The sequence below is a fragment of the Amblyomma mixtum genome, chromosome 1 (assembly GCF_055824585.1).
Source record: "Amblyomma mixtum isolate Tamu chromosome 1, ASM5582458v1, whole genome shotgun sequence".
Classification (NCBI taxonomy): domain Eukaryota; kingdom Metazoa; phylum Arthropoda; class Arachnida; order Ixodida; family Ixodidae; genus Amblyomma; species Amblyomma mixtum.
Window position 1 is genome coordinate 66,124,745 of NC_143012.1, and position 71,365 is coordinate 66,196,109.

Consider the following 71,365-nt stretch of genomic DNA (forward strand, 5'->3'; position numbering starts at 1 on the left):
AGTATGGGGTTATGATATATTATTTTATGAATTAAGCAAAGGCGAGCGTGCTTTCGACGGCTAGCAAGAGATGGTAACTGTAATGTATTCTTCATAGAGGTTACGCTAGCGGTACGGTTATAGTTCTGAAGGATGAAACGTGCCGAGTTATTCTGAATTATTTCGAGGGAACTGATCATGTTTTCCGTTAAGGGATCCCAAATGGACGCAGCATATTCCAACTTACTACGAACGACAGATTTATAGAGGAGAAGTTTCAGGGAAGTGGGGGCAGAGAAAAAGTTACGGCGAAGGTAGCCGAGGGCACGGTTGGCGTTGTTAATCATTGAATTGATGTGAAAAGACCAAGTTAGATCACTTGTTATGTGAACGCCTAAATAACGGTATGAAGACACTTGTTCTACTTCGATGTTATCTAGATGATAAGAGGTGGGGTGTGTAGAAATGCGTGACACACGTAGTACTTTACATTTGGTTTTGTTTAGTTCCATTGACCACGTTTTACACCACTCAAGAATTCCATTAATGTCTTTTTGCAAAAGAAGAGTGTCGTTAGAGTCGTTAATTTCACGAAATATTACGCAGTCATCTGCAAATAAATGAATGTGGGAGGTAACGGAAATAGGAAGGTCATTAATATATATCAGAAATAAAAGGGGCCCAAGGACGGACCCCTGTGGGACCCCAGAATGCACGGAAGTGAATGGAGAACAAATGTTATTAGCCATTACAAACTGTTCTATTACAAAGGAAATATTCTAACCATGCTAAAACATTTGGGAGAATTAGCTTGCTAAGTTTGAAAAGAAGTAGTTTGTGACTAACCTTTTCGAAAGCCTTGGCGAAGTCTAGAAAGATACAGTCCGCGCATGAACGACGATCCAGAATAGTGTGAAGTTTGTGCGTGAAGGTAAGTAACTGCGTCTCGCACGAGAATGATTTGCGAAAGCCGTGTTGTGCGTCAGTGAAGGAGTTAGATTCGAGAAAGGTAACTAAGTTAGTGTATAGAATGTGCTCAAATTTTGCATGGTATGCTGGTTAGTGATATTGGGCGGTAATTAAGAGGGGAATTACTACTACCTGACTTGTGCAACGGAACCACCTTCCCGATCGTCCAGTCCGCTGGAAGCACTGACGTCTCAAGTGACCGCTGGAAAATTTTGGAAAGGATGATTGAGGAATAAAGTTTGGTACTCTTCAAGAACTTCGCGTTAATTAAATCTGTTCCAGGGCTTGTATAGGTGTTAAGATTTTCTATTAATTTTTCTATTCCTAGGGGCTCGATGGATATTGCATCCATGATTGAGAATTGGCAGTCCTCCACTGTAGGAAACGTGACGTTTGAAGAAAGAACAAAATTGCGACAAAATGTTTCATTTAAAATTTTAGGACAATCAGTATCAGCGATAGTTGAACCGTTTTCATCTAACAATTTAATTGAATGGTTTCTATTGGGATTAATGGCACGCCAAAATTTTTTGGGATCATTTGTGAGCATGTTGGGCAGTGTGTGCTGTAGGAAATGAGCTTTTGCGTTTTTCATTGCCGATACATACACGCTATTTGCCGCTTGATAAGCTTCCCATTTAGAAAGGGAGTTACATTTTTTTGCGTTTCGGTAAAAGCGTTTTTTTCTGTTACAAAGCCTTCTTATGCGAGCGTTGTACCACAGTGCATGTTTGAGTTGTAATGGTGCGTAGGGGGATATATCTTTCCGTTAGTTTGTTAACCTTAGCAACGAAAATGTTCCAGTTCACCTGCGCCTCCCGGCTATCAAAATCTGTTAGAAATGCATCGAGAAATGAAGATAGTTCTTCGTTGACCGCCTGATAGTCAGCTCTGCTATAATCACGGATACGCTTGACTTTGTTGTCAGCGTTATTGGAAGGAATGCAGAAATTAAACGAGACAAGGAAGTGGTCACTTATGCCGGGCATGCAGGTCAAGTCTGAAAAAAGATCAGAATGGGATGTCAACACTAAGTCTAATATGTTAGCAGTGGTGTCTGATATACGGGTTGCTTGGGATACTAGCTGAGAAAGAGAAAAGAGTGAACAAAGGTTCAAGAACTCATTGCCTTGAGACGATGGGGATGATTTAGGAGTTATTTCCGAAGACCGTCAGCTCAGGAAAGTTAAAATCGCCTAACAAATAATGGGTGCTGCAGGGTGCCGCGTAACAATTGCAGTCAAGCACATCATGCAATTCTGATGTGAACGTGGAAGGATAATTTGGAGGTCGATAACATACACCAAAAACGTATTTTTGATGGTTTAGTTCTACGCAGGCCCAAATGGATTCTAGGTTAGTTTGCACAGGAATGTGATAGGACTGTATTATTTTCGATATAGCAAGCAAGACACCTCCGCCTGGCCGCTGAGTGCGATCGCGTCGGTAAACTGAAAAGCGGGATGAATCGTCAAATATTTCACTGTCATGTACGTTAGGATGAAGCCAGGTTTCTGTTATTGCGATGATATCAGCCTCGCACGTGTCGACAGCGGAGTGAAACGATTCACGTTTATTAAGAATGCTTCTAGCGTTAGCCAGTAGAACGGATGTGCAAGGAGGTGATCAAGCCAGACTGCTTCCCCTCGTTCCATGCTATGGGTTATCTTCTTCGCTTTCCGAAATATTGCTTACCTCAAGGGGAGCGGGACGGCTCTGCTCGCTTTCGACAAAAGTTTGGAATTGCAGCTCCTGAATGGTATCGGTATCAGCGTTAAAGATGTAGCACTTACAATTAACAACCAACTTGTTATATCGCAGGCGGTACTTGGGAGATCGCGGCAGTTTTTTCGCGAATTCTGTTAGTTTTTTGCGGGCAAAACGAGTGGCGGGGGAAAAATCTTCAGACACGGAAAGTTGTTTTCCACTTAGTTTAGTACGGAGGTCTAACACTTTCATTCTGTCTTTGAAGGAGGAAAATTTGATGATAATAGGGCCACATTTTGAGGGTGAAAAAGTTCCGAGACGTTGAGCACGTTCAATGCTTAGCTGTGTGGAATCGTCGTCAAGTACTTCCGACAACGCAGCAAGCATTTTCCTTTCAGTCATTCCATGATTCGCTTTCATCAGGAATGCCATGCAGGATCAGATTATTCCTTCTCGACTGGTCTTCCAGGCTATCTAGACGAGACTTCAGTACTGCTCGGTGCGATGTCAGACGTCTAGCAGTGTCCTGAATTGAAACCAGCTCAGGCTGGATAGTATTAAGAATGTTAGTTTTTGATTCCAGAACTTCAAGGCGATTGAATACATCTAGTATTTTGCTTTCCAGTAATGCTTGTCTTTAATGATCTTAACGTCTGCGCAGATCTGGGTTTGACCTTTATCTAATTCTAAGGTCCGGTCGTTGATGCTTGTAAGTATCGCTAATATAGACGTTTCAGGATCGTCATTTGCTTCTAACTTTGAAATGACTGGGCGCGGCTTGGGTGGGCCGGCATTGGTCTCAATGTCTCCAGAGCATAGTAGTACAAGCGATACATCAACACATTCACTGAAGGTTGCGAGCAGCACATGTGGACATGGGAGCAGAAAGAGAAATCGGTTGTCCGATCTTTTGGCATACAGCGAATAGCTTGTACAAACCTGCGGAACGTAGTGCAGAGTTGCGTTAGCCATGGTGCCGGGAAGGCTGCTCCCATGTCCACTGAAACTGCAGTCGAGATGTGGCCTGTTTAAGTAGTCCGCCAAGCAGGCTTCCGTCCCAGATCCGATCGACACGTGTGGCGAGGCGATAGAAGTGCCGGTGATAGGTAGTCCTTCCAACGATGCGCACGCAGGTGATGGTTTTTCCATTTTCAGTGACCGTGAAAAACCGGGGTAAGTCACGAAGCACGGCGAGGCCAGCATGCAGTACGTTGCCAGGGCCATTATAACCTGCGGAACGTAGAGCAGAGTTGCGTTAGCCATGGTGCCGGGAAGGCTGCTCCCATGTCCACTCTTGAAACCAGCCTGCAAACAGCGGCGACGATAGTGGACCGCTACGCCCGCCGCTGCGGTCTTCAATGTTCCCCTTACAAATCTGAATTTGTGCACCTCCGCCACTCACAAAAGTGCACAACTAAAATATCTCTTTCTCTTGGGAGTGGTCCCATACGCGAAAGTGTTGAGATACGGGTACTCGGACTCTACATCCACAAACACAGACGGCCAGACACTACATTGGCCAAACACCGTAAGTTGGGGGACCAGGTGGGCCGCATAGTCCGCCGGGTTTGCAACAAACGCGGGGGTTACGAAATAAGGATGCCTTGCGGCTTGCAAACACCTTTGTAACCAGTCGAATTCTCTATTCGACTCATCGCCACCTATGGAAACAAGGGGAGGATGCGCTTGAGGTCATCCCTCTTAAAATTATTAAGCGTGCCCTTGACCTCCCCGTCACTACTTCAAACCGCCGGCTTATGGCCCTTGGGGTGGTGAATACTTTCCGGGAGCTCCGGGAGGCGCACCTTACAAACCAGTACACGCGCTCCTCGCTAACGGAGTCGGGTCGCCGCCTTCTTGCTCGTCTCCATATCCAACACTCCACCCCATGGAAGACAGGTTTCACATCCTAGAACTGTGGAGCCGTGCCCTCCACGTGCGGCCTCTTCCAGCCAACATGTCACACGAAGACCATAACGGTCGGCGCCTGGCACGAGCGGAAGCGCTAGCCCGACATTATGGCAAGAAAGGTGTATACTACGTGGACGCCTCCGGTCCTCACCACGGGGGATGGTACACGGTCGCGGTAGTTCACAACAGCAACGCAGTTAACGGCCTCACCTTCAGAGCCCGTAGTGCAACACAAGCAGAAGAGGTCTCAATTGCTCTCGCGGCCTCACATTGCGATTCAAAATACATAATCACCGACTCGCGAGGGGCCTGTCGGAACGTCGAACAATTCTACACTCCCTTCCTAGCCTTTCGAATCTATCAAAAATGGCTGAGGCTTAGCTAAGGTTGAGCCTAGTCAGATGGGAAGCATATTGATGGCTAGGCTTGGTAATACATGGCTTTCCTTGGTTGACGTTCATCCCGCTCTTCATCGGTCTCTGTGGCACGCTGAAGCTTTCGCTTCTCGTTCAAAGCAGCCCTGCTTCTAGGCAGCATCCCAACACCTGGCCGCCTCGTAAGTGCCCGGAGAGCGAGGCAAGCTCAGCTTTATACCGCTGCTGTAGCGTCACGTGGTCAGCCGCCGCGCCTCTGATGCGGAGCCTCCACCGCCGCGGCCGACCGCGCGAGCCGGCAGCCCATCTCTCCTTTGCTGTGACGTCATGTTGCCACGTGGTGTCACGTGGTCACGCTAAAGGTCAATGGTAGCTCCACCGCCGCGCTCGACGGGCTGTAGTGTAGCTCTAGTAATATGCTTCGCATAAAATTGCATACGGGATACGGACCCCCCACACCGTTACCTTATATGGGTCCCTGCTCATCAGCGGTTGGCAGGAAACGAGGCAACAGACGCAGCCGCCCGCGCTCTCTCTCACCGGGCTGTTTTCTCCTCCCCACCCGATCAGCAACCCGATCCTAATCCGATCTATATCTTCAAAGATATTGCAACCTATTATCAAGACATTCATCGCCTTTACCGTGGCCCATGTAAAGGCCTGAAGAAGGCGGATGCGCGGCTCCTTCTCCGCCTTCTCACCAATACATTTCTGTGCCCGGCAGCACTAAAACATTTTATTGCGAAAGCAATACTGCTTGCACTTTCAGCCCGTCGCGTAGCGAGGCCGGTAGCTACCAAGCGCGGCCTAACTCCTGCTACTGCCACGCGCGGCGCGTTTAGCGGTCTGACGTCACAGCTGGAAGAGCGGGGCTCCAACCTGCGCCGTCGCGTAACGAGGCCGAAGCTACCAAGAGCGGCCTAACTCCCGCTCCTGCCGCGCGTGGCGGGCTTAGCGGTCGGCTCGGGTGTCCACCGAGATTACAGAGGCTAGAACGTTTTCCTAGTGTCGTGAACGGCCGCCGTTTCAAGGGGCCCCTGTGAAACCGGTTTGGATGCACAGCGTAGGTGGCGCTGCAGCTGCCAGGCGTGCGGCTTTTGGCGCGCTATGCAAGCCGCGCCGTTCGCCCAGCCAGTTGGCAAGTGCGCGCGGGCGATTTGTGACATTGAAGGTGATGTCACACATCACGCAATCACATGTGCATCCAAACGCATTCGAAAAAATGCGAATAAACCTTGCATTTCAGCTGTTCAGTCAGGAGGTACTAAAGGGTATTTTCTTTTACCGGGACCATTTGCAAAGGGACAACGTCAGAAACATCGAACCGACAGAACGGTTTGTAAAACTAATGGAAAGACTAATTTTTATAATGTCATCTAGAATCCCATAAAAAGGCCTTCGTGCTGATTCAAGAAGTGCACAGTTTTTGAATGAGTTCATTGTTTTTCTCAAGGAATGGGAGGAACATGCTGCACAGTATGGTGGCGGCTTTTTAAGTGCAGGAACTGCCCTTGGACTGCGTGTAACGCTGCAAAGCACACTGTCGCTTGTAAAATACCTGACCACGACGCTGCAATACAAGTACTTGTTGATTGCATGCAAACCTAAGCCAAGACAGGATGGAGAATGTACTTGGGATTGTGCGCCAGTGCTTCGGTTGCAATGATCATCCAACTGTGGGGAAGTTTTTGATAATTATCAACAACCTTTCTTTCTACAGCCTCGCAAAGCCTCCAAAAGGAGCAAACGTACCTGCAGAAGTCGTGACTGCCCTCTTGCAACCATCTCATGTTCCCAAAGAAAAAAAATGAACGAATAACTGAACTTGTCGATAATTTACTGGATGGCGGAAACTTGGTTTCTGCTGCAGAGCTGCTCGAGGAGCACAGCAGCCTGAGCGATCATCAGGGCTGTGTAGACAAAAAAAGTGACAGCAGACTAATTTTTTATGTAGCTGGGTATGTTGTAAGAAAAATTGTTAAAAAATTTCCTTGCCCCGAATGTGCAACTTCAGCACTTCGCCTTTGCAAGCCGAGTCAAACAACAATGCCTCACTTACTCGAAATTTTGACCATGGAGGCTTAGTTTATCCATCAAGGCCAATTGAACAGCTCATAGCTAAGCTTGAGGACGCATTTACGGTGTTTTTCAGCCGCAATGAGCTACACGCAGATAGCATGGTTAGCTTTCTGCATTTTCTTCAGGGACGTGAGCTTCAAGATGTGGGCTGCGCGGAGCATGGACGTCGAATTAGGACAGAAGTGGTCAAGTTTTACTCCTTGACTAGGATGCATTTCCTTGTAAAGTCGGTAAACAAAGACCGTGGCGCGCAGCGAGAAAAGAAAAAGTTGCTGAAAATGAGGCGCTGTCAGTAGCCTCACACAGGGCACTTCGCACAAAAAAAGGCATTAGTACATTGTTGTCATGGAACCTTGCGTAATAAAGACGTTCCACCCTGCAATTTGTGCCGCTTCCTTTTCTCATTTCGGTATCATGTACAAAATGCGTTTTTACGCTTCTTTACGGCGCAGTAGGTGAGGCCCGACGTGACGCTTGCATTTGCTCCTGCCGCGGCACACTGTCCGTGTTACAGGTAGTCCGTATCGAACCTATGCCAGTGTTTGCACCGTCTTTAACACTTTAACGCCTTGTCAAAGCAGTGATAGCAACCCATACACGATCAACCGACTGAACCAGCGAGCACTACCCATAGGGGCTTCTTGCGCCCGCCCGCACGCCAGCGGGCGGCAGCGCCATCTGCCTTGAGCATAGCAAGTTATTTCAGCTGCGCCGGCCCGGTCGCGACACTAGGAAAACCATCTAGCCTCTGTACCGAGATGACGGAGAATTACTGCGCCATTTTCCTTCCTCAAAAAGCGGTGCGTCCAAAGGGCAAGGCATGGCGCAGTAATGCTCTGTCATCTCGGTGGACACCCGAACCACAGGAAGGGAGGACCGCCACCACCCGTTCGGCGCGATACTTTGCCCTTTGAATGCAACGCTTTTTGAGGAAAGGAAATTCTCTGTCATCTCGGTGGACCCCCGAACCGCACCGTACAGGAAGGGAGGAAGTGGGAGTGAAAGAAGAGGGAAGCTTCTAGACAATCACCCATTAGCGTCAGCCGCTCGTTCCGGCGACCGAGGCACGCATAAATCTCTCAGCACGTGGGGGCCCTCGTGTGGCGAGTGTAATGGCATGTAAAACAAATCGGCAAAACTTTCATAAATAAGCTTTACTAAGAGCACTACCAAGACACACCACCAGGCAAACCAGGCGCAGCCAGGGCTACTGCTTTCGCTACTTACTGGGCTTAACCAAGCTACGCCTCTGACAAATTTTTTGACCCCTCCTTTAACGGCAGCTGCCTGCACTGTAGTGCGGTGTCTTCTGCCACCTATCACACAGTGTCCCTCAAACCCGGCTATTCCCCCATCCCCAACCCAACCCGGCAGGACTGGGAGGCGACCCTGCTCGGCTGCCACGACTTACAGGCCCAACAAGACTTAGTCGGGCGCGCCCGGGCGGCGGCCACCGCCACTGGGGTCCCATACTAGGGACCTCCACCTTGTGTTTGTAAGGATCAGTCCCTTAAGGGCTGATCCAAACATACCTCCTGTCCCTTTCTAATGTTTTCACCACCACCACCAAGGCGAAACGTGACAACGTGACGGGAATTCGTAGGTAGGAATCCCTCTGCAATCGTAAATTGGTAAAATTTAAGAATCTATATTGATTACAGAAATAATTATCCAGTCCTTTAACACTTAAAGAAAGAACTTTACCTATTTTTCTTGCTTTCAATCGAATTCGTTCTTTCCTATGAATATAGGCCGAATCCTCATTTCCCTATGCTTCTTTGCTGATTATCTACATGCGTCATCAAGTATAAGCGCTATCTGGAGTGGCTGATACGCTAGCAGCGCAGCTCGTGGACACTCTTTGACGTACCAATGCGTATTAGTTTTATTATAACGATGGAACTCCGACGCCCTATCTTACCGCCATCTTTCCGTGCACTTACACTCATCTTTTCCTTCGGAGAGCACCTCATCCACACAGGGAATGCAGCAAGGCAAGAGGTAGAGGGAAAATTTAGGGGCGGTGAATTGGATTGAAGGGGACGAGATGCGATAGCATTCCCCTTTCAGTCGCCAGACTTCTCCACTTCTGATTCTGGAATCATAATATTCCAACTGCGCCACTCTGCACCCCATGTCACATGCAATGGGCGTTGACAGGTTGATGATGATGACAGACGCACCCCAGGATGCCACTTTATAATGACGTGGCTGCCATCGCTACAGAATCATTCCACTATCTGAATCAGGAAGTGTCACACTCCAGCTCTTCTACAGAGTGTGCCCTTTCTCCGGACATTGACGCGCAGGTGGAGAGGAGGAATCTGCAGCCGTCCAGGGATGCTGCCCGCAGTCAGGCGCCCAGCCACTCCGAGTCGACGTCTTACGTACAGCCTTACGACACACCGCTGAGCGTGCATACGAGAGACTTGGAGAGCGAGTCGGTAGGCTGACGTCTTTGCCGGGGGGCACTTGTGATGGGCGCAACCGAAGCACGTTTTTTTTGTTGCACTACGGCAACCAGCGCGCCTTCGGCTTTGAACCGTCAGCGAATGTTTTCATGAAGGGTTGGAGGGCTGTTTACCTTAAATGACTCTTGATGATGCTCTGGTCGAAAATGTGTTACTCCGCTGTGGGGTGAGGCATGGGCCGGGGAACGTGTGAGAGTAAAGGCCCGGCTCCATAGACACTTCTGCGTGCTACACCCCATGCGCGGTTGCGCGCTGAGCGCTGCGCCCCAAGGCGCAAAATAAAACCGATACACAACTCCAAGCCTATGGCCCGAGTATGCGTCCAGTCGAGCGCTGCAGGTAACGCTTGGAAGACCCGCTCTGGAAGACACAGAAGCAGAACGCTCACTGATTGGTCGATGCTGGCGCGCCGGAAATAGCACGCGCGCTGCCGCGAGTTACGTCAATACCTCCTAGAATATATTGGTTACGTGCGCGCCGAATATCTGGTTTACTCGGATCCGAGCGTCGTGGACGCGCTCGGCGACGGCCGACGCGTCGCGCATGCGCAGACTTCCCCTGGCCGGCGCGCGGGCGCCCAAGCGCGCAAGACGCGCGCCGAAAACGGCCCGTGGAGTTGGTCCTTAAATTATTCATAAAAAATATGCCCAGGCTTAGCTTGGTTAAGCCAAGAATGCGTTGCATATTGCGCGGTCTTTTTCCGCGAGGTATTGCTTGGCGGCAGTCGATTTTCTCAGCAGCTTTTCCTCCGTGACGTATGAATGGATGGATGGATGGATGGATGGATGGATGGATGGATGGATGGATGGATGGATGGATGGATGGATGGATGGATGGATAGGAGCGCCCCCTTTGAAACGGGGCGGTGGCAACCGCCACCATGCGCAGTTTTTCTTTTTTTATTTCCTTTCTTTTTTATTTTGTTCTTTTTTGTTTGTTTTAGCGAGAGTCAGGTGGTGGCTGCGGCCGCGCGCGAGTTGGGGCCCAGCTTTTCCTCCGTCTGTCGTGACGTCACGTCACGTGATTTGGTGGCTGCTCGGCCGCGCCCAAGGGCTGAACTGAGTGATTGCAATATGCTACGCATAAAAGAGCAACAGTGGAGTTAGAGCCGTCGCATTCGAGTGGTTTCGGGAGGTCCTTTCTTACCATACCCTCTACGGAGATTTTTTCCGTCACTTTGAGTAGCTATCGCCGGTCAAATTTCTCCACTTAGTCCTCTTTTAGCGGGAGATAGGATAAAGGTGTAAGCCAGATACTTAATTCATCACCTGCCTTGACAAGCGTTCTTGACTTTTGCGACCTGGCGTATTTCCCCATGCGCCCCCGGTGGCGTTTTCATACTCTGTGCGCTTGTTTTTTTAAAGCGAAAGCCTTTAATGCCTCATACTGTCGTCAGCAGACGCGTCGGCGTGTCGACAGACGCGTCGGCTGCCGTGTTGACAGACGCGTCGGCAGCCGTGTCGACAGACGCGTCGGCAGATTTGTCCGCCTTTCGGCATCACTGCTTAAAAAGAAACTGCGCCGAGGGTGGCAATAGAACCAGGGCCTTTGGTATTTGAAGCAGAGACGCTACTACTGCGCCACGAAGGCTCAATGTTCGAGCATGAATAAAGGCGCATGTAGTGAATGCATGGGTTTCATGAATAAAACAAAAGGAATAAAGTCAAGGAAAGGAAAAATAATAAATAAAATAAGGAAATAAACAAAAATGAAAGAAAGTAAAAATAAGGTATTAAAATAAAATGAAAACAATAAAAATAAAATGAGCAAAAAAAAACAAAATATGAAAAATAAAGTTAACAAAAACAAACAGTGCGCCAGGAAACGCTTTCGCCTTGCAGCACTTTAGAGAGCCAAAGCGCCCCCTGAATATTTTTTTCTTTTGGAACTCGAAGTTCGTGGCGGGGGCGTTGTTTATCCGTGGGTTTGGGAAACTCACGGTCTCCTTCACTTTGGAACATGCCCCGCCGTACGTGCCTGAGTGGAAGGCCTCCAGCGAATAATCCAGCGGGTGGGAACAGTGCGCTATTAGGCGCTAGCCTCACGCTTAAGGACGCGGTTATCAGCACTGCTGTGCACGATGCAGCGCGCACTAACAGTAGTCTCAGTATGGAGTTACACATTAGCTTTCTTGAAGAGGGTTTGCGTGCGAGTGCTCTAAGATGCAAAACTATGAGCGAGATCAATGCTATACGGAAGTGACAGCACAAAGAATGCGCTGAATCATTCGTGGAATGGGACAAAAAAATATGTGACTAAAATCTAGTTTTGGTTTTGTTTGTGCTGAAAACGAAATGTGCGACTGGCAGGCGCCGCGTTGTTTTGGAAAATTCGTCATTCCATTTTGCCATTGGATTTCCGTTCGCTTATACGTCACTACGGATGCTTGGGTGTCAGCATACAGGACGAGATGGTAGGCCCAGCGAAAGAAAGTGCGGAAGTGCTTTGATATGAATTTTCGCCGTTCTTCGGGGCAACCGTGGCTCCAGTATATTGCAGGCTTTCACCGAGGCACATTTCATGCACTGCGCTTTTTTTGTTTTAACTATACAATGCTGGTCAGCGGCTCTTTAAGGAGATGAAGGATTGGTGGGCTGTACACCTTCAGTCTCTCTTCGTAAGTTGGCAAACATACCAACGCTATGCATACCATTCGAGGGCGGGTAATCTCTGGTCTACCACGTGAGTGTTAATAGCTGCATTTATCCTGTCCAGGTGTTTGTTAAGCTTTGACTTGGGGCTATACATGCCGATTCATTTTCCCAATTGTGTTGCGGATGTCCTTTTTTTCTGTTCTGCCCGTCATGGGCTAGCTGCTCTTGTTCTGATAAGGACTGTGGCCTTTTTTTTCCTCACGCCAACTTCAATCAAGTTTTTCAGTCACCTAGACCACTTTATAATCCGTGCACTCTGCCTTTTTATTAATGTGGTCGATCTCAGCATCATCATTAGACACTGCAAACCACTCTCACAGGCGTAATTTTTAAGCCCGACGCACTCTTGTGTTTTTTTTACACCTTTAAAAATGTTACCGCAGCCTGAGTTAATACCCTAAGTTTACCACTCACATTGCGTTCGAAGCTGTTCGGAGCTGTGTGATTGCAAATGCCCTTGATCCATATAAATTAATTTGTTTCTACCTTTCGTTTGCGACTTTAATAACTTTGTGTTTGGAATGTCCGGCCAGTCATCACTCAGTTTATTGGACTCAGGAGCTTAACAGGAAAAGCGACAAGATGTTTGTATTTTTCGGCTGACGAGTACAGTTTTACGCTAATTACACGTCACAGCACAACTGGAGGCAGCAAGAAAATGTGGCTGTATTACGATTACTTACCCCCTGTCAGCAGATCCAGCGAATACGTCTTGTGAAGAGACCGTGACATCCAGTGGCGTAGGCAGAAACATTTTTGCGGGTGTTTATGCCGACGGTAGAAAAAATAAAAAAAGATCCTGCGCCCAAAGAATGCCTTATACAATTGCATTTTGCGGGAATTTACACTCTTATGTTGGCACATTTAGTTCAGCATGTGTAAACAGAGACACAACAGTAACTTCAACTCAGTGGCGCCATCAGGTTTTGGAACAGGAAGGATTTTTGTCAACAAGCCGACACTCTTGTTTTCGTTTTTACATTTTTGATACATCCATGCACTGTAAAATGACATGTGCGAAAAAAAGCTGAAAGAAGGGGGATACAATGCGCAGAAAATTTCGGGGGGGGGGGGGGGGGGGGAGGGGGGTGTTCGGACACCGAAACACCCCCCCCCCCCCCCCTCCTGACTACGCCCCTGGTGGTGACGACCAACCTAAACTTCTGTCCTCTCCTCAAATTCATATTCCAAAGCACTGCAAGAATTCGTTCATAGCTGGCACAAAAATTCACGCCCGTTTCGAATCTTAGCGGCGTCGCGAAAAAGCGCTTCGTCTATTGTAGAGAATGGACAATCGAGGCAGTTGGTGCATACTCCTAGCTGCACCCTGCAGTCATTACCGATACTCTGGTTGGTGGCACCCCGTGTCATCAACGCTGCGTTTGTTCCAGCTCCTGGAGGAAGATGACGGCGCTGATGTGGAAGAGGCTGAGGGCTGGTGGTGGTGGTGCACCTGGTACAACATATGGCTGGGCGGTATCGTGTTTTCCATAGTGGTGGTGCTGCCCCTCGTCCTCCTCCTGATGGGCCAGAAGGGACACATCTTCCCGCACGAGCAACCCGACAACGAGTCCGAGTCCAGCGACCCCTGGGCCATTGTGACGCCTCGCAAATCACCAGCTCCCATGATCCCTCTGGTAAGAAGCGATGACAACCGTCTTGAGGTTCCCTTTGGTCACCAGGGGATCGACAAACAAGCGCACACTGGAGCAGAAATATAGGCAGGGCTGTGTTTTGGAACGCTTTGTGACCTTGCCTCCCTAGACTCCCTACTGCCAGCTCTTCCAGAGCGGCCTTGTTGCAGGGACTATGCTTTACTAATTCGTCTCTAAACCAAAGCTTAGTTTATTTCCCTAAGTCGAAATGCCTCAGAAAAATTGGCAGTCACATACGTAGCGAAAGCGAGCGCAACGAAGAGGCAAGCGGTGTGACGTCATGCCAGATGGCGCGGCGAGAGCGCGGCTTCCGCCAGCTGCGGTGGTTGCTAGGCGACGGCTCAATGTTCAACGGCTCTGTGCCTCCTCGGAGCACCACCCCAGAGAAATCGCATGTAAAATGTGTCGTCGTGTTCAAGTCAGTCGTCGGTGGTGGTCTGTCAGTACAGCGGAGGCGTGAAAGCGTTTAGGTATTAAATGGCCTCGGGGGTGTGTTTCTGCCGTGACCAAAGGGACATCAACCATTACGACCTACGTCCCCCGGAAAAACGGCCAATAAGCGGGCGATCAAGTAAAATGAAAACCAAATGAGCTACAGGAACATGCGGTCCCCGATTCTCTTTAGCAGCAGAATTATTCAGTGGGTTGCTTGTTCTGTAGCCCTGCGTCTCAGTGGTGTTATATAAGGAAAAGGCGCAGGATCCGTGATAGTATAAAGAAATGCTTTTTTTCTGTAGCGGCGCGTGTATTACAAAGCATAAGGCACTCATTGTGGAGCCTCCTTGTTGTGGTACCACACTGTGATCTGCTGTATTCTAAAAGTATGTGGAACCTTCAGGGAACACCTTGAGAAACCGTTGCCCAGTAACTCAGGTTAATCTCAAATACATTAGAGGCGCTCCATATTGAAGGAAATATACTGACAAGTACAGCCCATACAACTCCAGTCCAGAACCGAGGGCCTCGGTTCTGGCAGCCATGATGCCATAGGAAGCATAAGAGGGTTCTCACACAGCTTCAACCTTCGCCGTTTGATGACGTTCCACGTCACACAAGCGGTAACTCAGGACGTACAACGTCCGCCGTTTATAGGCGTGGGTGGCGCTGATGAATAATCTCAAGGTTGGATCAGTTGTAAACTAAGTACCCCCGATAGTAGAAGATTAGACAGCAGCCGCCAAGCGAAGTTCATAGAGCACCGTACTCAAAATTCTGAGGTCGTCGGTTCGGATCGCAACGGTGGCTTTGCCTTCTTCCTTCTAATAACTTAAATTATTAGCCGTGGAATAATTAGTTTTTCAGTTGATTAACGAAAGACATTTAAAAAATGCAGTCCATTCCCTTACGCTTTTCTTGTTATTCGGCGACAACTAGCTTTGTTCATCCACCGGTTGGCCTTCCAGTTGGGGAAGATACCGGCATAGTCCTGGTTGAAGGACTGCTCCTCGGGCACCACGTGATAGAAGAGCTCATCGCTCAGCGTCAGGTTGGCGGCAGAGGCAGCCATCTAACAGTTCCCACACTTCCTTGTACGACGGCAAACCTGGATGCTCCATCCACAAAGAGCATTAGAGAGTGACACACATCCGGAGGTCGTAGCCACGTGATTGGGGGAACTTGGGGCTTTGTTGCCCCAGACTGAGCTGCCCTTACAGGGGAACTCGGGGTCCTCAAAGAGCGTCCCATGGGCCCGGCACTCCTTGCGGAGCTGGTCAAAATCCTGGCTGCATCCACTGCGGTTCTTCAGGCCAGCACCACGCTCACCTGTGCCCCGCCGCTACATGTTTTTTCCGCATCAGCACATCGCCCACCATACAACACGTCGACCGGCCCGCCTGCGCGAGCGAATTCGTCTTCTTCCTCCCACGTCTGGCATGCGGCGGAGCCCACCTTCAGACAACGCCACCGACGCTACGCCAGCGATCGCCGGCGCCCAGAGGCTTATAGAGACGTGGGAGATTCATTTGCCCTGCAGTGGGTGTAGTCAGGCTTATGATGTTGATGGACTCGTACATAGCACTTAGGCCATGAGGAACGCACCAATAGTACGCAGCGCGGCTTCCTGTGTCAGTTTGGGAAAACGAAACTATTTTTCTTGCAGCGACCAACAAAATTTTCAGGGGAGTTCAACGCAGTAAGGATTGCAACTTAATGCACGAGAGTATCGCAGCTAATCGTCAGCGGCCAGTGTTTGCTTTAAATCTAATATTGGAGGATCGTGCGGCAATTATTACAGCGTTGCTTATGGCACCATAACGTGAATATGCCAGATCAAGTAGGAAGGTGTAGCAGCCTGAACGGCTCAGTACAGAAATTTGTGCATATATAGGGCGCACTTTTTGCGCGAGAGCTTCTTACTGTGTGCATATTGTTGGTGCATCAATTTTCGCACTGCAGGAAGACGCTTACAACGAGGACGAGATGGGAATTCCTAAATGCGAATTTGTGGGTATTTCATCTGAAAGTCTAACAATGCCGCCCGAGCCCCCCGCTACCACCTCCAGCACAAATAAGCCCCAGTACAGGCAGGTCATCTGCGTTGTCGATGCCATGTAAGTAAACGACCCTGATTCATCGGCCTTTTTCCTGTTTTGCTGCGCGAATTGTCGCTAGTGTTTTATTTAGTCTGCGGCGTATAACTGCACTCTATTTCTGCTTCGAGGCCATGACATCAGAGGCGGGCTTGCATCAATGTTAAGTTTTTACTTCTTGGAGTGATGCCTCTAAGCGGCCAGGGGCGTTATGGGGCGCAGTTTCCGTTTCTAAGTTGTTCTACACTCTGCCAATTAGCCTGAAGAATGAATAATGGGCAGAGGTGGATGCACGTGGTAGATGCGCGAATCTCGGGTTCCTAATACGGCATGAATGATGGTTGGCTGGGGATATAACGGAAGCTCTCAGGTTATAATTTTTAGAATTTATTATAAAGGCAAAGTCTATTCATCGTTCGGCGAGATTCGAAGGCAAGGGAGGTTAGCTTGAGATATTAGTGACACAATACTAGAGTGGTTACACTAATCTCAATATAAGAAACGCACCGCGCGATTCTGGGCGGATTCCGGGATGAATGATACGAGTGACCACTTATCATACATCAAATGATCATACGATGTAGAAACGCTCTTGTGCAAGACGTGCGATGGTAGGCCAACCTGAACCACCTAGTGCGCTTCGGGAGATACCAAGGGAGTGGCCAGATATGAGGAGAGCAGGTGTTGCGGAGAGGCAGACCTCGCTATCGCCTGTGTATTGACAATAGGGAAGTGCATGGGATTTAAAGTCAGGCCACGAGGAAACCCTTGGTAGAGGAATCCTGATTATTTTTTTTTGACCGTCTCGGATTATTTTGTGTGCCCTGACATGCCGCAGAATACTCGCGTCTTTGCATGCCGCCTGGATTTGGTCGCTGTCTTAATGGGATATCCAACTAACCAGAGGGGCGCACTGGGCTTGCGGAAGCGTTTAAGTTCAGTTCAGGCGCAGCCTCCGAACGGCGCTAAGTAGTCGTTAAGGTGAAAACAATCCGAAAGCAGCACAGGAGAAAGCTACCCTGGGATCAGTGCGGAAAATGAACTCGAGGCACACCTGAGGCAGTTTACAGAGTCACGTATTTCGTTCAACTTGATGCCAATGAGTGCATTCGCCTTCAGGACACTTAACTTGTTCGGGCAGTTTTGTGGTGTGCTGCGTTAGGTCACACTAAAACCAAACCCCTTGATTCTGAAAGTAACGACAAACTCCTGTGCGTCCTCAGTTTCCACCTCGCCTCTCTTCGCCCGCTTGGTGCGTGTTGCGCACAGAACGTTTTGAAGGCTGCAAGCGCTTGCCGCACATACCCAAGAGCGGGAACGAGTGGGCGCGACGGCTTGTTTTCTCATTTCTCGCTTCTATATCGACAAGAGTTGCTCGCAAGCGATTCGGTGTGTTTGGTGGTATCATAAGCGCCGTTTTAAACTTTAGGTACGGACCAGAAGTTCCTGAAAGATTAGGAGTGGCTTAGCTCGGCTATGGCAGGATATACGCAGCGAAAGCAGGCATGCGGCACAGCTGGCAAAGCGAGCGGAGGCGAGCGCAACGACGGGGCAAGCGGTGTGACGTCATACAAAACGGCGGCGGCTCCGCGGCAAGGCACGTGGTGTGACGTCATGCCAGATGGCGCGGCGAGCGCGCGGCGTCCGCCAGCTGCGGCGGTTGCTAGGCAACGGCTCACGGTCGGTCTCTGTGCCTCCTCGGAGCACCGCCACAGCGAAATCGCAAGTTCATGGCCAATGTAACTTTTGGTAAAAAAATTTCGGCAGATGCACTAAGACTACTGCAACGCAAGACCATTCAAGTGGGACCAGTGGGTGGTATTGGTACACACACTTGGTTTATTGATGTTTAACGTCCCGAAGCAACTGAGGCTATGAGGGACGCCGTAGTGAAGGGCTCCGGAAATTTCGACCACCTGGGGTTCTTAACGTGCACTGACATCGCACAGTACACGGGCCTCAATAATTTCGCCTCCATCGAAATTCAGCCGCCGCGACCTGGATCGAAACAAAGTCTTTCGGGCCAGCAGCTGAGCGCAGCAACAACTGAGCCACCGCGGAGGGCTGGTACACACACTGTGGACCACCTAATTGGCATAGGATCTTTGGAGTAGTTTCATATGGTTCACAGCATTAGGACCATAATATTACTAGTCGAATAAAAGTGTTGCTTATCATAGGAATTGGCACCTACGACCTTTGGTTCCGCAAACGGTACTTCTTGAAACTTCAAACGTCCATTGTGGCCAAACCAATGGAAGTAGGACATTCTAAGTGGTGTCAAGCTATTTGTCCTTTTACGATGTATACGTTGGCGTGAAAAAAGTAGATATGCGGATATAACGAAAAATGTTTACCCGATATAGTGAAGATGGCTAATGACACAATATTCGGTCGATATTGCAAACGCCCGATACTCATACGGTGCCTCAGCGTTTTGCTCTTTTTATATCGGAAACCAGCGCACAACGATTCGAAACTTTCAGGAAGTGTGATCTTTCAGCGACAGCTTTTAGGAGTGTGTCCGTCCATGTGCTTTGTCATTGGTGGCTATGTTGAAAAAAGTCAAGAAACTTTATGCATGAAACTTCGGGACGTTAAACCACGCATTCAAAGCCCTCCCTGATTCAACTCTTGAATGAAACGTTCATTGAGAAGTTATTTGCACTGCCGGAAATCTCGGACCAAAGCGTCTCATTTGTACACAGCATGAGTGCGGGAAAATAAGCATTAATTTTAAGCCTAGTCGCCGTTGGTTTACCAGCATGAAATATGCTTAGTTTGCTGCCGAACATGATGTGGATTATAGCTCACATTCTCTGAAATGCAGCGGGAAATAAAGATGCCCTGACGTGAAATCACTCCTGCATGAGTGGACGATGAGAAGCTGTTAGAGCCTGGTACAACGCCCCTGCTGTCTACAGAGGACGCAAAAGGAATTCAAGTGGTTCAACTTTGCTCAACCGAGTTTTAACGTATCCAAAGCAGAGCGCACAGCTCCGGTTGATACACCCCATACCCTGACTTCACAACTGTAAACTCAATGACGTGACACCACGAAATTACCACGTGGCTTCTTACCGCCCTCAACCGACCACTTAAAAGGTCAAAGATCAAGTGGAGCAGCACCAAGGTGGACAACACATGATAAGGCAGATGTGCGGCCACTACTTATTTCAAGGTCGTTTCAAGGTCATTCGGAGCCTCATGGCGACATGTGTGTCGTTTGTCAAACTTCAGTCACAGTTAAAGGCCACAAGTGGTTCACTAAGTGGAAAACACACTGTTATTTGTTCTTACCAACACACTTATCTCAAGGTCGTTTCACGGTCACTCGGAGGCTCACGACGAAATGCGTCGCAGCTATAGTAGTGTGGCTTTCGCTACAAAAAATCCTGCAGTTGCAATCAATCTCTCGATTGGGGATTCCGATAACCCGCCTAATCTAGTAACATTCTAATCTAGTAACATTGAGAAGGGGCTTTAATGAGCACCCTAAACAAAGATAGTCCAGTGCGTGTCCCCTTGTGCACACTCAACGGTGTTATATATATATATATTGTCACGTAGTGGTGACTGCAGTCAGGCGAACAGGAAAACAACGAGGATGTCTTCGAAACGGAACTCTTTATTTGGGCTGACTTGCGCCCGCAAAGAACTGAATCACTCGGCGGCGGCGTAGCAACGAGCGTGCTCGGCGGTCGTCGAAAAGAATGCCCGCCGCTGTCAGCCGTGCTCTTTTTAAAGCTGATAGCGAACATTTCAGATAAAGCTTGGAAAGTTACTAGAATATTCTGGTGGAAACTAGAACCGGCTCCGCCTGCATGCGATGAATCGAGATAAATCTAGGCGCGTCCTGCGTCACAAACGAACCGATAAATCGACGTGACGGCAGCCTTGGAGCATGTACAAATAAACAGAACAAACACTACAAAGTTTCGCGGCATTACTCCCCTCTCAAAGAAGCATCCACTCGATGCTTTAGAGCATAATGCGGTTATAAACAATCAAAAACGGATTGTGCAAAAATAAACACCGAAAGTGGAAACACGGCGTCCTTTAGCGTGCATGATATTGCTTTAGGCGTACGGAATGGACTGCTTCTGGTCGTAACGCGGCGTCGCTGGGATGCACTCATTTGATCAGGGACGACTTTATAGTCTAATTCACCTAGCCGACGAAGAACCTTGTACGGGCCGAAATAGTGGCGGAAAAGCTTGTCACTCAATCCTCGGCAGCGAATGGGCGTCCAAACCCACACTCGGTCTCCTGGCTTGTATTCCGCGTTGCGTCTTCGTCAGTTATAGCGTCTGGCGTCGGTCCGCTGCTGGTCTTTGATCGTTAATCGGGCAAGTCTTCGGGCTTCTTCTGCGCCTTGAAGGTAGGCGGCGACGTCGACGTTATCATCCTCGGTAACGTCCGGTAGCATGGCGTCCAGCGTGGTCGTGACCTCTCTGCCAGGGACGAGCCTAAAAGGCGTCATCTGCGTGGTCTCCTGCACTGCGGTGTTGTAGGCGAAGACTACGTAAGGTAAGATGACGTCCCAGGTCTTATGTTCGGCATCGACATACATGGCGAGCATATCGGCGAAGGTTTTGTTGAGGCGCTCGGTCAGTCCGTTGGTCTGCGGGTGGTATGCAGTACTTCTCCGGTGGCTGGTTTGGCTGTAATGGAGGATGGCTTGCGTCAGTTCCGCCGTGAATGCTGTTCCTCTGTCAGTGATGAGCACATCGGGGGCGCCGTGTCGCAGAAGAATGTTCTCCACGAAAAATTTGGCGACTTCTGCTGCTGTTCCGTTCGGTAGGGCTTTTGCCTCGGTGTAGCGGGTCAGGTAGTTGGTCGCTATAATGATCTACTTATTTCCAGACGTTGATTTCGGTAAAGGGCCAAGCAAGTCCATGCCGATCTGCTGAACGGGCCTTGAGTGGGGTTCAATGGGGTTCAGAAATCCTGCTGGTCGGGTTGGAGGGTCTTTCGTCGCTGACATTCTCGGCAGGTTCTCACATAATGTGCGACATCGGCAGACAGTCTGGGCCAGTAATACTTGTCTTGAATACGGCGGATGGTGCTAGAAAACCCGAGATGTCCAGCTGTCGGCTCGTCGTGTGAGGCCTGAAGAACTTCTCCACGCAGACTAACAGGCACAACAAGGAGGTAGGCTGTTTCGTTCGCTGCGAAGTTCTTCTTCACGAGGACATCGTTCTGTAAACAGACCGAAGGCAATCCTCGCTTGAACGAGGCGGGGGGTGAACAAACCTTGCCTTCCAAGTATTCGATGAGGCATTTTATGTCGGGGTCCGAGCGTTGCTGTTGTGCAAAAGAGCTGGAGCGGAGGGGTCCCAGGAAGGCGTCCTGATCGTCATCCGGCGGCGGTGTATCTACAGGGGCTCGTGACAGGCAGTCGGCGTCAGAGTGCTTGCATCCCGACTTGTAAACGACGGTTACATAAATTTCCTGGAGCCGCAGCCATCGAGCGAGGCGGCCGGAGGGGTCCTTCAAACTGGCGAGCGAGCACAGTGCGTGGTGATCGCTGACCACCTTGAACGGTCGTCGGTACAGGTAGGGGCGGAATTTCTAAGTAGCCCAGATGATGGCAAGGCACTCCTTCTCAGTTGTCCAATAATTAGCTTCGACTTTGGACAGGGAACGGCTAGCGTACGCGATGACCTTCTCCACTCCGTCAATTTTCCGAACGAGAACAGCGCCTAGGCCCCCACTACTTGCGTTGGTATGAATTTCAGTCTCGGCGTTTTCATCGAAGTTCGCGAGGATCGGTGGGGACTGTAAACGACGCTGAAGTTCCTTGAAGGCTTCCATTTGCGGCGCTTCCCATTTAAATGGGACGTTTGCCTTTGTAATGTGTTTCAGTGGGTCGGAGCTGCGCGAAAAGTTCTTCACGAATCGTCGGTAGTACGCGCAGAGTCCGAGGAATCTGCGCACAGCTTTCTTATCGGCCGCTGGTGGAAACATTGCGATAGCAGCGGTTTTGTGCGGGTCTGGCCGTACTCCCTCCTTGCTAACGATGTGGCCTAAAAACAGCTGCTCTTCATAGGCAAAGTGGCACTTCCCTGCTTTCAAAGCTAGGCCGGACGATTTGATTGCGTCTAGTACTCTTCGAAGCCTTTTTAGGTGTTTCTCAAAGTTCTAGGCGAAGACAACGACGTCATCTACATATACCAGACAAATCTGCCACTTCAGGCGTGCCACCACTGTATCCATTACTGGCTAAAATGTGGCTGGTGAAGAACAGAGACCAAATGGCATCACTCACCTTGAACTCGAAGAGGACATCTGGAGTGATGAATGCGGTCTTCTCGCGTTCTCTTTCATCGACCTCGATTTGCCAGTAGCCGTTCTTGAGGACCATCGATGAGAAATATCTGGCGTTGCAGAGTCGGTCCAGTGTGTCGTCGATGCAAAAGAGGCGGCAGACGTCCTTCTTTGTGATGTTGTTCAAGCGCCGGTAATCAACGCAAAATCGAAGTGCTCCGTCTTTCTTTCTCACTAGAACAACAGGTGCCGCCCAGGGGCTCTTTGAAGGCTGAATAACGTAGTCGCGCAGCATTTCTTCCACTTGGTCCCGGATGGCTTGTCGTTCTCGCGGCGACACTCGGTAGGGGCTCTGGTGGAGAGGTTGCGCGTGCTGGTCGGTTATAATGCGATGTTTGGCAATCGGCGTTTGTAGGACCTCCGGTCATGACGAGAAGCACTCGCTGTAGCTTCGAAGGAGATTGCGGATCTGGTCTTGACTGTTCCGGGGCAAGGCAGGATTTTTGTCGAAAGTGGGCGAATTCTCTTGGTCAGGCGAATCTTGTACGCATGGGTCGGAGAGCGCGAAAAAGTCTCGTACGTCGGATATTTCATCGAGGAATGCAATCGTCGTTTCTCTTTTAACGTGCCGGTATACTTCGCTGAAGTTAGTCAGCAGTACTTCGGCTTTTCCTTTGCGGAAATGTTCGATGCCTCGCGATGCTGATTCCTCGGTCGAGAAGCAACTGCATGTTCCCCTCGATAATATCTTCAGTGTTATTCGCTTCCGTGGCGCCTACGGTGATGACGATTGAGCGGGGTGGGACACTCACTTGTTCCTCCAGGACACCAAGCGCAACGTGATATTCCGGGGTTCTCATCGATGTGATGGCCTCGTCCGTGGAAAGTGTGATGTGAGCATCAGGGTGATCGCCTGATGCTCATTAAGGAAATCCGTGGCCAAGATCACTTCGCGGCAACATTGCGGTATCACTACGAAGGTCGCAGGATAGGTATGTCCCTTGAGAGTCGCTCGCGCTGTACACCGTCCTGTTGGCGTATTGAGGTGGCCCCCTGCGGTGTGAATTTGTGGGCCGTCCCATGCGGTCGTTACTTTTCTCAGCTGCGCACCGAATGGTCCGCTCAAAACGAATAATCGGTTCCTGTGTCGAGTAGAGCGGTGACTTTCCGGCCGTCGATAACCACTCCTAAGCCGGATGTCCTGGCTCTGGCGTTGCGCGTCGTCTACGGCGTCGGATCACGGCTTCGTCGGATATGTGAATTGTGGGTGGGGCGTATGGTTGAAGCTTTTCCTGACGACGGCGTCGTTTTGAAGGTGGTTCGCGTCGTGGTCGAGGTTGTCATTGTATGCGGCGTCCGCTTAGTGGGTGCGACGTCTTCAAACGGCATGGTCGCTGGAGGATCTTCGTCGTTTCCTCGGCAAGCAACCAGACCACCACAGGTTGCTTTGTTTAGTTTCCCCTACGTGGGCTAAGGGACCTTCCTCGGACAGCCGCGGCGTAGCTGCGGCCCTGTGATACAAAACTTACAGTGGACGGCGACGGCAAGCGGGAAAATTGGCTTGACGACGCGTACTTTCCTCTGTGCAGGTAGTTGTCGATTTTCCGTGGTCGCTGGCCGGTGAATGGCCGTGGGGCGTCGATAGCGAAACCTCGCAGGCCGATGCGTCTGTACGGGCAGTGGCGAAGTATATGACCTTCTTCGCCGCATTGGAAGCACAACGGGCGGTTGTTGGAAGTTCTCCAGGCGTCGCACTCCCTGGGGCTTGAGCGTCGTTCGTAGGCTGGACGTGTAGGGGCAGGGAGATGGCGTTCGGGAGCAGCTGGTTCACGTCGAAGAGGCGGACCTCGGCTCTTGAGTTGGGGCTGAGGACTGCGTAGTGCAGCGGCGTAGGTTAAGGCTGGAGCTTCAGCTGGAGGCGAAGATGGCGGGGTGCCAAGCGCATGGTGGACTTCGCGTACGATTTCCTCAAGGGTCGCTACTTGAGGCTGGTTGGAAGACGGTAGCAGGCGACGCAGCTCTTCCCGTACAATTTCTCGGATAACATCCTGCAGGTTGCCGCCGAAAGCTGTGCCATCCGAGAGGGCAGTCGAGGTCACTTCGGGCTGTCTAGGAAAATGACGCGCTCGTGCTTTCAAGGTTCTCTCAATGGCGGCTGCTTCACTGGTGAATTCCGCGACCGTTTTCGGTGGGTTGCGGGTCGGACCGCAGAAAAGTGCCTCTTTAGCACCACGCATCAACATCTCCACCTTCAGCTCCTCCGCCATGTGAAGATCGACTCGTCGAAAAAGGCGCTTCATATCTTCTACGTATGCGGTCACTGACTCGTTCGGGTCTTGGATGCGTGACTGTAGAAGCAGCTGAGCTCTTTCTTTCCTGATGATGCTCGTGAAGGCCTTCAGGAACTCCCGTTTGAATAATTCCCACGTCGCTAGAGAATCTTCGTTATTCTCGAACCAAATTCTCGCTGGTCCTTCGAAGGCTAAGAAACCAAGGCTCATTTTAGTCTGGTCGTCCCAGCTGTGTAACACGGCGACACGTTCAAACTGTTCAAGCCATTCCTCTGGATCCTCGCCCGGTGAAGCGTTGAACGCGGACGGCAGTCGGGGATGGTGTAAAATAATGGGGGCTGATGTCGTCTCCATGGCTGAAGTCGAAATTGAGTGGTCCTTCTTCGCTCGCGTGCGGTCCGGTAGCAGTCCGAATTCAGGTGGACACCTCTGGAGACGAGGGCTGCTTCGCCCTTCGCCTTCGGTTAGGACGGGTTGTGCGGCTTTCGCGTGATCTTCTTCGAGACGGCTCAGGCTGCTCTGATGCGTGGTGCTAAAGAGGCACTTTTCGGCGGTCTGACCCGCAACCCACCGAAGACGGTCGCGGAATTCACCAGTGAAGCAGCCGTCATAGAGAGAAGCTTGGAAGCACGAGCGCGTCATTTTGCTCTACAGCCCAAGTGACCTCGAATGCCCTCTCGGATGGCACAGCATTCGGAGGCAACCTGCGGGATGTTATCCCAGAAATTGTACGGGAAGAGCTGCATCGCCTGCTACCATCTTCGAACCAGCCTCAAGTAGTGACCCTTGAGGAAATCGTACGCGAAGAAGTGCACCATGCGCTTGGCACCCCGTCATCTTCGCCTCCAGCTGAAGCTCCAGCCTTAACCTACGCCGCTGCACTACGCAGTCCTCAGCCCCAACTCGAGAGGCGAGGTCCGCCTCTTCGACGTGAACCAGCTGTTCCCGAACGCAGTCCCCCTGCCCCCGCCCGCCCAGCCTACGAACGACGCCCAAGCCCCAGGAAGTGCGACGCCTGGAGGACTTCCAACAACCGCCCGTTGTGCTTCCGTTGCGGCGAAGCTGGTCATATACTTCGCGACTGCCCGTACAGACGCATCGGCCTGCGAGGTTTCGCCATCGACGCCCCACGGCCATTCCCCGGCCGGCGACCACGGGAAATCGAAGACTACCTGCACAGAGGGGAGTACGCGTCGTGAAGCAGTCTCTCCCGCTTGCCGTCGCCGTCCACTGTACGTTTTGCATCGCCGGGCCGCAGCTACACCGCGGCTGTCCGAGGAAGGTCCCCTAGCCCACGTAGGGGAAACTAAACAAAGCAACCTGCGGAGGACAGGTTCCTTGCCGAGGAATCGACGAAGATCCTACAGCGACCATGCCGTATGAAGACGGCGCACCCACTACGCGGACGCCCGATGCAACTACAACCTCGACCACGACGCGAACCGCCTTCAAAACGACGTCGCCGTCAGGAAAAGCTTCAACCATACGCCCCACCCACAATTCACATATCCGACGAAGCCGTGACCCTACGCCGAATACGACGCGCAACGCCAGAGCCAGGACATGCGACTTAGAAGTGGTTATCGACGGCCGGAAAGTCACCGCTCTAGTGGACACGGGAACCGATTATTCGGTGATGAATGGATCATTCGCTGCGCAGCTGGGGAAAGAGCGACCGCTTGTGACGGCCGAGAAATTCGCACCGCAGGAGGCCACCTCATTACGTCATCAGGACGATGCACAGCGCGAGTGACTCTCTATGGACATACCTATCCCGCGACCTTCGTAGTAATACGGCAATGTTCCCGCGAAGTGATCTTGGGCATGGATTTCCTTACTGTGCATCAGGCGATCAGCGACCTGCGATCCAAGATGATCACACTTTCCACGGGCGAGGCCATCGCAACGATGAGAACTCCAGAACATCATGTTGCGCTTAGTGTCCTGGAGGAACAAGTCAGTGCCCCACCCCACTCAAGCGTCATCATAACCGTAGGCGCCACGGAAGCGAATAACACTGAAGCCGTTATCGAGGGGAACATGCAGTTGCTTCTCGACCGAGGAATCGGCATCGCAAGGGGCATCGCACATTTCCGCAGAGGACAAGCCTCGGGCACGTTAACAGAGGAACGACGATTGCATTCCTCGACGAAATATCCGACGTACGAGACTTCTTCCCGCTCTCCCAGCCTTGCCCCGGAACAGACAAGATCGGATCCGCAATCTCCTTTGAAGCTACAGCGAGTGCTTCTCGTCATCGCCGAAGGTCCGACAAACGCCGATTGCCAAGCATCGCATGATAACCGACAAGCACGCCCGACCTCTCCGCCAGAGCCCCTACCGAGTGTCGCCGCGAGAACGACAAGCCATCCGAGACCGAGTGGAAGAAATCCTGCGCGACGACGTTATTCAGCCTTCAAAGAGCCCCTGGGCGGCACCTGTTGTTATTTGCAAGGGTGGAAGAGCGGGCTAGTTGGTAGTTCATCTTGAGGAAAAACACAGCGCACTCTTAAGACACGGACAAAGAAAGGCAAGACGATACAGCGCTGACTTCAACTGATTATTTTATTGTGGAGCAACATATATATTGGAAAAGTGGGCGGGAAGACATGAGTAACATCTGCTGTGTTTGCACGCGACCGAAAGATAACAAACTGCAATTGAAAATAACATGAGGGCAAGAGTGACCCTTGGAGGGAACAAAAAATGAAAACTAGACAAGATAAAGAGACAAGTGGAGGGGCGATTAAACGGATCACGCTTAAAAGGATGACGCTTAGAAGGATGACGCTTAGAAGGATGACGCAAGCAGGCAGTACAAGAGACAAAAAACACTAGGAGATGACAAGGGAACAAAATGCACTAAAAGGCCAAAAAGACCATTAAAAAATTTTTAAAACCGATAAAAGAACCAAAAGGGACGTTAAAAGCAGAAGACAGATAACAACCTTGTCCAAAAGGTAAAAGAGGCTAAAAGACGAATTTCGGAATCCTACAGATTAAAATTGCTCTATGCCTGGCTCAAATAATCTAACTCACGTTTCGTTAGCGCTATCGAGGGTGTGCTAACACAATCTTCACCTAGCTTTAGAATGTGGGCGGCTTCTATAATTTCGCGTGTGGATTGATGCGCGTTTCTCGCGATGACCGAGCAGTCATGAAGGAAAGGCTCGCAGGAACCGGAGGGACATTTTAAACAGTGAACACCCAAGTTTTTCTTGACGGTGTTAGAGACAGTATTTGAGTGCTCCATAAGACGCTCATTGAGGCAACGTCCGGTTTGCCCCACGTAGGCCTTGCCGCAGCTCAAGGCTATCTTGTAAACTACACCAACCTCGCAAGGAACGAAGGGTGCACGGTGCCTAACAAGGCAGGCTGGCTCTCTCACAGCCGGGGCATTCACTCTGCGACAGAGCTTGGATAGCTTGTCGGGCGCCGAGAACACTACTCGGACACCTGCCTTTTGTCCAATTCTTTTGAGCCTGTGAGAGAGACCATGCAGGTACGGCACCACAGCGACTTTGTGTTGGTGGTCTGGGGCAGCACTCACTTGGCTTCCTTTGAGTTTCCCCAAGAGGGAGCCGGCTACTGAGATCAGAAGGTGCTCGGGGTAGCCAGCTTTTATCAGCCTCCGATTCTGCTCTTTCAGACTATGGTCCATCGAGTGGACGCAGGACTTCATTAAGGCATTTGTGAAACAGAGGTTCACAATGCCCCTCTTCACGATCTTGGAGTGAGCTGAACTGTAAGGCAACAAGGACTTGCCCCCTCTTGGCTCATACAACCAACACAGGTGATTTTGTGCCGTCGTTAGCCTCAAGTCGAGAAAGCGTAAAGACCCATTCACGGGTACCTCATGGATCAAAACGAGGGGCGAGAGGTACCGTTCAAACACTTGGAGCACTTCTGAAACTGAGCTAAGAAAAGTACGTTCATTACTGGCCAATAGGATTAGGTAATCGTCCACGAACCTGAAAACCTTCACGGCTGCTGACGAACAGAGCTGCTCTTTTATCAGTCGGTCATGATGGGCGAGGTAGATATCGCTTAAGATTGGAGCAATGCATGAGCCGATGCATACTTGTCTCTTGTACTGCCTGCTTGCGTCATCCTTCTAAGCGTCATCCTTCTAAGCGTCATCCTTTTAAGCGTGATCCGTTTAATCGCCCCTCCACTTGTCTCTTTATCTTGTCTAGTTTTCATTTTTTGTTCCCTCCAAGGGTCACTCTTGCCCTCATGTTATTTTCAATTGCAGTTTGTTATCTTTCGGTCGCGTGCAAACACAGCAGATGTTACTCATGTCTTCCCGCCCACTTTTCCAATATATATGTTGCTCCACAATAAAATAATCAGTTGAAGTCAGCGCTGTATCGTCTTGCCTTTCTTTGTCCGTGTCTTAAGAGTGCGCTGTGTTTTTCCTCAAGATGAACTACCAACTAGCCCGCTCTTCCACCCTTGCAAGCTACATTTCTAGTTCCTCGGGCCCTTTTGTGTGTTTCTCTTCCGACCCTTCATGTCTTGTTGCCCTCTTGGCTGCTGCTGTTTGCCGTGCCCGTTCTCTGGCTTACTGTATCCGTGTGAAGTTGCTTCCTGATGGGATAAAGGCCCTTCTAGGAGGCTTTCAACCGTCCCTTCATCATGGCACAAGAATTATGAAGATACTTCGGTCCGAGTGGCAGCGACAAGCACGGTTTTACCGCGAAGCGCTGTACCTGCACCTTCACCGCCTTGACAGCTCTCCAAGAACGAAGATGAAGTGGCGTGAGCTCTCTGCACTTACTGACAGAACTGCAGAAGCCCTATGGCAGTACGAGCTTTGCTGTCTACGTGCCATCACACCGAAACAACCCTCCGGCGTCAACACCAAGGTGCATACGCTCGGGAATGTGGTGCTGCCGGACAAAGTGACTCGCGTTCTGAGCCTAGGCCCGAAATACGCCGTCGAGCCCAAGAAGTCGCCTCCAGAACTACTTAGCATGGTGAGGCAAGTGGCAAATCGTGCTCCAGACTCTGAATTTTCTAGCTGCCTCTCTGAAGGCGTCCAGGTTTTGTCGCGCTACAGTTTCCAGGACAAAACTGGGCCCGTCAATTACGTCGCTTCATTTCTAAGACGACATCAACTTTCGCTTTTAGTTGCAGATAAGGAGGATGGCTTTCTTGTCCTACCCAAAGATCTGTTTGGTAAAAAAGCTGCTGAAGCTCTAACATCTGTTTTCGTACGGCGCGATAAGGTTTCCCTTTCTAGGGTGAAATCAAAGGCTAAGCAGGTTTGCAAGCGCCTAAATCTTGACAGACTGGTTGCAAACATAGATGCTGCAGATAAGAAGAGCCTAGACGTATTTTTCTCAGCAAAGACACACAAAGTTGACTGCCCATTGAGGGCAATCGTTACTGAAAAGGGAACGTGGCAAAAATCCCTGGGGTCATTTCTTCAAATTAAGCTCAAGGTTTTGACAATCAATGATCCTTTCCTTTTGAAGGATTCGAGACAAGTTTTTGAATTTCTCAAAGCAGGCAGTGGCTCTCTCATGCCTTTTTCGGTTGATATTAAGGACCTCTATTACTCACTTCCACATGACAAGCTTCTTTTGTGCGTTGAAAGTTGTATTGACTCATTCGGATCCGTCACTTTTCAGAATTCTTGTGGCATGTCTGTGGGCGGCTTCTTAGAATTGTTGACCGTTTATCTTAGCTCCACTTTCATTACCTGGGGTGAATGTCATTTTATTCAAAAGAGCGGAGTATGCATCGGCTCATGCATTGCTCCAATCTTAAGCGATATCTACCTCGCCCATCATGACCGACTGATAAAAGAGCAGCTCTGTTCGTCAGCAGCCGTGAAGGTTTTCAGGTTCGTGGACGATTACCTAATCCTATTGGCCAGTAATGAACGTACTTTTCTTAGCTCAGTTTCAGAAGTGCTCCAAGTGTTTGAACGGTACCTCTCGCCCCTCGTTTTGACCCATGAGGTACCCGTGAATGGGTCTTTACGCTTTCTCGACTTGAGGCTAACGACGGCACAAAATCACCTGTGTTGGTTGTATGAGCCAAGAGGGGGCAAGTCCTTGTTGCCTTACAGTTCAGCTCACTCCAAGATCGTGAAGAGGGGCATTGTGAACCTCTGTTTCACAAATGCCTTAATGAAGTCCTGCGTCCACTCGATGGACCATAGTCTGAAAGAGCAGAATCGGAGGCTGATAAAAGCTGGCTACCCCGAGCACCTTCTGATCTCAGTAGCCGGCTCCCTCTTGGGGAAACTCAAAGGAAGCCAAGTGAGTGCTGCCCCAGACCACCAACACAAAGTCGCTGTGGTGCCGTACCTGCATGGTCTCTCTCACAGGCTCAAAAGAATTGGACAAAAGGCAGGTGTCCGAGTAGTGTTCTCGGCGCCCGACAAGCTATCCAAGCTCTGTCGCAGAGTGAATGCCCCGGCTGTGAGAGAGCCAGCCTGCCTTGTTAGGCACCGTGCACCCTTCGTTCCTTGCGAGGTTGGTGTAGTTTACAAGATAGCCTTGAGCTGCGGCAAGGCCTACGTGGGGCAAACCGGACGTTGCCTCAATGAGCGTCTTATGGAGCACTCAAATACTGTCTCTAACACCGTCAAGAAAAACTTGGGTGTTCACTGTTTAAAATGTCCCTCCGGTTCCTGCGAGCCTTTCCTTCATGACTGCTCGGTCATCGCGAGAAACGCGCATCAATCCACACGCGAAATTATAGAAGCCGCCCACATTCTAAAGCTAGGTGAAGATTGTGTTAGCACACCCTCGATAGCGCTAACGAAACGTGAGTTAGATTATTTGAGCCAGGCATAGAGCAATTTTAATCTGTAGGATTCCGAAATTCGTCTTTTAGCCTCTTTTACCTTTTGGACAAGGTTGTTATCTGTCTTCTGCTTTTAACGTCCCTTTTGGTTCTTTTATCGGTTTTAAAAATTTTTTAATGGTCTTTTTGGCCTTTTAGTGCATTTTGTTCCCTTGTCATCTCCTAGTGTTTTTTGTCTCTTGTACTGCCTGCTTGCGTCATCCTTCTAAGCGTCATCCTTCTAAGCGTCATCCTTTTAAGCGTGATCCGTTTAATCGCCCCTCCACTTGTCTCTTTATCTTGTCTAGTTTTCATTTTTTGTTCCCTCCAAGGGTCACTCTTGCCCTCATGTTATTTTCAATTGCAGTTTGTTATCTTTCGGTCGCGTGCAAACACAGCAGATGTTACTCATGTCTTCCCGCCCACTTTTCCAATATATATGTTGCTCCACAATAAAATAATCAGTTGAAGTCAGCGCTGTATCGTCTTGCCTTTCTTTGTCCGTGTCTTAAGAGTGCGCTGTGTTTTTCCTCAACCTGTTGTTATAGTGAGAAAGAAAGACGGAGCACTTCGATTCTGCGTTGATTACCGGCGCTTGAACAACATCACAAAGAAGGACGTCTGCCCCCTCCCTCGCATTGACGACACACTGGACCGGCTCTGCAACGCCAGATATTTCTCATCGATGGACCTCGAGAGCGGCTACTGGCAAATTAAGGTCGATCGACGAGATCGCGAGAAGACCGCACTAATCACTCCAGATGGCCTCTTCGAGTTCGAGGTGATGCAATTTGGGCCTCTGTTCCGCGCTAGCCAGATTTCAGCGAGTAATGGACACAGTGCTGGCTGGCCTGAAGTGGCAGATTTGTCTGGTATATTTAGATGACGTCGTTGTCTTAGCCTCGAACTTTGAGGGACACCTAAAAAGGCTTCGAACAGTACTAGGCGCAATCAAGTTTTCCGGCCTAACTTTGAAAGCAGAGAAGTGCCACTTTTCCTATAAAGAGCTGCTGTTTCTAGGCCACATTGTTAGCGAGGATGGAGTACGGCGAGACCCGCAGAAAACAGCTGCTATCGCAATGTTTCCGCCACCGGCTGATAAAAAAGCTTTGCGCAGATTCCTCGGACGATTTGTGAAGAACTTTTCGCGCACCCCCGAGCCACTGAGCCACCTGACAAAGATGTGCCATTTAAATGGGAAGCGCCGCAAGTGGCAGCCTTCAAGGAACTTCAGCGTCGTTTACAGTCCCCACCGATCCTCGCGCGCTTCGATGAAAACGCCGAGACTGAAATTCATACCGACGCAAGTAGTGTGGGCCTAGGCGCTGTCCTCGTTCCGAAAACTGACGGAGTGGAGAAGGTCATCGCGTACTCTAGCCATTCCCTGTCCAAAGCCGAAGCTAATTATTCGATAACTGAGAAGGAGTGCCTTGCCATCATCTGGGTTACTTCGAAATTCTGCCCCTACCTGTACGGATGACCGTTCAAGGTGGTCAGCGATCACCACGCACTGTGCAGGCTCGCCAGTTTGAAGGACCCCTCCGGCCGCCTCGCTCGATGGAGCCTGCGGCTCTAGGAGTTTGATGTAACCGTCGTTTACAGGTCCGGACGCAAGCACACTGACGCCAACTACCTGTCACTAGCCCCTGTAGATGACCCGCCGCCGGACGACGATGAGGGCGCATTCCTGGGACCCATCAGCTCCAGCTCTCTTGCACAACAGCAACGCTCGGACCCCGACATAAAATGCCTCATCGAATGCCTGGAAGGCAAGGTTTGTTCATCTCCCGCCTCGTTCAAGCGAGGATTGTCTTAGTTCTGTTTTCAGAACGATGTCCTCGTGAAGAAGAACTTTGCAGCGAACAAGACAGCCTACCTCTTTGTTGTACCTGTAAGTCTGCGCGGAGAAGTTCTTCAGGCTTCACACGACGAGCCGAGAGCTGGACATCTCGGGTTTTGTTGCACCCTCCGCCGCATTCAAGACAAGTATTACTCGCCCCGACTGTCTGCCGATGTCTCACATTATGTTAGAAACTGCTGAGAATGTCAGCGACGAAAGACCCCTGCAACCCGACCAGCAGGATTTCTGAACCCCATTGAACCCCCCTCAAATCCCTTTCAGCAGATTGGCATGGACTTGCTTGGCCCTTATGAACATCTGGAAATAAGTGGATCATTATAGCGACATACTACCTGACCCGCTACGCCGAGGCAAACGCACTGCGACGCCCCCGATGTGCTCATCATTGACAGAGGAACAACATTCACACGGGAACTGACGCAAGGCATACTCCATTACAGCCAAACCAGCCACCGGAGAACAACTGCATACCACTCGCAGACCAACGGACTGACCGGGCGCCTCAGCAAATCCATCGCCGATATGCTCGCCATGTATATCGATGCCGAACACAAGACCTGGGACGTCATCTTGCCTCACGTAGTCTTCGCCTACAACACCGCTGTGAAGGAGACCACCCAGATGATTCCTTTTAGGATCGTCCATGGCAGAGAGGCCACAAGCACGCTGGACGCCATGCTGCCGAACGTTACCGAAGAAGATAACGTCGACATCGCCGCCTACCTACAACGCGCAGAAGCCCGAAGACTTGCCCGGTGGAGGATCAAAGACCAGTAGCGGACCGACGCCACGCGCTAGAACCTACGAAGACGCAACGCCGATTACAAGCCAGAAGACCGAGTGTGGGTTTGTACGCCCATTCGCCGCTGAGGATTGAGTGAAAAGCTTTTGCGCCGCTATTTCGGCCCGTACAAGGGTCTTCGTCGGCTAGGTGAATTGGACTATGAAGTCGTTCCTGACCGAATGAGTGCATCCCTGCGACGCCGCGTACGACCAGAAGTAGTCCACTTCGTACGCTTAAAGCCCTATCATGGACGCTAAAGGACTCCGTGTTTCCACATTCGGTATTTATTTTTGCACAATCCGTTTTTGATTGTTTATAGCCGCATTATGGTCTAAAGCATCGAGTCGATGCTTCTTTGAGAGGGGAGTAATTCCGCGAAACTTTGTAGTGTTTGTTTGTTGTGTTATTTGTTCATGCTTCAAGGCTGCCGTCACGTCGCTTTGTCGGTTCGTTTGTGACGTAGGGCACGCATCGATTTATCTCGATTGACTGCATCCAGGCGGAGCCGATTCTACTTTGTGCCAGAATGTTCTAGTAACATCCGAAGCTTTATCTCGAATATTCGCTATCAGCTTTAAAAAGAGCACGGCTGACAGCGGCGGGCATTCTGTTCGACAACCGCCGAGCACGCTCGTTGCTACGCTGCCGCCGAGTGATTCAGTTCTTTGCGGGCGCAAGTCAGCCCAAAAAAGAGTTCCGTTTCGAAAACATCCTCGTTGTTTTTCTGTTCGCCGGACTCCAGTCACCACAACGTGACAATATATATATATATATATATATATATATATAGTAAAAACGTCGACCAACGTTTGAAACGATTGAAACAATTTATTGACGTTCTGAACGTGGAACGGCCTTCGTCAGAATGTCGCATCTGAGTTGACATTCTGACGAAGGCCGTTCCACGGTCGAAACGTCAAGAAATTGTTTCAAGCGTTTCAAACGCTGGTCTACGTTGTTACTACCACATACCGTGCCAAGATTTTCCCTTTTGTGCTGGATTATATATATATATATATATATATATATATATATATATATATATATATATATATATATATATATATATATATATATATATATATATATATATATATATATGGTTTAACTTCCCAAAGCGATTCAGGCGATGAGGGATGCCGTAGTTAAGAGCTGCGGAAATTTAGACCAAATGGGGTTCATTAATGTGCGCCGCGGTGGCTCTGGCTGCTGACCCGAAATACGTGAGTTCCATCTTTGCCTCGGCGGTCGATATATATAATATGTTGTAATGTTTCATGCCAGCGCGGACCCAGTGCAGGCAACCGCTGAAGAGGACAAAGCCGATGGTGACCAGTGCGCGAGCCCTGGTTTTGATGAACCGCCTTTCTCAGCTGACTTGACGTCGCGCCGAAGCTCCTGTGATCGCTGCCTTGCCGCTATCTTCTGAAACACCTAGCCCCCTTACGATATATATATATATATATATATAGGTGAACCTTGAAATGCGGTTACATGCAAGCATAAATTCGTGTTCAACAGTAACTTCTGCGCAGTAGTGGCTGGGACCTGTGGGCTGTCTATAACAGGCTTTTTCACTTCTTGCTCCGGCAGGTACACCTTCAATCGAGACGCCAGCAACGGCTTCCACTACAGCCTTAAGGCCATCCCCAATCGTTACTGCACAGCAATGGTCTTCTACTCGGTGGCCATCGGGGAATCAGGCCGGACTGAGTACAAGTTTGATAGCAACCGAGTCAATGATGCCCTCGATGCGCTCGTGACCGCTACCAATCGCCATCACCGCAATCAGACCATTGACATCTACCTGACCATCGGCGGCTCGCGGAGTGACAGTCACGGAATCATTCATGAATTAGATGCGTTCTACTCGGATACAACCAGGCCACTATTCCTAGATAAAGTTCCTGGAATTCAAAACTTTCAGGCGAGTGACATTCCGTTTTACAGTGCGCACTCCTCGACGGCTAGTTAAATCAGCGCCTACTTTGCAGCATTATTGCAGTCCAGTTATGAAGGCGCATGTGACCCTTGCTGATCTCTCCGTCGGGTCGATTTAGTTTGGTTTATTTTGGTTTAACATCCCAAAGCGACTAAGGCTATGGGGACGCCGTAGTGAAGGGCTTTGAAAATTTCGACCACCTGGAGTTCTTTAACGAGCACTGATATCGCAGAGTACACGGGCCTCTAGAATTTCACCTCCATTGGAATTCGGCCGCCGTGGCTATGATCGAACCGGCGTCTTTCAGGCCAGCAGCCGAGCGCTGTAACCACTGAACCACCGCGGTGGGATTCCACGTCGGATCGACTTACCCGACGGACTCACCCACAACCGGCGTCTTTCAGGCCAGCAGCCGAGCGCTGTAACCACTGAACTACCGCGGTGGGATTCTCCGTCGGGTCGAGTTACCCGACGTACTCACCCACTGAACATGTTTTCTTTCATCCCGTCCATAGATTGTTTTGTTTTATTTTTTTCCACACACTGCTGAATTGTGAAAATACTTAGGTGGTTCTCTGCGTTCATTGCCAACTAAAACTGCCTAACCATTTTACTTGACGTTATTCTGCCTAATCATGTTACTTGACATTGTTGTATTATGCTTTGTAATGCACCCCTGCTAAGTCCCTAACAAGACAGCAGTATTTGTAAATAAATAAATATATCTATCTTCACAATGCTCAAACCACTTGTCGATCAGCAAATGGCTGCTACGAAAGTTCTTGTTAGTCTGGCCTGACAGCTCTAATATTAGACTAAAGAGTGACAGCAGTGGAGCGTGCTAAGAATCTCTGGCTCCGGACAGGCCGCCATTGGAAACTAAACCTGGCAACTTTTAACACTAGAACCTTATCCAGTGAGGCTAGCCTAGCAGTGCTGTTCGTGTAGCAGTGCTAGAAGTAGGTGGTGGGTTGGTTCGGCAGGATACCGGCAAGCTATCTGAGGAGACGAAAAATGTGATTAAGAAACCAAACATGAAACCACCTAACCCTACACAGAAAAAAATGTGCACCCTTAAAGGCGTAGCCCTCATGGCTGCACCCTTTCCACACCCTCATTTCTTATTATTTTTTTGGAAAAGGGTGCGCTGAGCACGTTAGCACGTTTAATGCATCCATGGACCCTTCAAAGCTGCACGGGTGCAAGGGTGTTGTTGCTCCTTCAGTTGCAAGGGTGCGTAAGGGTGTACGGTATTCTTTGACTTGTCGAACAGCATTCCAGTAGTTCCATCAAGCGTGCTTTTAATATGGTGTGAGCTAATTGAGTTTTCCATTAAAAGATAGCTGCAATCATGATGCGAGCAGCTAGGACTGGGATCTGCGTCCCGAGAATGTGATAATTAACTGAATTATTTTAGCTGAAGTGCTAAGCGTCACTGACTCCAAATAGGGGGTGGCTGGAATGGCTTATATAAACTTAGAGAAAGTGCGCCCGGAATGGTATCTGTCGTTTCAGCCGGCGTCTTCGCTTCGGTGGACGCGGTTGTTGCGAACACCGCGAGACTCACATCTGGGTATTATATTTATAGTTGGAGATGCCATAACGTTAGTGCAATGTGGGGCAGGTCGTCGACAGCTTTTCGTAGGAAATGTTTAGCTTCCATTCAAAAGTGTGCCCTAAAAAAGAAATTGGACACCAGCTTTTAAAGCAATAAAAACCTATGAAACTTTAAAGCAGTCGTTAAAAGGGTACGACAAGCATACTTTGCACCCTTTTAGGCTGCCAAAACATAAGGGTGCAACTGGAACGATCCCACCCTTGCTATGGGTGCGACGATCATACTTTGCACCCTTTTAGGAGGGTGTCTGTTATAGACACGGGAATGCACCCTTAAGGGTGCAATTTTTTTTAGTGTACGGTGGCAGAGCTATCAAAGTTAACAAATAAGTGCAAGCTAGTCGACTTAAGGAAGTCTAACAAGGAGAAAATCGAGCATGTTATAAAAACGGAGGCAGCCTAAAAGCAATGAAGAAAACTAGGCGCAGTTAAAAACCAGATGTATGCGCTAAGAAACAGAGGGAAACGACATTAGCAATATGAACGATGTAGTTAAAGTAGCCGAAGAGTTCTACACAAGTCTTTACAGTAGCCAAAGTAATCGGAACATTACTGAGAGAGTAATGGGACAGCAATAGGATATCCCGCCAGTAACGAAAGAGGAAGAAAGCCTCAGGAACGATGCAAAGGGAGAGAGCAGCTGGTGAGGATCAGGTAACTGCAGATAAGGACGGAGGGGAGATTGTGCTGGAAAAACTAGCCACCCTGTATACGCAATGCCTTATGACCTCAAGCGTGCCAGAAGCTTGGAAGAACGATAACATTATCTCAATTCATAAGAAAGTCGACGTCAAGGACCTCAAAAGTTAGACGGATAAGGTTACTGTCCGTTGCCTTAAAGATATTAAGGCGAAAGCCTTTAAAGCCTCATCGTTGTCGACAGACGGTTGCCAGCAGAGGTGTCACGCTTCAGGAATCGTGCCAAGTGTGGCCTCTCCTCCGTGCAGCGGCGCAACCTCCTCCCCTCCTTAGCAACCGGCGTGCCGGTGGGGGGGCGCAGCTGTGCATAGTAACCGTGACGTCACACAGTAGTGGAAGAACGAGCGCGCGCGCATCGGCGGTGGGCGCTGCACTGCCGCTTCTTCGCCAGACGTCTCGTTGCAGTCGAGTAAGTGAGACCCATGGCTCCGAAGCGGCCCAGTGATTCCGCGCCAAGTGGTTCGGGGAAGCGGCACTGGGTTGACCACAAGGCTTTCGCCAAGCACACTTAAAGGGCCACTGCCCAGGGTCCGGACATTTTTGAAAAACAAGCCCACTGCATAGATGAGGCATCGAAGATAACCTCTGCAAAATACTAGAGCCATGCGCGCCCCGAAAAGCTGCGAAAATTCAAATCAAAGCCCGCTCGTTCTTTCCTTCTACAAAAACGGGCCCGGCCCACTACTCTGAACCCCGCTAACGTCATGGGGGGCTACTTTCGCTAAAGGCACTCCATTGGTGCATCGTTCTGACTGACGGGAGAAGGTTCGGCGTAGCCTTGGTGTCGCGTCGTCTGCACAACGCTTTCCGCAGCGCCTTCTGGTCTGGCTTGTGCCTACAAACCCACATGAAGGAACAAAAAAAAAACTGTGGAGGGAGCGTGCGACGACAGCCTTGAACCCTTGCCATAAAAAGTAAAAAATAGTAAAACTGAGGGAGTTGGTTCGCCCCCCCCCCCTCCCCCCGCCGTGATCACCTCACGAAACGCTCTGCGTACGCGCTCCCTTCTCAGATTTTTTTCTTCTGTGCAAGCCCCCCAAAACAAGGTTTTAATTACTAGTGCACCAGAGCCTTTCCCTCGCTCGCCCACTTGACCGCTCCGCACACACACCGCTTATCTTTCGTGCATCTTGCGTACGCCTTGACTACAATGAATGACATATGCTTTGGAGCGGAGAAAAGACACAAACACACAGAACACAAACACGCATGGAGAAAAGCAAACGGGCGGTTGCCGGGTCCGCGCTTCGCCGTGTGTTTCGAACACAACCGACTTCCGCCCCTCCGCTCGTGAAACGGTGGGGAGGCCTAAAAGAAAATGAAAAGGTGGTTCGTTAACTGGGAATGACAAACAGATGTATGAAAGGATGCGCTCGCTAACAAGTCTAGGTGGTCGAGCCGATCGCGCCTCTCGATCGTTCAGTGTGCGGAGAAAATGCAAAAACCAAGAAAAGAATTCTATTGAAGGCGGGGCCATGACGTCGCCCTGTGACGCACTCCACAGACACCACGCCTCCGGCTTACACCGGAGAAGGAAGGGGTGATTTTGCCTTGCCGAGCCTACTCGACGAGGAGCGGGAGAGAATAATTTCGAGGAGGGAATGGAAGGAGAGGAGGCTCGCTCAAAGTGAGGTAGAGAGTGTTTGGGGCGATGGGGTGGGCAGGGGCCCTTTAAGAATTTCCAAAGTGTCTTCGGAAATTTTTTGCTAAGGTAATCGCAAATAGAATCAGGACAACCTTAGACTTCAATCAAGCAAATGATCAGACAGGCTTTCATAAAGGATACTGGATAATAGGCCATATCCACGCTATCAATCAGGTGATAGAGAAATGCGCAGAATATAACCAGCCCCTAAATATAGCGTTTATTGATTACGAGAAAGCAATCGACTCGGTAGAGTCCTCAGCAGTCATGCAGGCAATGCGGAATCAGGGTCTAGAAGAGTATTGTGAAAATATATGAAGATATTTATAACGATTCCACAGCTATCATAGTTCTCGATAAAGTCGGCAATAAAATTCCAATAAAGGAAAGGTGTCATGCAGGGAGACACAGGAGGTATTCCGGGGCCTGAAATGGGAACAGTTGGGGATAAGAGTTAATGGGGAATACCTAAGTAATCTGATTTCGTGATCATTGCCTTGCTGAGTCACAGAGGACATGAACTGCAAAGAGTGACCAAGGAGTTAGAGAGGCAGAGCAGAACGGTGAGCCTAAAAATGCAGAAAACCAAACTAATGTTCAACAGTCTAACAAGGGAACAGTAGTTGACAATTGGTACCGAGGTGCACGTCTACTTAGGGCAGCTAGTGACCGGTGATACGTATAATTAGAGGGTAATAATTAGATGAATAAGAATGGGGTGGAGCGCATATGGCCGGTTTTGGTCAAATGTTTAGGGGAATCCTCCAAGGTGGAGTAGATTTGTAATAAGGGAGTAATTACTCATTGACATCCACCCAAGCGCAGCCATACGGCTACAAAGGAAAGCAATACAGCTTTCTCAGAAACTTCGCAGTTAAAGAAAAATTCGTCCTGGTCCGGGGATCGAACCCGGGACCACCGCTACACTGGTGCAGTCGCTCTACCAATTGAGCTAACCGGGACGGCAAGCTTATGGTAGGGCGAGAGCGAATTGATCAATAACTCGAAGTGGGCACAGTGTTGGTCAAATGTTTAGGGGAATCCCCCAAGGTGGAGTAGATTTGTAATAAGGGAGTAATTACTCATTGACATCCACCTAAGCGCAGCCATACTGCTACAAAGGAAAGCTATACAGCTTTCTCAGAAACTTCGCAGTTAAAGAAAAATTCTTCCTGGTCCAGGGATCGAACCCGGGACCACCGCTACACCGGAGCAGTCGCTCAACCAATTGAGCTAACCGGGACGGCAAGCTTATGGTAGGGCGAGAGCGAATTGATCGATAACTCGAAGTGGGCACAGTGTTGGTCAAATGTTTAGGGGAGTTTCCCAAGGTGTAGTAGATTTGTAATAAGGGAGTAATTACTCATTGACATCCACCCAAGCGCAGCCATACTGCTACAAAGGAAAGCTATACAGCTTTCTCAGAAACTTCGCAGTTAAAGAAAAATTCTTCCTGGTCCAGGGATCGAACCCGGGACCACCGCTACACCGGAGCAGTCGCTCTACCAATTGAGCTAACCGGGACGGCAAGCTTATGGTAGGGCGAGAGCGAATTGATCGATAACTCGAAGTGGGCACAGTGTTGTAAGAGTCCGGTTGTGGGCAGAGTGTGTGAGGGAACAAATGCGGGTTAATCACATCCTGGTCGAAATCGAGAGGAAGAAATGTGCTTGGGCGCTTCTCATGACCCCTACCCTGCACACTGGTTTCGTGGAAGAGTTGGTGACAGTAATATTTAAACCATATTTTTGAGAAATCGCAGAACGCTTTTTTAAGACGGGTAAACAATTAAGGATGGCTGTTTAATCGCACCTCTTGGCAACGATCACTTTTGGAGCTGTAGTTTATAAATCACCTTTGCCCATGGTTGAAAGGTTATGAAAATTTACCTTCCTACGCAACCGATTCCCCCCCCGCAGGGGCGTCTGATTGATACAGGCGTTGGTGAGTTGCTACCCCACGGGTTCCTGAGCATCCGCAGGGACATCCCCGCAGGGGGATGATGGTGAGCAGTGCGCAACCGCAGACCCGAGCACCCGCGCTAAGCCGTGCGTGGCATTGCCGTGTCCCGGGAAAGAAAAAAGGATCCCGGTGGTTGAGCCGATGCCGACAGTTTGGACCCTTAAGGCCCCTCGGTGGAGGCAACACACCACTTTGGCCCCGGTTTCTTGTAGGCGGCACCTCCGGCCTGACGCGGCCGGGGGAAATCGGCAGTCGCCTTTTCCTGTCCTCTCCATCTATCTTTCACTTTACTATCTGTTTTTTACAACTCTCCTGACTCCTTCTTCCTTCTTCGTTTTTCCTTTTCTCCTGGCGGCTAGGGTTAACCTTGTGTGGTGAACTACCCTGGGTTTTGTCATATTTGAGTATAGTCAGGGTGTACAGCTGGCGTGGGCAGATAAGTTCCTGTCCCGTCCCCTCGTTGGGCTCCGTGGTGGGTGGCCGCCACCATGGCCGAAAAACACATCCTTTTATGGCTAGCTCTTTCCTACCAACTGATCGCACTCCGAAACGGAGGCGCACCGTCGTAACTGCCAAGTTCTTTTCAAAGAACAAGGCTCATTCTTCGAGGTTCCACGAGATTCACAGTGAACACTAAAAAAACCGCACGACATATCTCGCCTTTCATGGTTTCAAGGACTTTAACATAGGCCAAGGTTATATAATAAAGAAGCTTGCAAATGGAAACCTAGTTCTAGAAATTCTGCACAACCATCAGTGCGAGAAACTAGCAGAAGTCACAGCCTTCGGTCACATTCAACGAGTAATAAGCACTCACCGATCACTGAACACTGTTCGTGGCGTCCTCTCTGATGATGACCTGAAGTACATGACGCAAGAAGAATTGCTAGATGGACTCAAAGACGAACATGTCACAAATGAGTGCAGAATAAAAATAACGCGAGATAAGAAAGAAATAGAAACAAAACATTTTGCCCTGACCTTCGCCTCAAGCACTTTAAGTGACTCTGTGTAGGTAGATCACAAAATGAACAAGGGAGGGGAAAACCTCAGGTTGCTAGAGCGAATGTTTCGACAAGGGGACTTGTCTTCGTCTGGGACTTGTCTTCGCCTCTCTCTACTGTGTAGGTAGGGTACTCCAAAATCAAACTACGACCGTACATCCCAAACCCAAAAAGTTGCTTCAAATGCGAAAGGTACGGCAACGGCTCCCAGAGCTGCCGGGGACAAGTCACATGTGCCGAGTGTACCTCACATGATCATCCCACAGATAACTGTAAAGTTTAACTTCAACTTTGAGTAAATTGTGAGGGCAGTCATCCTGCTTACTCGCGTGCTTGTCCAACTTGGAAACAAGAGAAAGACATAATCACTCTCAAAGTTAAAGAAAACATCCCTTTCAGAGAAGCGCGCTTCTCAATGGATCAACACCCTACTTTCGCCGATGTGGTGCAACAGGGCACAGCATCACAGCGGCTTCTGGCTTCTGCTCAGGCCACACACACTGAGCCTGCAGCAGGGCCACCCGTGGCTCAGGTGGCAGCAGCTAGCTCCGCGCCACCACCCACAAAACAGGCTGCGCGGACCTCGAGGTCAGCGGGCCCCAAGGCCTCAACTCACATGGCAAGGTCTGAAGCACAGTTACCTGTGCATTATGCACGATCCTCCAGCGCCTCTGAGCAGGCGATGGAGACAACTCCTCCCTCGCCCCCGCTGCAGAGGCGGCAAAGCACCGTTGAGCGAAAAGGGATAAAGTCCCATTAACTGGTCCAAAAGACCCATCAACCTAACCTATCCCCGACAAGTTTATAACGATGGACATTCTAGTTCACTGGAACTGTCGTGGAGTTTTAAAGAACCACACTGACATAACAGATATTTTAAATTCCTTCTCCCCGGTAGCACTATCTTCAAGAGACACCTAGGACCACAGAAAAAAAAAATATTCTTAAAAAATATCAAGTCTTCCACTGTGACCGACAGAATTCAAGCAGGCTCTGTGGAGGCGCTGCTATTGTGGTTCATGCTGGTGTTGCAACTCGGAAAATTGACTTCAAAACTTCATATGAGGCAGTTGCGGTCACCGTCCTTCATTTTAAAACCATAACATTATGTTCCATATACATTGAACCTCTTCTAACCATCAGACTTCACGATTTAGGAGCACTTTTAATACAGCTACCGGAGCCATATCTTCTAGTTGGGGATTTTAATGCTCACTCCTCGTTTTTGGAAAGTGAACAAACCGACGTCAGAGGCCGGATTATAGAAGATTTCATTCTCAGCAACAATGTCTGCGTAATGAACACGGGCAAACACACATACTGCTCTCCAAGCATGCAGTGCGAAAATGAGCTGCCTAGATTTATCTTTTTGGTCACCAAGTGTTTTTGCAGATTTTAAATGGTATGTTCTTGACAACCCGTATGGGAGCGATCATCTTCCTGTCGTTATCAGTCCGACATCCTCACCATCAATCACATTAACCAAACCACAGCGTTGGAAGTTGGCCACGGCCGACTGCGCGCTCTTCCAACAAAATGCCGCTTTGGAAGAAATTTTTTCAGATGGCCTTAAAGTTGATGATATAAATGCGATGTTCACAACATTTATCATTACCGCTGCTCAATTAGCCATTCGCAGACTTCCGGAGTGGTGCGAAAAAGCCGAAAGGTCTGGTATCCACGGGAATGTGCGGAAGCAAAAAAGAGGCAAAACAAAGCCTGGGGAAATTTCCGTCCATACCCCACACAGGAAAACCTAATAGATTTTAAAAAGGCGAGGGCCAAAGCTCGATATATCCGGCGAATTGCTGAGAAAACTTTCATGGCAAGGTTATATATCTTCCATAAATACTTCCACTACATCAAAAAATGTGGCAGCAAGTTCAAAAACTTCATGGCAACTTCTCTCCTTTTGCAGTTCCTTTCCTGACCCCCCCCCCCCCCCCCCGATGCACAAACAAGTATTCACTAACAGGCCGACATACTTGGAGAGCACTTCTCCCATGTTTCCAATTCATTACACTATAGTGACTCTTTCTTAAAGTACAAAAACACAGCAGGGAAACAGACTTCCAACTGGTGGCTACACTAACGAACCCTACAACAGTTGGATTACACTTCATGAACTTCACACTCTACTAGCTAGTGTGTCTGCACCAGGGCCCGACCAGGTACATTATATATCAAATGCAAGCCCATTTGTCTGAACCTGCTGTAAAAGCACTCTTGAAATTTTTCAACAAAATCTGGGTATCGGGGAAAATGCCTGAGGCTAACTCCCAACCTCTCCTAGTTTCAGGCAAATAGCCCTTACAAGCTGCCCTGCCAAATCCTTCGAAGGCAGAGTAAAAATTAGGTTAATGTTTAAAAAACATACACCTCAAGAACACATGATACAGGAGTTCTTAGCGCTGAAAGAGAAGTACTCTGATCATACAGCATTTTATACAGATGGTTCCAAAACAACGCTTTATGTTGGCTGCGCTGTAGTTCAAGACAAACGAGAAAAAATAGTAAGCCTGCCTCAGTGTGCGTCAGTTTTCACCGCCGAATCTTACGCCATATCCTTAGCGGTAGAAAAAATTACCGAAGATTACGTTACTTCCTAATGCGAAATTTGAGCGCAGCAAATAAGCTGTTTCACCTTTTCGATAGATTGAGGCAAAGAAATCGAGCAACACATGTATGCGCTATCACAGAGGTTTTTTTTTTTTTTATTTTTCACACGTATTCCTTTAACAAAGATTCCACTAACAGTTCTTGACAGTCATGAAGGAAGCTTTGTGGTCGGAGAAATGGACTGATATATGTTCGACTTGGTGCACCAATGCTTGATTCTCAAAGACGAGATCTATACAAGTGCCTCGCGAGGTTGTCACAGCCGTGGGACGCGTTACGAGCGAGAGGAACGGGATGTTCTCCCGCATAAGTGTTAGGAAATTGCTGTTTGTCTTTATGTCAACATTAAAGTCCCCCACTACTAACATCGGTGTGGATCGATGGACGGTTAATGCGAGTTGCAGGAAGTGCACGACGTCTTTCGTGAGTGCGGTAGGGGCGAAGTAGGCAGCTACTACCAGCAAGCCGTTGGGCAACTTTGCGGCGCACAGTTCGCCAACTTCATGTGACGTGCCAAACATTTCGACTGGTATTGCAGAGAGACCTGTGCGCAAGTAGATAGCGACTCCCGCCGCTCTGTTGTGGTCTCTGCGAGCACCACAGCAGTATAGGAAATCTATGATTTCGAGAGGTTCTTCGGGATCCATCCAGGTTTCAGCAAAGCAAAGTACAGAGGAATGGCGCAGAATGTGATCGTGGTGTACGTCCTTGGCATGTGCGGCAAGGGAGGGTACGTTAAGAATGTGGTTGCGAATGATGAATCAAGTGCTGCCAGCGAATGACGCGTCCATTGGCTGTCTGCGTGTGTTACTGATGTGTGGTTAACATGTTAAGCTTCGCCTGTAAGAGTGGAACGCGACAGCGTCTTGCAACGCTGCCAGGGAGTCCACAGAACGCCATCGCCAATTCGGCTGTACGCCTTGCTGGACGGTAAATTTATTTTTTGAGGAAAGGAAATGTATCTCTCTCGCATATCTGGGTGGACACCTGCACCTCGCCGTAAGGGAAAGGGGGAAGATGGGAGTGAACGAAGACGCCGTATTAGCTAGACGCGCCTTTGTTCATTCCAAACCATTCAGCTGGCATTACGGAGTGGCTAGCGTGCTCGTATCGCACTCCGGAGACCCTGGTTCGATTCCCCAACTCGACCAATTTCGTTCTCGGTTTTATTGATTTATGCGGTCTAACTAGAAAGGTTAATTAGGCTATTTCATATTTATATTATTGTATTTCTATCCATGGTGTTCTGTCATTAACCTGTCAATTGTTGGAACTGTCTAGGATGTTCGACACAACGTATATGAAACGAGCAACGTCTTACTGAGTGGGGAAGTGCGTGGTGGTGGAGGGAACGCGGCTTCGTACTTATCTGTTTTTTTTAGCAGCGTCTCCTTCCGCGGACGCTGTTGTCGCTGCGGCGCGCGTCTTTCTTTCTTTTCTTTTCTTCTGACCTCTTCATTCTCCTGTATATTAATTAGGCTAATTGATTAATTAAGCAATTAACTAAACTCAGTCCAACTTAGTTGCAGCATCACTATACGATCCCTTTGATTGGTTGCATGGTTACTAGGCAAAGTACAATTGGCCCCATTTGAAATTCGCGCACTGTGACGTCACGAGCATTTCGACCAATTGAAAAGCGTGACATTGGGGGCGGAGCTGGTTACGAGGCCGACGCCGACGCCGACGACGACGCGAAACCCAGGAACGGACGCCAAAGAGCTGCGCTCTAAAATACTGAAGAGCATCGTCGAAAACAGTATCATTTATACAGACTCCCTCAGCGTCATTACTTCACTGCGTGGCAAAAATACAACAAAGCCTTTAATAGGAAACATAGGCCACAATGTAGTAGCTCCCAAAACACAAGGGCTTGAAACTAAGTTCTTTTGGAGACCAAGTCACGTAGGAATCTACGTTAACGAGAGAGCCGATGTGTGTGCCGCAGCCGCCTGTAGTGCTAAAACACAGAAAGTGAAGGTGCCGCATAACGATACTCTAAAATTTTTACAAAGAAAACTAAAAAAAAATGGCAGGGAGCATGGGATAATGAATAAAACAACAAGTTACACCTAGTAAAGCCACTTATAGAAGAATGGAAAACATGCAGTCACCAAGAGCATTTTATTGAAGTAATTTTATGTCGCCTTCGCACTGACGCACGCACTTAACGCACAATTTCATTCTTGCAAAAAAAGACGAACCCACATGCGCAAAGTGTGGAGAGATTGTCACTACAAACCACATAATAATATCCTGTGCAAATTTTGATCAACTTAGAACAAAGCATTTCCCACAATTTTATGAAGAGCACATCCCATTAATCCTTGCTTACTCCTAGGAGAAAGTTCCCTAGTAAAAACCCCCTCTCCTGTTTCGTTCCTAAAAGATGCAAGCGTCCTAAACTTCTTGCAGGGTTACAAAATAATCTTTAAACTTACTCACACCAAACAGACGTATTAAAACTTGCGTTTGGCGCATGATAGCCTTAGCTGCCCATGTGCCATAAAACACAGCACAACACGCAACCGCTTTTTTCCGCATATATCCGTATAAGCTGCATAGATTTATGGGGGCAGTCGTAGTCGTCCCAGGTTTAGTTTTTCCACACAGCGCAACCTATGCGAAAATGATGTTTTGCCTTAAGTTCGTCTCTTTTTCATAAGGGCCGAGACTGTGAAGACTTACTCATTGTTAAGCAATCAAAGCGCAAAGAATGCCGCCACTCTGGCTCAGTGGTTATAGCACTCGGCTGCTGACCCGAAAGATGCGGGATCGATCACGGGAGCGGAGGTCGAATTTCGATGGAGGCGAAATTCTAGAGTCCCGTGTACTTTGCGATGTCAGTGCCTATTAAAGAACCCCAGGTGGTCAAAATCTCCGGAGCCCTTCACTACGGCGTCCATCCGTAGCCTTAGTCACTTTGGGACGATAAATCGGGACTAAACCAAACCAAACCAATCCAGGCGCAAAGAGTAATCAAGTATGTCATAATCATCACCCTAACTACGCACACTGCGGGGCAGAGACCTCTCGCATGTCTCTCCAATTAACCCTGACCTTTTCCAGTTGGGGCCACCCTATTCCCGCACACTTCTTAAACGCCCACCTAACTTTCTGCCTCCCCCTACTACGCTAGCCTTCTCCTGGAATGCACTCCGTTACCCTTGAGTACCGACTGTTTATACAACTCTAGGCTTGTGCTAGTTTAATATCGGGACTTTCCATTCTACTCTGATATTTCAATTGTGATATTAAGGCGAAAGCCTTTAATGCCTCATCGTTGTCGACAGAAGGTTGTCAGCAGAGGTGTGACGCTTTTCGGTTGGTCGAAATGGTTATGACGTTAGAGTGCGCGGATTTGGAGCAATGAGGTCACCCATGGAAATAAAAAAATAAGAAAAAATGAAAAGAAGAATTAAAGAAGTTAAGGAAATGACAAAGAAATCATAAACAAAGAAAAATCGGAAAAAAATCAAGAAATTTATAAACGGAAAAAATATTGAAGAAAAAATTGAAAGAAGAGAAACAAAAAAATAAAATGAAAATCAAAATAAACAAAATATAAAACTACAAAAAGTAAAAAAGAAATAAAGAGATCAATGCCAGACTGTGCGCCAGGAAAGGCTTTCCCCTTGCAGCACTTTAGGAAGCCAAAGTCCCCACTGAATTTCTTTTGTATTGATATGATTGTACACCATTTTTAGCGTAAGCCGACTGCGCTTAGTTTTTTTTTCTCCCCTATCGCAGGGCATCAATCTCGACTGGAACCGGCCGGGAGACGCATGCACCTCAACCTATGGCGGCTTATCGGATTTTCTGCAAAAATTTGTTCTGTCGGCCAAAGGGACGTACAAGCTGATGTTCACGGTACCGCCGCTGCCCAAGTTCGTGGAATCTTACAGTTTGACGACTCACCTGAAGTACTTGCAGTACGTGGTCGTGACGACGCACAAGCTCCGTCGGCCGGCAATGCTCGCATGCACCGGCGAACGGCTCCTGGCAGCGTCAGCATTCCGCAAGATCAGGGACCAGTACGTGAAATCTAGCGACGACCTCGAGACGCTCCGCAAGTTTGCCTACAGCATTTCGGTGCGTCGTAGCGTAAGCACTCCTCGGATGTACCGCTTCAGTTCGAGGGATTTGTTTCTGCATAGTGGTCTCAGGGTCACTGCGTATTAAATGCCTCATCGTTGTCGACAGAAGGTTGTCAGCAGAGGTGTGACGCTTTTCGGTTGGTCGAAATGGTTATGACGTCAGAGTACACGGATTTGAAGTAATGAGGTCACGCACGAAGTCTTGACGCCCCCTTTTGGAGCAGACAACTAATAAAATAGTTGTCGTCCGCTCCAACAGGGGGCGTAAGGCGTCCGTGGGTGACCACATTGCATATACCTCATTATTGCGAACAGAGCCATCGATACAACCGAACTCATCGAAGCAGAGAGAGAGTCGTGCTAAAGAAGCAGTCAAAGTGTGTTGTTGCAATGTGTAGCCAAATTGTGTAGTCAAATAAAGCACTAGTAAAGCACGAACAGTCTTGCAGAGAATTCCCAACAGTGCGCCAGGAAAGGCTTTCGCCTTGAAGCAATAGAGAACCAAAGTGCCCCCTGAACTTTTCAAGTTGCGCAGCTGCTCTTGTGTACGGTGTTCTTCAAACGATCGCGCATTTCTCGTTCGGTAGTGAGTTCAAGATATTTCTGGCAATGACAAGATTTTCTTATTCTCACTTTGCTGACCAAATTAGGAAGGATTAAAAAATATATTTCCCTAAAATTATGCTAGGCAATAGAGCCGCGTTTAAAAGCAGATATCAAAATGTGCGATGTCAGTGCACATTAAAGAATCCCAGGTGGTCGAAATTTCCGGAGTCCTTCACTACGGCGTCTCTCATAGCCTGAGTTGCTTTGGGACGTTAAACCCCATAAACCAAACCAAAATGTTGCCAGCGGCGCAAATTGTTGAAAAAAAGTGAAATTGAAAATTGCTTTTGAGGAAAGGAAATGGGTTAATACCTTTCTCACAAATCTCGGTGGACACCCGAACCGCGCCGTTAGGGAAGGAATAAAGGAGGGAGTGAAAGAAGAAAGGAAGAAAGAGGTGCCGTAATGGACGTCTCCGGAAGGAAGGAAGGAAGGAAGGAAGGAAGGAAGGAAGGAAGGGAGGGAAAACATTATTTCTACTAATGCTTATCCTGCGGTTAGGGGGCATCTTCAGAGACGTCTTGGTTCTATCCCCAGAAGCCTTCTCTGTCGAAGTCGTCCGCCTCTAATCAATGGTCGGTTGCCCTCAGTCCAGGGCTCCTCTGACCACTGCCTCCCGTTGAGCTCGCTGTACCAGACCTTGTTGGTCTTCAGAGCGGTCGCTGGACAGCAGAGTCTCCCATTGCTCCGCACTCGGGTTTTGTATTTTGGGGACCACGTCTATGTTTTGGATGGCCCATGTAATGTGATATAGAGTAGGTTTTTCGTCGCACCAGGGACATTTGTCCGCGTATATCGTCGGGTGCATTTTGTTTAGTATATGTACGTTTGGGGAAGAGCCTGTTTGTAATTGTCTCAAAGTGACCGCTTCCTCTCTGCTGAGTGATTTGTGCGGTGCGGGATATCGCATTCTTCTGCCTCTATAGTTTTGTAGTATGGCCGAGTATTCCCTGGGTGCTGGCGCGAGTTCTGCGGTCTCGTAGGATGCTCGGAAAGTATTGTATCCTCGAGCTATCCTGTCGGCCTCTTGATTCCCTGCCACCCCCGTGTGCCCGGGTACCCACACAATTTTGTGCGGGATCTTGTCGTTTTGTTCTTCCTGGTTTTCAATTCTGTCGCTCGCTGCGAGGAGTATACGGAGCGCGTGACGACCTATTCTGCCATTCATGTAATTTCGGCAGGCTAAGAGTCCGTGAGTATTGTTTGCGACCGCCCGGTTCTATAGCCCTCCGCCACCGCTAGAGCAACGGCTACTTCCTCGGACTCTGCAGCTGTGCAGCCTCGGAGAGACGCGCTGGTCATTTCGCGTAAAGACGAATCGACCACCGCCGCCACAGCGATATTGGTGTCTCCTCCTCTCCAAGACGCGTCTGCATACACGGTCGTGGCTTGAGGAGCGTATGTTTTCTCGATGAATTCGGCCCTTGCTTCTCTTCTGCCTCGATGGAGGTTGGGATCCATGTTTTTTGGTATTGGCGCTACCTTGAGGCTCTTGCGAAGCTCGTCGGGGATCGTTTCTGTCCTCGTCATTTCTCGCATCTGCTCGCGGTATCCGAGCCTCTTTAGGAGCGCTCTTCCAGTCGTTGTCTGCAGCAGCCTTGGTTTTTGCGACTCAAGCTGCGCCTCTCGTAGCTCCTCAGAGGTGTTGTGTTGTGGCATGCGTTGTGTTGTGTTGTGGCATGCCATGTCGCCTGTTGGTGATGCGGGTGATCATGCGTGCCACTTGTAGCGTTGTTGCTTTGAGCTGGGTAAAAGTGTGAGTACTGCGCTGGTCGGATTGAACCCACATGCCCAAAATTCTTGTTGTCTTTTCGGGTATGGGCGTCCCTTCTAGGTAGACGTTGAGTTTTAGGTCCTCGTTCGTTGGAACGTTCCGGTTTTGCTTGCCTCTCCAGACTCTCAGCAGTTCTGATTTCTCGGTCGAGCATGCGAGTCCTCCTTCTGCGAGGTATTGCTCTACTCAAGAGGCCGCTTCCTGTAGCCTTTCTTCCTTCTCTCCGAGACAGCCCGTGTCTGTCCAGACTGTTATATCGTCAGCATACATGGCATGCCTGATGCCTTCGATGTTCTCTAGTTTTCCAGCTAGGCCTATCATAGCTATGTTGAAGAGTAGGGGTGATATAACTGACCCTTGGGGTGTTCCCTTATTTGGAGTGCGAATTTTATCCAATAGGTCTCCTATGCCGATGGTGACAGTTCTATCGGACAGGAAGGCTTTGACGACGCCGTGGAACCTGCGTGCGCAGTCCAGGTTGTCTAGGCCCGTAAGGATCGCTTCGTGGCTGACGTTATCGAATGCCCCCTTGATGTCCAGGGCCATTATGACATTTTCTCCCGTCCGAGGTACGTACGTTTCGCAGCACATCTTCTTGTATTTGGAGGAGAACGTCCTGCGTCGAGAGCTTTTTTCTAAAGCCGAACATGGGATTTGGTACACAGTCGTTATCTTCCATGTAATTTTGCAGTCATAAAGTTACCACCCGTTTGTAAAGCTTGCCAAGGCACGACGTGAGCGATATGGGCCTGATGTTTTCAATTTTGAGCTTTTTGCCAGTTATAGGTATCATTATTACTTTTTTTTATTTCATTTATTGAAGCCTTAAGGGCCCGTGGGCATTACATAAGGCGGCGTGTTTCCAATCTTTGGGTGGTGGTGAAAAACATTTATGGGAAATTAAGTTTTTTTACAGAAAGGTGATTGGAGTAGGACCCTATTGGCCCTTTCCCCTTACAATACTGGGTGGAGCCCCTATTCCGGTGCCCCATTGGCAAGCAACGCTGCCCGCGTCCGTTGAACCAAAGCCTTTTGGCTCTTTAGGTCTTGACAGCCGAGCAGGGCCGCCTCCCAGTCCTCTTTGGTGGGGTTGGGGGGATAGATGGGTTTGACTGACACGCCCAAACCATGTGGAAGGTGTCAGCCACCTCCCCACAGAACTGGTACGCGCCATCAAAGGATGTATTGAAATGTTTAAGCACCGCCGGGCACAGTACACAATCTCCGGGAACCGTCTCAGCCTCCCAATGTTTGTTGAGGAAGCTGACGAGCTGTTGTATGAGGTCGTCGCTCAGGTTGCGGATTAGGGCGTTGTCGATTCTGTCCGCTCCAGCTGCCGTGTTTCTGGTGGTGTTTCTTATGGCCGCGTAAACCTCTTCCACAGTTATGGGGCGGTCGAGCATCTCGTTTTCGGCTCTTCGATACGTTCCTTGTTATCGCGGGGGGTTGTGATCGCCGAAACATTTTTCTCGTGCCTTCTCCAGTAGGGTGATGTCTGATCCTTCGAAGGAGTAGATGAACCTTGGGATGGCTTTATTGTTTTCTGATTTTACTTTGGTCGGATCGATTAGTGCTCTTAAGAGATTCCAGGCTCTGGCCGTGCCTAGAATTCCCATAAGCGAGTCACTGAGTTGTTCCCAATTTTGTTTCGTGAGTTTCATCGCGTATTCTGCCTTTCTCGGCAATTCGGCTATCTTTAGTTTTAGTTTCCTGTTGTGTTTTTGCTTCCGCCATCTTTTGGTGAGACTGCGTCTCGCTTCCCATCGTCTGAGGAGGTGTGCGTCTACTTCGGGCGTTGCTGTCGTTCTCCTTGCACTTTTTGTGCATCGTTCTCCGGAATAATAATTTTGACCACCTGGGGATCTTTAACGTGCACCGACATCGCACAGCACACGGGCGCCTTTGGCGTTTCGCCTCCATCGAAACGCGGCCGCCGCGGTCGGATTCGAACCCGGGTACTCCGGCTCTGTAGACGAGCGCTTTCTGAACATTTGAGGAAAAGAATTGGCGCTGTAACTGTCTCACTTCTCGGTGTACAGCTTAACCGCGTCCAGAGAGAAAGGGGGAAGGTGAGGTGAAAGAATAAGTGCGCAGACACTAAAACAATGTTATCTTTGACTTTCCTGCCTGCACAAAGTTTTTTCGGGGAACTACTGCACCATAAACAGTCTTAATTAAGTATTAATCTCAAGAAATGCCGAGCGATTTTTGCACCAGAGGGTAGTTATTTAGAAGTGACCCTATAAATAAGAAAAAACGAAAATTATGCATAGTACTAATGATCAAAATTTGTATTTCTATCACAAACGGGAGGGTCTTCAGTGATCGCTCAAACAGTGGAAAATTGCCAGTGGCCGACATTATGCTAACAGATAATGTATACTACTTGGACGCCTCCGGTCCTCCTCACGGGGGATGGTACACGGTCACGGTAGTTCACAACAGCAACACAGCAACACAGTTAACGGCCTCACCTTCAGAGCCCGCAGTGCAACGCAAGCCGAAGAGGTCGCGATTGCTCTCGCGGCCTGACATTCCGATTCGAAATACATAATCACCCACTCGGGAGGGACCTGTCGGAACGTCAAACAAGGCTGCACTCCCTTCCCAGCCTATGGAATCTACCAAAATTGCATACGGGATACGGACCCCGCACGCCGTTACCTTATATGGGCCGTTGCTCATCAGGGGTTGGCAGGAAACGAGGCAGCAGACGCAGCCGCCCGCGCTCTCTCTCACCGGGCTGTTTTCTCCTCCTAACCCGATCAGGAACCCCATCCTGATCCGATCTATACCTTCAGAGATGTTAAAACCTATTCTAAAGATAGTCATCGCCTTTACCCTCGCCTATGTAAAGGCCTGAAGAGGGCGATGAGCGGTTCCTTTTCCGCCTTTTCACCAGTTCTTATGACCGGCAGCACTGAAACATTCTGACCCCTCCTTTAGCAGCAGCTGCCCGCAACGTTGTGCGGTGTCTTCGGACACATCTCACATGGTGTGCGCCTGCCCCTCCAACCCGGCCATTCCCCCTATCCCCAAACCAACCCAACCCGGGAGGACGGGGAGGGGATCCTGCTCGGCTGCCACGACTTACAGGCCCAACAAGCCTTAGTCGGGCGCGCCCGGGCGGCGGCCACCGCCACTGGGGTCCCAAACTGTTGACCTCCACTTAGTGCTTGTAAGGATCGGCATACCTCGTTTTCCTTCCAAATGTTTTCGCCACCACCACCAGAGGGCGTGCAAGCGTGGGACGCTGCCATAATTGAGGCTGCGGTATGTGACCGCCGTCGCACATGAGAAATGCTCACACGAAAAGGGAACGGAGAACTGTGACACATAATGTGCTATGATACAAAGCATGCAAATGATATGGTACCATATGACATGCTATGATACAAAGCACGGGTGTCCAGGGTCAACAAGTTGGGAGGCTCTAACAGGCCTCAAAATAAAGCACCCTTATTAACCGTCCAGTACAATCCTACCGTGAAGGCTAGACGGGCACTATAGGCGAGGACAGGAACGCCTGGTATAAGTAATAAATACTGCTATATTAGTACCATTAAGAGGGTGATGGTTTATGGTTTATGGGATTAGAATGTCCCAAAGCGATTCAGTCTATGTGGGATGCCGTAGTGAAGGGTGCCGGAAATTTCGACCACCTGGGATTCGTGCACTCACATCGCATAGTGCAACGGGCCTCTAGAATTTCGTCTCTCTCGAAATACGACCGCCGTGGCCAGGATCGAACCCGCATGTTTCAGGTGAGCAGCCGAGCACCATAACTGAGCCACTGCGGCGGAGCATTAAAAGTGTGATCAGATGCGAAGGTTTCAATACTTGTCAAAATTATTATGTCTAGCATTTAGAGCGCTGCTTAGTCGGATAAAAAAGCTCTAATGTGCGGCTCTTCTATGCTCGCGTGATTGAACTTTTTGAGAATTGTTCGCTTCCAGGTGGGCGCCGACATCTACCACCTGGAGCACGCGACGGAAGTGCAATACCTAGCGCCCACTGTGCGCATCTCCTCTGTCTTCAACGGGAGAGAAATTATGTGGGGCAAGACAAGCTACAAGGACGTGTGTGACCTGTTGACCGAAGATCAGGATGCCGATGAAGAGTGCCGGGTGGTGAAGGGCCGGAGCATCTCCACCCGAAAAGATGGCGCTATTCAGGAGGTGGGTGATGCTGACAGTGCGTGCGTTTAACCCTTGCCATCGCGTATTTTGCCCACTTTCAGTTTTCTATTATGCGCTTGTTAGAATGACGTGCTTAAAAATTGGCAGGGGTTTAACGCAGTTAAACAGAGTAGAAGTGCGAAAGCATGCGCTCATTCTTCAATTGGAAGGGATACTTAAACTCCGCCTTAATGGTATGACGCGGGAGCTTAAATGGGTTGATTGCCATATATGCAGAATTGGTCATTCTCCTACTTGACGTTCATAGAAAGCTGAGAGTCCCCATACAACTCCAGGCGCAGTAGTGCAGCGGTTAAGCGTTCCGCTGTCATTCTTTGATTTGCTCGTTTCGATCCCGGCCGCGGCGTCCTTTTGAGGAAAAATTCTAGAGGCCGGTGTACTGTGCGATGTTGCGATGTTGCGATGTTAGCGCACGTTAAAAACCCTGAGGTGGTCGAACTTTCCCGAGCCCTTCACTACGGCGTCTCTCATAGCCTGAGTCGCTTCAGGACGTTAAACCCCATAAACCAAACCAAACCAAACCAAACCAAACGTTTTCACATTTTTTTATGTATACTTGTTAGAAAGGCGTGCTTGTATACCTGAAGCCAGGCTATAGCAAGCGCTAATGGCGGCCGAGACGCGATAGTGCGGCCCCTATATCGTGTGTTCCAGGTCAACCCAGTTACGACAGAGGAGGTTATATCAGTCGTACAAAGCCTAAATAACAGCCATAGGTGTGACATTGACGGCATTCAAGTGAGGCCTGTCAAGCATGTTATAAGAGTTATTGCCCCTGTTCTTGTAGATATATTTAACTTATGCTTTACTACGGGCACATTTCCTAAAAAAAATGCAAATAGCCAAAGTAACGGTTTTGTATAAGAAAGCAGATCGCAATGATTTAGGAAATTATAGACCAGTATCAATACTCCCAATCTCCTCGAAAGCTTTTGAAAAAGTTCTGTATACACGGTTATCTGATTTTATTGATAAACATGACATTTTGTCACATAATCAATTTGGGTTATGTAAAAATAAATCTGCCGAGTTATCACTACTAGAACAAAAGGAATATATACTAACACAGTTTGAAAATAAGGCCTTTGTTATTGGTGTCTTCGTGGACTTCTCGAAGGCATTCGATTTAGTAAACCACAGTGTACTCTTGACAAACTTGGAGCGTTGTGGTATTCGTGGACTGGCTCAAATGATCCTGAATTCATATCTTTCGCATAGAAAACAGGCTGTAAGCATAGACAATGTGACATCTGAACTAAAACTTGTTACTTCTGGCGTTCCCCAGGGTAGTATATTGGGACCATTACTTTTTAATATGTACCTAAATGATATCTCCAACATTAACTCCGCCGCTAAATTTATTATCTACGCTGACGACACTAGCATCTTTTTTACTGGAAATGATCTTGATCTCCTTGTTCGGGAATGCAATGACACCTGGAGTGAATTACAAAAGTGGTCCGAATCCAGATACATGCGTATAAATGAGAAGAAAACAAAAGCTGTCATATTTCGTCCTAAAAACAAAGCACTTCCTTCCCCCATCGAGATTAAACTAAACTCGCGACGTATAGACATAGTTGAACAATTTAAATGCCTTGGAGTAGTTTTTTCTTCCAGCATGTCTTGGGAACACCACACGGACCATATTGTCACGAAACTGGCTCAAATAACCGGAGTCATAAGTCGGCTCAGATACGTCATTCCAAGAACAGTAAAGTTACTCCTCTACAATTCACTTTTCTACTCCTATTTAAACTACTGCCATCTAGTGTGGGGCACAGCTACGGTTAGCTGTCTTCAGCGTATCTACATTTTTCAGAAAAAGTTTCTTCGTCATGTTTACAATGTCCCCTGGGACTCGCCAAGCAAAGATCTGTTTCTACAAAGTGGTGTGCTAAAAATACACAACTTGTATAAATATCGCTTGAGTGTCCGGTTTAAACTCGAAACACGTAGAAATGTAAACCACATACGTAAACTTGCTGAACTACATACCCGAGATGCAAGCTACACAACAAGGTATGCGGAGACATGGATAGTCCCGACCCCACGGTTAAACTCGGGTAGAGAACGCCTGCAGTTCACTCTTCTGTCCCTGCTAAACGCGTATATATATAATAATTTTGACCTTTTCAGTCCGTCAAACAGGTCTTTGTGTGCTTTGTATGCTAGCATGTAGGATTTTTGTTTTGTGCTTTTTTTCTTCTTTCTCTTTTTTTTCTTCTTTCTCTTTTTTTTTTTGCTGCCATTACCTTTGTCTACCCAATGTGAATATTGTGTCAATATTGTATAATGTTATTTCGTTTTCTCTTGTACCTGCTCATTATTGTATACTTGTTATTACGCTTTGCAACTGCATTTTGTATTAAAATCCTTGCTGTCAAGCTGCTGCCAAGCGAAAGGGGACTGCGGCTTAGTCAAGCTGTCTCTCAGCTTTTTGTGCGCCTCCGCTGTCTGTATCTTTACAAGGCAGAAATAAAGAATTTGAATTTGAAACTGTGCGTTACATTGCCATATTAGTTGTCATTATGGACAGCATGTACGCACTAGTCTTGTTCAGTCGTCCGGTTAGTCCATTGCTCTGCGGACAGTACGATGTGGATCTGTGGAGGCTCGTGCTGCTGAACTGAAAACTGTGGTCGATGAGTTGAGCTGTAAACACCGCCGTGCGAAGTGGTTCCGTGCCGCAAGACGATGTTTCGCATGAAAACGCCATTAACTTCGCAAGCTGTGCCGTGAGAAGTTGCGCCGCAGGGGAATATGCAACATGCAGGTGACAGTGAGTTGCGACACCCCACCACGGTCTACCGAGCATCCCCAGGGACATCCCCGCAGCGAGATTTTGGTGGGCACACAGGGCTCACCAAACCCACACTTAGCAGTGTGTGGTAGCGTAGTTCCCCTGGAAGGGGGGATCCTTGTGGTTGAGCAGAAGCCGAGTGTTGGGACCTTTACGGCCCATCGGCGGAGGCAACACACCCAATTTGACCTCCACTTCTCGTAGACGGCACTTGTGGCCTGGCTCGATTGGGGAATCGGCAGTCTCCTTACCTGCCCTCCTCTCCACCTTTCACTTTCCTATCTTCTTTCTTTTAACTATCCTACTTCTCCTCCTCTGTTTTCTCTTTCCTTTAATCCTGGCGGCTGTGGTTAATCTTGTGTGGTGGTCGGCCCTGCGTTACGCCATGTTGGGGTGGGCAAGGACTGCTTCCAAGTTCCTGTCCCGTCCGCTCGTTGGGTGGGTGGCTTGCACCCAGGCTGACCAGTATATATAATTTATGGCTCCTCCTTTGCCTAAACATGATCGTCCTTCTGATTAAGAGGGCGAACCGAAGTCACCGCTGAATTTTTCCGGTGAGGATAAGAAGCATTCCTAATGTACCATGTCCTTTATAGTGAAGAAGCAGAAAAAAATTTAACGAACATTGTTCCTTCCTTAGTCTCTAAATGTATAACTGATGCCTGAGGTAAGAGAAACCGCTGGTCCTTAAGGGTGAGGGAGCGGACTCCAAGAGAAGGCAAGCGTAGCAGGGGGCAGCAGAAAGTTAGATGGGCGGATGAGATTAGGAATTTGCGGCGACATGGTGGGCGCAGCTGGCAAAGGGCATGGTTAATTGGAGAGACATGGAAGAGGCCTTTGCCCTGCAGTGGGCGTAGTCAGGCCGATGGTGATGAATCCAGGAAAAAAAACTATCAAAGATACCCAGTAGTGTCATACTAGCAGAGCTTAAAGAGACTGTGCAATACTCCCAACCTTTTGTCCATTGGATATATCTCTGTCTGTCACTGCACACCGATCCCTGAACACCGTTCGTGGTGTGATTTATTAAACAGATTTCGTCCACCGGATTGATCATTAAATTCTGGAAGGCCTCAGGGAGCAAAATGACATAAATTTACATCGTAACAAAATAAGGAAGGAAGACAAAGAAATCCCAACAAAACATCTAGTCCTGACATACAAGTCGAGAGCCCTCCCGGAGTGCATAGGAGCAGGCCAGTTGAAACTAAATGTCCGTCATTACATCCCAAATCCACGAAGGTGTTCAGAGGTAAAAGGTATGATCATGTGTCACAAAGCTGCCGCGGGCACAAAACTCGCGCTAAATGCGCCTCAAAAGTGCGTGCTTCCGGAAACTGTGAAGGTGCAGCACTTCGTTGCAGAATCTGTGAAGGTGATTACCCCGCCTCTTCAAGGTCATGTCCCTCATGGAAGAACGAGAAAGAGATTAAAATGATCAAGACAAAACAGAATATCACTTTTAAGGAAGCGCAACGACTCTTCAGTGGATAGAATACTTTCAACTATTCTGCAAAAACCACTTCCTCATTCGTGAGGAAAAGGCTGAGGCTTTTATTTGATTGGTCGGTATCCTCAGCATCCTTGCCCAGCCAAGGATGGCCGCTGAGGCTACCTGACCTTTTTAAAGCTTTTACCATTAGCCATTCCTAAATCTCGTTTACCCCATTATTACTAGGTAGTTAAATTTTTAGGCCCTTTATACCACTGAGATCTTCCACATTTTTACTAAATCTCAAAGAAAACAGTTCCTATACCTTGTGTTTGGCGCATGATGGCCTTAGCTGCCTATGTGCCATTAAACCCAACACAACACAACAATATTCTGCAAAAACAAACTTCGCCGATGTGGTGCGCACCATACAGCACTCCGGCACCTGTCCAGTCCACTTTCACCAAACCTGTGACAGTGCCATCCAAGCCGCAGCCAGGAACATCGGTTTCCAGGAATTTCACTAGTGGTGTGCCTAATCCTACACGCAGCTCTTCGTTTCTTCACTCCTGAGAATTTTTTACAGGCGCCCAAGGTTGTAATTTCGTTTATTGTGTAACGAGCATGAAAGTGGCCTTCGGAAAGTAATTACTGAAGGTTTAACTTTCTAAACCTATTTATACAAGGCGAAAGCTGGCAATATCCGCGGGGTGGTCAGTGGTCGCTTAATGACGACATTGCAAGGTCCTCTGCGTAACTTTCCGAGATGGCCCAGCTTCGCTCGGTTCCATGGAAGCGCGCACTGCTTACGCGAGCGGTGCGCTCCTCTTTAAACCGCCGTCAAGCGCGGCATGAGTCACGTGGACTCAAAGCGGGAGAGCGCATGCGCGGCGGCGAAACCAAACCACAGCGGCGAGTGACGTGGCTAGTCACATGGTCGAGCGTGCGCAACTCCGGAGCGTCTGGAGGTCACTGAAGGTCAAAACGACGGGGTCGGCGAAACTCGCGGAACGTGGGTGTAGCAAAGCTTTCGCTTTGAAATACGTAGCAAGTGCCTCGTAGCCTCTGTGAGAGGCTGCTCAGCGCTGCACGATGTTTAGGCTTAACGCCGGGGTAGCATGGTTTGGTTTATGGGGTTTAACGTCCCAAAGCGACTCAGGCTATCAAGGACGCCATAATAGAGGGCTCTCCGCAAATTTCGACCACCTGGGGTTCTTTAACGTGCACTGACATAGCACAGTACACGGGCCTCTAGAATTTCTCCTCCAAAGAAATTCGACCGCCGCGGCCGGGATCGAACCCGCGTCTTTGGGGTCAGCAGCCGAGCACCATAACCACTGAGCCACCGCGGCGTCTCCAAGGTAGTATCAGAGGAAAGTAAGGTATTCAGTAATTCACACCTTAGCTACGGTCGAAACGTGTGGTCGGACATGTTAACGTTTGCGCGGCGCATGTGGCTCAGTGGTTATGGTGCTCGGCTGCTGACCCCAAAGACGCGGGTTCGATCCCGGCCGCGGCGGTTGAATTTCTTTGGAGGAGAAATTCTAGAGGCCCGTGTACTGTGCGATGTCAGTGCACGTTAAAGAACCCCAGGTGGTCGAAATTTCCGGAGCCCTCCACTACGGCGTCTCCAGAGCCTTAGTCGCTTTGGGACGTTAAACCCCATAAACCAAACCAAACCATCTTTACGTTTGTTATTGATGGAGAGACACTTTTTCGCTCAATGTTTCTGCAAGCTGTCTTTGATGGACTGCTCTGTGGTCGCAGGCGGCAGCTCTGGCGGGACCTCAAGAGCTGAAGCATCGCATGCAGAGGTCGTACGACGACGGCATGGGCGAGACACCCGTGGCGGTGTTCGACGTCTTCCTGGACGACGATCCCCGCAGGGTGTGCACGGATACAGACATGGAGGCGCCGCTGCTGCAGACCATCGCTGAGACGGGGCCTGGGGAATAACTGTAATCCCGCTAGTGCAGCCCTCCCCGGTGACGAAACCTGGAACTGACGTGCCCCCCTCCCCCCCCCCCCTGCAGTGGACGTGGATTATTTTTTTAAGCTGTCACGTAGACAGTAGCTATGGTGAACCATGACCTAGGATGTTGAGTCTGAGTATTGTTCGGGACCACTGGCATCCTTATCCGGCCGGGGCTACAAGCTACGGAGGCCACCTCTATAGTAGCTTCTCGTTGTAAAAAGCAAAGCGAGACGCACGTTTAGCACCTACCAATGGAGTGTGCAGGTGCGGCCAGAATGCCACCCCAGCAAACCAAAAACCTCTCAGAGACGACTAGCTAGACGTCTCTGAGAGGTTTTTGGTTTGCTGGGACGCAGCATGCGAAAGGCGGCCAAGCTAGCAGAAACTGTATCTAAGTGCCACCTGATCTCATTTTCTTACTTTTCGAAAGCTTTCGACGGCGTATCACATTCTAAACTTATTATGAAACTTAATGCAACCCTTGGAGCTGGCCCTATAGTAGATTGGATCGTTGATTATTTGACTGACCGTACTCAATTCGTCGAAATTAACTTATGCTAAGTCCGAAACAGCTGTTACATCCGGCGTGCCACAAAAAAGTGTTCTTGGCCCAGTATTATTTTTAATTTTTATAAACGACTTACCTACTAGTATGTCTCACAATATTAAATTCTTTGCCGATGACTGTGTACTTTACCAGGAAATTAGCTGCGTCAATGACCATATAGCTTTAAATAACGCTTTAACAGCAGTGACCAAGTGGTGTGAAGAATGGCAGATAACTATTAATGTTAAAAATCAGTTGCTTTATCTGTAACCAGAAAGATACACCAATTTAAATTTCCAGTACACATTGAACAACATTCCTCTTGATTCGGCGTCCGAATATAAATATTTAGGCATAACACTGACCTCTGACCTCAGGTGAGATTCTCATGTTAACAATGTCACATCAACCGCCTTAAAACAGGTATTTTTCATTAACAGACGCCTCAAACTAGCACCATCAGAAACAAAGCTCCTTGCGTATAACACATATGTCAGACCAATTCTAGAGTATGCTAAAGTTGTTTCGTTTCCTTTCACTAACAAGCTTACTAAACAAATAGAAGCAGTGCAGAGGAAGGCGGTCAGATGTATTTTTAATAAACACAGGTTGACAGACTCACCAACAGAACTACTCAAACACGCAGGACTCTAAGCCTTCAAAACAGAGCAAAACTAGCGCGCCTTAAAACATGTCTCAACTCGTACACAATCAATTAAAAGTCGACACTTCAAGATACATATCAAAATCACAAACGCTACAAACACGTAATAAACACATACACACTCTAAACGAGTTTTCCTTCCGTACTGACACTTTCAAATATTCATACTTCCCTCGTGCTATACGCGAATAGAACACCTTGAACACATCCATTGTTAGTAATCCACCATTAAATTCCTTTAGCACACGTGTGGAAAATCAACTACTTATATCTTTGTATTTATTTAGTTCATATATGTCATTACGACGTTATTCCTTCCATTTGTGTTTTCACTTGTTGCATTATTGTCCGCCAAAATCATGTCACATGCTCCTCATTCTGGTTTATTTGTTATACGTATCATCAATGTATAAACTCGTGTCATATATTTTTATGTACTTCGATTAATTACCATTGCTATTTTTTTGTGTGCCTCTGTACTTTTGAATGCACTCCCTGTTACGATCCCTGATGGGATTGACAGTATCGAATAAATAAATAAATAAAATAAATCAGCACAACAAAGACACGCCTGGCTATCCGCGCGCAGCGAGTGAGTCTGCCGCCGAGCCCCCCTCTTTGCTGCAACCGTGCCGTTAGATCACTGCTGGAAAGATGCCGAGCTGGTTCGGGCAACACCGCCATGTGCTGCCTTCATCGAGGCGTGCTCACTTCAGCCTCGGTGGCCGCGCGGAATGAAAGGCCGAGATAACACGTAATGCCAAAACGGCCGTCTTGCGCCCGTTTACAGCGCGCGCCGCTCCCCGATGCGAGAAACGGGGCAACGAAGCGCATGGCGCTCTCAGCAGAGTATCAGTCGATCATGGAGCAACGGCTTGCATGCTCTATGCTGTGATGTTGATTGCGGAAAAAGTGGGTCCGTGATACCGGTGCCATCTCGCCGCGTCCAAATTAGGATAGTTCCTGTCGCCACTGCTAGGCGCCGCGCATAAGCACGTTTCCGCTGCTCCGCGACCCTTCCTGTGCTCCGTATTATTCTGGCCGCACCTGTACATAAAGGGTAGATTTGAGGAAAACTCGCATTTTTTGTAATATAGCTATACACGTTTTGATTGCAGTTTTCACCATGGCCTGACAGTCATCTGCCGCTTGCGTCGTTTGATGTCAACAGCCAGCTGATTTGCACCTTTAGGATACGAGTCATCTCTTAGCTAATAAAGGAGGAGTTTGTTCAATAGGACACGCACTGCCAGCGTTTCTTACCTAGTGATGCAAAACTATCGATAGTTGATTCACTATCGAACTATCGATGCTAAGAGACTATCGATAGTACTATCGATAGGGCGCTATCGATAGTACTATCGATAGTTAGTACTTTCGATAGTAATATCGATAGTACTTTCGATAGTTCACTGGATAGTGCTATCGATAGCTTTATCGATACTACTTGTTATGTATATAAAACTGTCGATTCTATAAAATCAACCACGCGTACCCACTGCATCCTAAACTCTGTTTCCCGAGTGTGTGGTATGGAGGTGGTGGTATGAGTAACGGACAGGACTCTCCTGTTTTCGCGGCCTACGCGTCACCGAGCTCTGCAGACGTTCCCTCGTAAAGTATCGCAAATTTTTTGGTTATATTGGAGGCCAGAAAATGTATAATATCAATATTGTTACTATCAATAGTCTTACCATCGACAGTTTCACTATTGATAGTCTTGCTATCGATAGCGGTACTATCGCTAGAAATACTATCGATAGCAGCACTATCGATAGTTATACTATCGATTCTACTATCGATAGTAATACTATTGGTAGTAGAATCGATAGTATTACTATCGATAGTTCTTTTATACTATCGAGAGTTTCAAAAAAACTATCGATAGTCAGTTTTTCGATAGTTTTGCATCACTACTCTTGCCCCAATAAATTTCTGCAAGTAGCCCGAGTAAGCGCTAGCTTGTTACCGTACAGAAGCGCAACAACGCTCGCCATAGACAACAGCCGGCCAGGGCAGCATGGGGCCCTTCACAAAATGATTGCACCTTGCGCAAGGGCGCGGACATCAAGGCAGCCAATCCGTGTCGCCTATTGATGCTGCATTTATTGAAAGATTTTGCACAAACCTCCACCTTGCATATTTGCAGCATAATTTTCGTCAGTGGATTTGACAGCCATATCCCTTCCATGAAAACCTCCTTTTGCTTAGTGAAATGTAGTAGTTGGCACAAGATATTCAGGTAATTTACATGGCAGTGGATTCAAGAAAATGTATATGGTGAACCGGGTGCGCACCCATATTAGCGAAGGGGAGCCACATTGCATGGTTTTGATCTTTTCGTAATTTTGCTATGATACCACTCTAAAGGGATCGTATTGTATTATCATTGAGCAGACAGATAATGGGCAATGTATCTTCTGTACTGTGCAACTTACTCTATCATATTTTTAGTAATATGAACACCTCCCTATGCAACTGACCACTGAATATGCCTCAAAAGCAAATTACCTTAAATTTAGAATTTTTTTGCTCAAAATCCCGACTAGGGTGCCTCGATGCGCGCGCTCCTCCCGCCGCCGCCGTGCAGGGTGGAGACAACCGCGTCGTCTGCTACGACGTCCGCCATTAGGATGCCCGCTCCGTACGCAGCCAAGGGCGGCGAGCCAGCCAGTGTCACATTCACGGTTTTTGTAATTTCGCGACATCGGCTGTTATGAAGCCGTGGTGGAGGACATCGGAAATTTCGTCCACCTCAGGTTTTTATTAACATGCACCGATATCGACCTAGTACAAGGCACTGTGTTTTTCAGCTCTATCGAAACTCGGCCGCCGCGGCTGTGTCGCGCCCGTGCAGCCGAGCGCCATATACCGCCCAGCGAACACATCCGGGCCACTTTTAATGTTTCTTTGTAGTTTCAAACGTGATTTATAATTTTTGCGGAGCATTACTCGCTAATACTACAAAATAAACGACTTCTGGAACATTTTTGTGTTAAGCTTGAGTATACATATAGGCATGTTCTTTCATTTTACATTACACAATATAGTACTTTACGGCTATTTTATGCTCAGAAAAGCATTCCCATAGCTATTCTGAATTTCGTTTTCCTTTCTTTCGCGTTACTTTCGATATGCAGATGGAGATAAACAAACTTTTTAATACAAGCCAGATTACTTGGTGCTTCACACATATGGTTTCTATAGCATTAAATTTTGACTCACGCAGTCACGGACTATAAGCCCTGTTTAGCATATCTTATGCAGCAATATAATGTAAACTGCTCACTACTATAAATCAGATATCGATGCCGCTAAAATAAAGCAGCCACACGGTTTCTGAACAATGAAAAAAGAAACTGCATCCGATAATTAGCGATTTCCGATGTGATAGCTTGTTTATTTGGTCGGAAACCTTAAAATGTCAAAAACAAGCGCTACAACTCACTGCAAATTAACTGCAGCGCATGTCTTGCTTCCATGCCCATTGACTCTCGCAGCTTCGAGCTGACGCAGGTGAATGCGTAGCCGTACTCTTGCATAACTTGATATCAGTATGTTTGCCAGAGAATCCTTGTGTTGCTGACAGGCCTCCATAGTGAATCGTGTGTTCTTGTTTAAATATTCTGTGACAGCCTTTAGAGGGGACTTAAGGGTGAACAGATTGTCTGTCCAGGACGTGATTCCTTCAAAGTGCTCTTCGCAGGATTGAAGAAGGCTCATAACCGCACCACTCGGATAACACAAGTTCTCACCATCTTGGACGTACTCTTTCAGTGCAGTTAAATATGCATGCTCATGGTTCGTCGAGCCAAGCATTGCAGCCTTGCACTGCTCGCAGTTCGTTTTCTTCAAAATTCCTTTCACAACAAATCCGCCAATATGATGCAAAATACTGCACTCAATTGAAGTCAGTGCTTCAATGAACAGAATTTCCCCATCGTCAATTTCCTCTTCAACATCTCCAACGTACTCTTTTTTTCCTTGTGAAATCATATCAAGCAGGTACTCAGAATCATCCGTTTCATAGCTTGAGGTTGCTGGTGTGTGCAAAAACTGACTGACGCATACAAGTTTCAAAGCACATTTCATGTCATACGCGTTTGGAACGGGTTTCCTGTGACGCACAACAGAAAAAAGATTCTCCAGGCAGTCCTGTAGCAGTCTCCCGGTGAGAAAGAATTTGTAGCCATCCATTTTAAGCACAATATCTTGCAAACGAAGGACAACTGTTGTTGCAATCATGAGACCTGCCTGTGAGGGCTTCCACTGGGATGTGCTGCCCATCTGCATGCCTTGAATTGTGTCCACTGCCAGGCGCAACATGTGCAAGGCTTCATGGTACTTTGCCATATCTTGCCAACTAAGTGCAACTGACGGATGTCGTGAGGACATCAGTTTGTACCATTTTGCGATGAGCTCCAGGAACCATGCTGTGGTTTCAGCTTCTGGTTCGAGCACTTTCTCTCTTATTAGGCAACGAATGGCGGCTGGGGATTCCTTGAAGAACTGAACTGCTATGCCGACCTTCATTTTTGTGAAGTGGCCTTTGCTGACATGAGCTTCAGAAAGTTTGGGTGCAATTTTCAGCTCTTTGCTAGAGTCGTATTCTACGACAGCGCGCACGTGCTCCAGCTTGACTTTGTTTGAGGGTAAGCTATGTTGGCAGACAGTTGCATCGCTCAGCGTAAAGTCAATAGAGTTTAAAAGCTGACCTCGGATATTTTTTATCACGTGAGCCGCGTCCGCAGTGAAAAAGAGTTCCTTTCCCTGAAGCATCGGATGAGGGATTGAGCACACAGTGTTAGAATTCCTATGGCTAGAAAAACCTAACTCGCGCCACATAGCTCTGTTGGACGCTCCCATATCAGAGGTTACCACAAGCACTCTAAGAGAAATGTCAGCGCAAAGCTGCACGATTTCCAGAACAAAACTCTTAAGCAGACCCCCGTCGACAGAGCTTCCTGTAAAATGGTATGCGATTACCTGCTTCCACCTTGTGTTCAATCCTCCGACCATAAACACTAAGCAATGACATGCAGGTTCATCTGGAACTGCTGGAAATGTTTTCCCTCCAAACACAATGTCTTCAGCACGATCGAGGTCATACCCTTGTGCAATTTCCATTTCATCGAGATAAAGCACACAATCTTTTTCAATATCTTCCATGCCCTCTGCTTTTACTCTGAGAACGTCAATCACTTCAGTTAAGATTCCTGGTAGGAACTTGAGTCCCTGAAGACGACGGACAAGAGTCCTATTAGAAGGCAGTGGGTACCCAAGTCTTCTTAGGGTTTCGTAGCCTGAAGTTCCACTCGCAAATTTGATCTGAAGGGCTTGTTTAATTGTTTTGGACGACCAGGTGGAACCTTTGTTGCTGTTCCGAGACAGGGCTCGCATTTGGTCTTGATTTAGGAACTTCAGTTTTTTTCGTAACATTTCGCTGGCCTTTTCCATTTTTTGAAGCTTCCTTTTAATTGACTTATTTGTAGCACTTGTTTTGCTGTGAACTTCGCTAAGTTTCGCGTATTTTTTCTTCATGTCCTCTAGCTGTTTATTAAGTGTAGCACATGAGCTGTTACTGCACTTCTCTGCACGGGTTGCACGAAGTGCGCAGGCAACTTGCAGGGAATCATCTGTGGCGGGTATTGAAGTTTCTGGAATGGAACTTGGGCGAGGTGAGTTGTTCATCTGACTTTGAGCCGTCTCCCTGTCGTCACTGGGCAATGGCTGCAGTTCTTGATTTGCCGTGTGTGGCATATCAGCCATGTCGTTGACGTATTGGTCCTGAATTTCTGTTGATGTGGTATCAGAAGCACTCTGTTGATGCTGCAGAGTGCCCCTTTGCTCTGCTGCCGCAGGCACCCCTTGTAACCTTTCCTTTGGCGGCTTCCTGTGCTTAGGCATCGCTGAAAAAAGAGAGGCCACACATGCTGCAAATCAGATGGTGCATTATTTTATCATTACGAACGAGCATGCTCCAAGTCTTGCTACGTTTAGACATAAAATTAAATAAAATGCAAAATTGTCAGCATCATGCTTCTGGGCGGAAGGCGTGGCTGATTTACCTCCCTGTAAAAAATGAAAACGAGCTATTCTATTGACCGGAGGTATGAAGAGTCTTACTGTAATGTGAGCCGCCTAATTCTCTGAAGAAACATTTGTGTGAATTTTATGTTCGTGTTTTTGCACTTTATGCTTTTGTGTTTTGTTCTGAAATTGTTACCCCTCTTGCTAGGACCCTTCACTGGGTCTGCAGTATGATGAAAAAAAAAAATAATCGCTCCACGTGAGTCTACAAATGGCCGGTCATTACAGTACTAAGTTAGAACAATCAGGCTAAGAATGAAAGAAGCAATAGGATTAGGAAAGAAGCGTTGCAAACTTTCGTTAATGTAGAAATATGTGGCTTATTATACCTCTGAAGGAAAAAAGCGTTGGCACAGCATTGGGCTTCAATTTTTTCCACCCGTCAGCCCTATTCTGCTCAAAGGCGCTTTCTTCAAAATGTGCCTGTAACACAGAAACATGCAATGATCAGACAAACTTATTAATGTTTAAATTGAGAGGGCTTCACACTAACATTCTAAACAGCTAAAAATAAGTAACACAAACAGGGATATGCCCAAACAGTTATAAGTGAAATTCAGGTGCTTGTTAAGATATACTAAGAAAGAGGCAAAAGACCGTCGACTTCTTTCTGAAAAAAAACAAAAAAAAACGGGGAGAGTGCGAGGAAATTATTGGACACTGAAGAGATGTGTGCTTCCCATGTTAAGATACTAAAGGTTCTTGCCTTTGCTGCTAGGTGGAACATGGGCAGTGAGCTAAGAAATTCCTTTAAAAATAAAACGTTGCACTCATATATGTGCGCGCAAGAAGGCAATGCTGTAAGTCAATCCTGGATTTTTCACGACTTCCCGCTTTCGATCATGCTGTCCACAAATTTTGTGGAGCTTCAATGAAACAGCTTTCTCTTTCGTCTGATCCTGTCATCACCATTAAGAAATTTCCGTTGTTAAAGGGCTCCGTAGTCATGAAATCCTCGTCACTCATCTCCAGTCAGATGTTCAGATAATTCACCGGTCATCGAATGGGGAAAGAAAAGCGAATGTCTAGACAAGCGTGATCACAAAACACATATCGATCACCAAGTTAAGCGTGCCTTTATACATGCAGTAACTACCAATTAGCCGTTAGTAAACTAGTCATAACGAGTCCTGACATGATTGTCATGGCCACACATGCGTCTTGCTTGGTCATACGCCTCATTTCTTTTTCTCTCTCACACACACACACACACACAAACGGGCGCGCGCACGCACGCACACCGTCTGAGTTGGACAGCGGCACAAGAATACAACGCCGAGAAAATTCCTCAAAGCGCTCTGTATGTCATAGCATAAAAGGTAACTTAGAGCTCCCCTTACGTTCCACTGCGCA

The 71,365-nt window shown here is 48.5% G+C and overlaps 2 protein-coding genes across 3 annotated transcripts in view; one reads left to right on the plus strand and one right to left on the minus strand.

Moving 5' to 3' along the window:
* Positions 1-9,208: 9,208 nt before the first annotated feature.
* On the plus strand, positions 9,209-36,312 carry LOC149366570 (uncharacterized). The gene is made up of 4 exons (XM_089571324.1): positions 9,209-9,463; positions 13,536-13,781; positions 16,197-16,351; positions 35,931-36,312. Exons 1-4 carry the CDS (start codon positions 9,209-9,211, stop codon positions 36,310-36,312), a joined length of 1,038 nt encoding a protein of 345 aa, XP_089427450.1.
* Positions 36,313-67,099: 30,787 nt separating this feature from the next.
* Positions 67,100-71,365, minus strand: part of LOC149366571 (uncharacterized) — a 4,796-nt gene continuing 530 nt past the window's right edge. The window contains exons 1-3 of one of the 2 annotated variants that reach the window (XM_089551386.1): positions 70,342-70,627; positions 69,726-69,831; positions 67,100-68,307 (exon numbers count right to left, since the gene is read on the minus strand). In XM_089551386.1, the coding sequence (XP_089407512.1) occupies positions 67,367-68,307; positions 69,726-69,831; positions 70,342-70,371 (1,077 nt within the window). In that variant the 5' untranslated portion in view covers positions 70,372-70,627 and the 3' untranslated portion in view covers positions 67,100-67,366. Of the gene's footprint in view, positions 69,832-70,341; positions 70,628-71,365 lie in introns of those variants that run through there. The other variant, XM_089551385.1, reaches the window with a different exon arrangement.

What these genes read in the sequence shown, in the direction of transcription:
- LOC149366570 (XM_089571324.1), top strand. Translation starts at nt 9,209, where the DNA reads ATGCCACTTTATAATGACGTGGCTGCCATCGCTACAGAATCATTCCAC. An exon ending in CAGCTCCCATGATCCCTCTG is followed by an intron (nt 13,782 to 16,196) that starts GTAAGAAGCGAT and finishes TTCGCACTGCAG; the next exon opens with GAAGACGCTTACAACGAGGA. An exon ending in ATCTGCGTTGTCGATGCCAT is followed by an intron (nt 16,352 to 35,930) that starts GTAAGTAAACGA and finishes TTGCTCCGGCAG; the next exon opens with GTACACCTTCAATCGAGACG.